General features: G+C 38.4%; 13 protein-coding genes across 20 annotated transcripts; 4 read left to right on the forward strand and 9 right to left on the reverse strand.

Annotated features, from left to right (window-relative positions):
* Nucleotides 1–1482: 1482 nt before the first annotated feature.
* Nucleotides 1483–11218, reverse strand: LOC6653045 (pneumococcal serine-rich repeat protein). Of its 5 annotated transcripts, none has more exons than XM_047011500.1 (8): nucleotides 11002–11217; nucleotides 10034–10266; nucleotides 9303–9926; nucleotides 7786–7914; nucleotides 6720–7580; nucleotides 5682–6359; nucleotides 1791–5610; nucleotides 1483–1713 (listed from the first exon to the last, which is right to left on the reverse strand). In XM_047011500.1, the coding sequence occupies exons 3-8, from the start codon at nucleotides 9894–9896 to the stop codon at nucleotides 1646–1648; spliced, it is 6150 nt and encodes a 2049-aa protein (XP_046867456.1). In that variant the 5' UTR covers nucleotides 9897–9926; nucleotides 10034–10266; nucleotides 11002–11217; the 3' UTR covers nucleotides 1483–1645. The 5 variants fall into 5 exon arrangements, with proteins under 5 accessions (XP_046867456.1, XP_046867458.1, XP_046867455.1 ...); XM_047011502.1 differs by having other exon boundaries at nucleotides 1791–5607; nucleotides 10034–10279; XM_047011499.1 differs by having other exon boundaries at nucleotides 10034–10279.
* Nucleotides 11219–11612: 394 nt separating this feature from the next.
* On the forward strand, nucleotides 11613–14007 carry LOC6653046 (histone acetyltransferase Tip60). Its single transcript, XM_023181330.2, has 5 exons — nucleotides 11613–11787; nucleotides 11881–12007; nucleotides 12078–13287; nucleotides 13389–13601; nucleotides 13891–14007. Coding segments are annotated over exons 1-5 (1611 nt in total). The 5' UTR covers nucleotides 11613–11727; the 3' UTR covers nucleotides 13892–14007.
* On the reverse strand, nucleotides 14006–14711 carry LOC6653047 (augmin complex subunit dgt4). The gene has a single exon (XM_002075328.3). It carries the CDS (start codon nucleotides 14658–14660, stop codon nucleotides 14064–14066), a length of 597 nt encoding a protein of 198 aa, XP_002075364.2. The 5' UTR covers nucleotides 14661–14711; the 3' UTR covers nucleotides 14006–14063.
* Nucleotides 14712–14753: 42 nt separating this feature from the next.
* On the forward strand, nucleotides 14754–17360 carry LOC6653048 (tRNA (cytosine(34)-C(5))-methyltransferase). The gene is made up of 3 exons (XM_002075329.4): nucleotides 14754–14925; nucleotides 14996–16829; nucleotides 16891–17360. The coding sequence occupies exons 1-3, from the start codon at nucleotides 14866–14868 to the stop codon at nucleotides 17223–17225; spliced, it is 2229 nt and encodes a 742-aa protein (XP_002075365.1). The 5' UTR covers nucleotides 14754–14865; the 3' UTR covers nucleotides 17226–17360.
* Nucleotides 17361–18058: 698 nt separating this feature from the next.
* LOC6653049 (thymosin beta) lies at nucleotides 18059–18708 on the reverse strand. The gene is made up of 3 exons (XM_002075330.4): nucleotides 18573–18708; nucleotides 18380–18493; nucleotides 18059–18312 (listed from the first exon to the last, which is right to left on the reverse strand). The coding sequence occupies exons 1-3, from the start codon at nucleotides 18706–18708 to the stop codon at nucleotides 18173–18175; spliced, it is 390 nt and encodes a 129-aa protein (XP_002075366.2). The 3' UTR covers nucleotides 18059–18172.
* A 4108-nt stretch (nucleotides 18709–22816) lies between these two features.
* On the reverse strand, nucleotides 22817–24031 carry LOC6653050 (beta-1,3-galactosyltransferase brn). Its single transcript, XM_002075331.4, has one exon. The coding sequence runs from the start codon at nucleotides 23989–23991 to the stop codon at nucleotides 23002–23004; it is 990 nt and encodes a 329-aa protein (XP_002075367.1). The 5' UTR covers nucleotides 23992–24031; the 3' UTR covers nucleotides 22817–23001.
* Nucleotides 24032–24186: 155 nt separating this feature from the next.
* Nucleotides 24187–27082, reverse strand: LOC6653115 (L-asparaginase). The gene is made up of 5 exons (XM_023181293.2): nucleotides 26922–27082; nucleotides 26216–26620; nucleotides 25914–26149; nucleotides 25102–25851; nucleotides 24187–25045 (listed from the first exon to the last, which is right to left on the reverse strand). The coding sequence occupies exons 2-5, from the start codon at nucleotides 26487–26489 to the stop codon at nucleotides 24335–24337; spliced, it is 1971 nt and encodes a 656-aa protein (XP_023037061.1). The 5' UTR covers nucleotides 26490–26620; nucleotides 26922–27082; the 3' UTR covers nucleotides 24187–24334.
* Nucleotides 27083–27433: 351 nt separating this feature from the next.
* Nucleotides 27434–35155, forward strand: LOC6653116 (protein vav). 3 transcript variants are annotated; one of them, XM_023181303.2, is made up of 10 exons: nucleotides 27434–28020; nucleotides 28101–28282; nucleotides 28355–28429; nucleotides 29012–29692; nucleotides 32197–32302; nucleotides 32474–32641; nucleotides 32736–33559; nucleotides 33625–34002; nucleotides 34070–34222; nucleotides 34288–35155. In XM_023181303.2, exons 1-10 carry the CDS (start codon nucleotides 27754–27756, stop codon nucleotides 34517–34519), a joined length of 3066 nt encoding a protein of 1021 aa, XP_023037071.1. In that variant the 5' UTR covers nucleotides 27434–27753; the 3' UTR covers nucleotides 34520–35155. The 3 variants fall into 3 exon arrangements, with proteins under 3 accessions (XP_023037071.1, XP_023037069.1, XP_002075369.1); XM_023181301.2 differs by lacking the exon at nucleotides 32197–32302 and having other exon boundaries at nucleotides 29012–29690; XM_002075333.4 differs by lacking the exon at nucleotides 29012–29692 and having other exon boundaries at nucleotides 27438–28020.
* LOC6653117 lies at nucleotides 30504–32033 on the reverse strand. The gene is made up of 4 exons (XM_002075334.4): nucleotides 31877–32033; nucleotides 31703–31796; nucleotides 30857–31627; nucleotides 30504–30796 (listed from the first exon to the last, which is right to left on the reverse strand). The coding sequence occupies exons 1-4, from the start codon at nucleotides 31914–31916 to the stop codon at nucleotides 30604–30606; spliced, it is 1098 nt and encodes a 365-aa protein (XP_002075370.1). The 5' UTR covers nucleotides 31917–32033; the 3' UTR covers nucleotides 30504–30603.
* A 1496-nt stretch (nucleotides 35156–36651) lies between the features above and the next one.
* LOC6653118 (rab-like protein 3) lies at nucleotides 36652–37877 on the reverse strand. Its single transcript, XM_002075335.4, has 3 exons — nucleotides 37714–37877; nucleotides 37126–37644; nucleotides 36652–37050 (listed from the first exon to the last, which is right to left on the reverse strand). The coding sequence occupies exons 1-3, from the start codon at nucleotides 37772–37774 to the stop codon at nucleotides 36749–36751; spliced, it is 882 nt and encodes a 293-aa protein (XP_002075371.2). The 5' UTR covers nucleotides 37775–37877; the 3' UTR covers nucleotides 36652–36748.
* Nucleotides 37878–37942: 65 nt separating this feature from the next.
* On the forward strand, nucleotides 37943–38802 carry LOC6653119 (actin-related protein 2/3 complex subunit 3). Its single transcript, XM_002075336.4, has 3 exons — nucleotides 37943–38006; nucleotides 38076–38249; nucleotides 38347–38802. Exons 1-3 carry the CDS (start codon nucleotides 38001–38003, stop codon nucleotides 38689–38691), a joined length of 525 nt encoding a protein of 174 aa, XP_002075372.1. The 5' UTR covers nucleotides 37943–38000; the 3' UTR covers nucleotides 38692–38802.
* A 56-nt stretch (nucleotides 38803–38858) lies between these two features.
* On the reverse strand, nucleotides 38859–57376 carry LOC6653120 (proton-coupled amino acid transporter-like protein pathetic). 2 transcript variants are annotated; one of them, XM_002075337.4, is made up of 5 exons: nucleotides 57328–57376; nucleotides 40368–40901; nucleotides 39740–40197; nucleotides 39495–39670; nucleotides 38859–39414 (listed from the first exon to the last, which is right to left on the reverse strand). In XM_002075337.4, the coding sequence occupies exons 1-5, from the start codon at nucleotides 57337–57339 to the stop codon at nucleotides 39173–39175; spliced, it is 1422 nt and encodes a 473-aa protein (XP_002075373.2). In that variant the 5' UTR covers nucleotides 57340–57376; the 3' UTR covers nucleotides 38859–39172. The 2 variants fall into 2 exon arrangements, with proteins under 2 accessions (XP_002075373.2, XP_023037214.1); XM_023181446.2 differs by lacking the exon at nucleotides 57328–57376 and adding an exon at nucleotides 44121–44192.
* LOC6653121 (proton-coupled amino acid transporter 4) lies at nucleotides 50326–57390 on the reverse strand. The gene is made up of 6 exons (XM_002075338.4): nucleotides 57328–57390; nucleotides 52353–52504; nucleotides 51541–51901; nucleotides 51022–51473; nucleotides 50780–50952; nucleotides 50326–50713 (listed from the first exon to the last, which is right to left on the reverse strand). The coding sequence occupies exons 1-6, from the start codon at nucleotides 57337–57339 to the stop codon at nucleotides 50457–50459; spliced, it is 1407 nt and encodes a 468-aa protein (XP_002075374.3). The 5' UTR covers nucleotides 57340–57390; the 3' UTR covers nucleotides 50326–50456.
* Between the last annotated feature and the right edge of the window lie 9404 nt (nucleotides 57391–66794).

Genomic DNA, 66794 nt, shown 5'->3' on the forward strand with positions numbered 1-66794 from the left:
GAAATAAATCAAATCAAAAATTATACAGTATAGTAATAGATAGCATTATCTTTTTGTTTTATTTTATATGTCTATGTATATATGTATGCAAGTCGTGTGTAGGTGTGTGTAGAAGGATTTTAGTTGTCTTGCGGTTTACTTTTTTGTTTTTTTTTATGATGCTACGCTACGAGTTGACTTAAGTTTCAGTTTCTTTTCAGCTACTGTTGTTCTATATATATATATATATATATATATATATATATATATATATAGATACATATTATCGGTTTAAACGGCGGCTTTTTCGTTACTCTTACTGCTGCTGTGGCTGCTCCCTCTCATCCTCATTCTTATTAGGCATATTTATGGCTGATGGCCTTATAAGCTACACATACATCGATCTCTTATAAAGTACTATAATTCTATATATATATATATATATATATATATATATATATATATTTCTTTTTTTTTTACATATATCAAAGTGTTAAACGCAAAATGTATCAAGTGTTTGTTTTTGTTGGTTTCATTTCGATTTTGATTTAAATCGTCTTTTATATGTACATACGACATTTCTCTAAAAATCAGTTTTTCTTGTTTTCGGTTTTCGTTTTGTTTTCTTTTTTGTTTGAATCGGGATTAATGCTCTGATTTCTCTCTCTTCATTTTGAATTTTCAAATTATTAGTTCGAGGATGTTGACTATATACTAAACTTATGAAGAACAAACAAAAAATATATGTATATATATATATATCTTTATCAATAATCATAAGTTATAAAGAATAATATAATAAAACGTTGTGTTTAACAACAACAACAACAACAGGAAAAAAACATACAACTGAGACTTGATGAGGGGCCAAATTTAATTAATAATATACATATATATATATGCACATATACATATATATATATGCACATATACATATATATATATGCACATATACATATATATATATGCACATATATATATATATATATATATCTTATGATTTCATTTGTTTTTTGGAAATATCCTTTTTACCTGAAGGGCAGTTTTAAAACTAGCATTTTCAGTTTAGTATTGTTCTTTTTTTTCCTTTTCCTTTTTATCGCGTTTCATAAAATCCTTAACAACTTGTTTTCTTTTTTTTATACATTTGCCTTTTTGGCTTATGTTTAGTTTTATTTTAGTTATAGATAGTATATAGTATATAGTTTAGTTTTTAGTTTAGTTCCACTTTTTTATTGATAATCATTTATTGACAATCTCGAATCGCTTTCCTCTTCTATGTATATATAATTTATAGCATAAAAGCGTATTGGCATTATCAATTATACTGATGACCAGCACAACGGAAATCTAATATAATAGTTTTTAAACATATGTATATGTATATAGAAACATACATTCATATGTAGGAAAATTTAATGAAAGAGATTTTTTTCCTTTGTTTTTGTTTCCTCTTTTCAAAATTAAATTAAAAAAAAAAAACAAAAAAAAAAAACAATAGTGTGTGATAAAAAATATAGTAAAATTTCATGCAACACAAGAAAATAAGATAAGTGAACTTTTTTGATTGGCGTTTAATGTTGGATTTCTGGGATTAGAATTGGATGTTGTTTAGTGAGGCGGAGGAGCGGTGGTGATGGCAGATCGTAGATCCTCCTGATGCCTTCTAAGACTCTGGCTCTGGCTCCTCACTGTAAAAGGTCACATATTTGCTTTTGACTATGGCATTCCAGGCTAAAGAAAGAAATAAAAACAATTTGAAGATTTAGTTGAATGAATATTGCTTAACTAATGATATTTATGATGCTTACTGCTGGCAATATAGTCAACTATCAGATCCGTATTGTTCAGAACCCCACTCTGTCGTGCTAATGCTACGGGCGGTGGCGGCAAATGCTCCTCATCCGGCAGAGATGTAGCTGTGGCAGCACCTAGCTCCATTTTATTGAGATCTGGCATGAAGCTCAATTCGTGCAAAGTCTCATCATCGTCATCGCCATCTTGGTAGGCCATATAAACGGGCAGAGTTGTCTTGTTGGCAGTGGCGGACGACTTGTTGACAGTTTTGGCCGGCAGAAGGAATTCTCCTGGCTCCTGGGAATTGCTGCGACTGCAGCTAGTGGAGCGTTTGGCGGCAGCGGCTGCAGCTCGAGCAGCGGCTATTATGGCCGCTTCAATATCATTGCAGGTTTCCAGTTGCTGCATGGACACAAGGACATCACTGCTAGATGCCTTGCTAATGAAATTATTGACCGAAGTGTTGGCAATGATGCCGCTATCATTGGACTGGTTGGCCAATGATGAAATGCCGCCTCCTCCTCCACTTGCGCCGCCGGCAATGGTGCGATCACCGCCAGCTCCTCTGGCGGAGGCAGAGGATGATATCGAGGCTGATGACGACGAGTTCGAGGTGTTCGAGGACAATGTTGATGAGTTGTTGTTTGTAATGGCAGCTGCGTTGGCGGCATTTGGCGATGACTGCACAGCCTCAACTGAGATCGAAAGCATGTCCAGAGTGGAGCTCATGTTTACCGCATCGGAAGCTGCACCCGAATCATTTAGGACCAATTGATCGCTGCTTAGATCTGTTGAAGATTCCTTTCCCAATTTCGCCGAGTGCTCTTTGCTCTCTGTCTCATCCTCATCCTCATCGGCAGCAACCACATCCGATTGCTCCTCCCCACCCCTAATAAGTTTATTTCTTGTGTTTTCCTGATTCGAATTGGAGGATTCCTCAGTATTCTCATGATCATTGAACATTTTCAGCTCATCTTCATTAAAGTCGCCAAAAATGAACTCATTGTGGGTCGCATCTCTATCATCTCTATCGTTGAGTATAATAACTGCAGGGCGACCAGCTACACTACTACTACCACCACTTGGTGTTATTGAGGAACTACCAGCCAATCCCCCCGAGGCTGTGCCTCCTGATCCGGAGCCTGCGACTGCTGCGCCACCAAACTTTCCGCTGATCTTCTTGGTGCGATCAGTCTGGGTGGCTGCTGTTGTTTTCAGAGTAGCTGCAACCGGCGAACATGATGAAGAGGTTGGGGACGACGATGAGGTTGACGCGGACGGGGACGGCGACGGCGACGAGGCTGACGACAATGTGACAGATGACGACGCATCCTCTTGACTAGGCTTGCTGCTGCTATGGTTCATGCTGGATGTCTTCTCCTTGGGCTTGGCCTTAAGCTTGGCTGAGGTAGATTTATCGGCCGCTTGCTGCTTGGCTGCAGCGGCAAAATTATATGATGACGACGAGGAAGCAGAGGATGAAAAGGAATTATTGTTGTTGTTGTTGGTGGTGGTGGTGGTGGTGATGGTGGTGGTGGTAGTGTTGTTGTTGATGCTACTGCTGGCCATGGCCACATTAGTTGTGCTATGACGCTTCACCGTCATCTCTAGAGCTGGATATTGTTGATCCAAATTGGTGCTATTAAAAGAATAGCTGACCTCATTTTCCACACTCTTTGACTTTTGTAAAGCTGGCGGAGATGAATACGATGATGATGACGATAATGCTGATGCTGACGTAGATGAGAATGACATGCTACCTATAGCTGCTGCTGCTGTCGGGAGCAATTCCGGTGATGCCATCTCAACATCACTGGTGCTACTTGCGGGTGTTGCATTCAAACTCTGCGAATAGCTTATGGATGCTGACGAAGTGACCGACGTAGAACTGGGTGGAATATGTGTAGCTGCTGCTGCTGCTGGTCCTCCCCCGGTCGTCCCCATCCCTATTCCTGCCGGCGTTGGCAAACCCGTTGTTAAATTTAACGTATTAGCTGCAGCTCCAGGCAGTTCAGGAAAATCTGGTTTCGTTTTGGCTTGCTTCGTGGACGATGACTTGCCACTACCACCACCGACACCACTACCACTATTAAATAGATCGGGTGGCGAGGATTCAGAGTTGCTGGTGGTGCCACCACCACTATTTAGGGCTGCCTCCAGCCTCTTGCGGGCAATATCAGCATAGGAAATGGCAGCTGGTGGCGAATTGTAATTATTATTGTTTTGCTTGGATTGACGTTGACCAGCCGCCTGAGCGGATGTTGAAGAAGAGGAGCTACTGCTGCCAGAGTTTACCCGGCTGCTCTTCTTCTTGCCCGTCTGAATCGGTAGTGAATGGACCGAATCGAGATCACTGGAATCGGATTTTTCCGAGGGCGGCATCGATGATGTGGACTTACGTCTAGAGCTATCTTGGTGACCCGAGCTATTACTTGTCGTCGACGTCGATTGACTCCCCTGGCCATGCGCATGCACACTGCCAGCAGAGATGTGCGACGACCCTGTCGATGTGGATTGATGTTTCTCCACAAACTGTCTCTCCATTTTGCTGTGTGGAGGCGGCAACTGTTGATTGCCATAATGATTGGCATAATGCTGCTGCTGCTGGACACGATGAGACATCATGTTGGATGAGGCCGATTTGGTGATCGGTTGCATGCGCTGCAGATTGCCGCCTGTATGATGGGCAGCCCCCACAGTAGCATCGTCCATGGTGACGGCGCGTTGCTTCTTTGGTTTCTTCTTTTTGGTGACCACATGGAATTCCGCTGTCTCCGACAACACAGTATTCAAAGCATCCATTTCGGACATGCCAGCCAGTGCTGGGAATTCCAATGTGGACATTTTGGGTAAAGGCGATGGCCAATCCATTTGAGTTTGCTGCTCCTTTTGCTGCTGATCACCCAAATATTGCAGCTCCTCGGTGCCCCAGGAGCGACGCTCACTTTTACGTGGCTGTGCCCGCACTTGGACCGTTGCACTGGCCACTACCGTCTGCTGCTGCTGAGGTTGCACTCCTTGCTGCTCCTTGTTGCAGTTCTTATTGATATCAGCTACAGATGACGAATTATGTTTCGAAGCGTCAGTGGCTGAGGGCCCTGAGGCCGTTGAACCGCTTCCGGTCTTCTTTTGGCGCATCATGTCCGTGGTGGCCGCCTGATATTTGTTAAGGTCATCGACCTCCATTTTGGAGCAACTTCGCAACTCCTCCAGCGAATTGCTCTTCTTCAGCTTGCTTTGTTTCTTGCGTTCCTTCTTCTTTTGCCCAGCGCTATTGTTCTTCTCATCGTTCTCAATATACTTCAGTAGCTGCTCGACAGGATCCGCACCCCGGCAGCCGGCAATAGTTTGCGTATCCACCAAATACTGTATGGTATTACGCTCTTGTTGCGACTTCTTTTTGGACTTTAACTTAGTGGTAGTAATGGTGGTATTGGTGGCATTTATGTTTGCAGTGCCACTGGTTTGAGTGGGTACAGCGCCGCCCAGTTGACTATTAATGGAGGCAGCCACAGCAGCAGCTGCCATCGCTGTTGTTGTCGTATTGGTGCCGGTGGATAATAAAGTGGAGACACTATTCTGTCGCTGAGTAGAGGACGATGATGGTGGATGAGCAGCCGCTACGGCAGAAGCAGTAGCTGAGCCGGCCAAAGAACCGGAATTAGCTGCTGCTGTCCCGCCGGCGGCTCCTCCACCCACTGTGGTTGTGATTAAGGCAGTAAACTGATTCGAGTTGCCATTGGTTGATGCGGCGACACCATTTCCTGTTCCGCTGCCGGCACCACCGCCATAGCCATCACTCAAGGCATTGCCGTTCTCATCAAATTGACGCTGCTAAAAATAAGAGCAGAGAGTGCGATATTATTATTACTGGCGGCTTAGAAAAAAAATACCATTTTTCTTACCGATCCACTCTTGGCTGCAGCTGCTGCTGACCCTCCACTTAACATGCGTCCAATTTTTGATGCGCGTATATCCTCCACTGCCCCTTTTGGGGCAGTACCAGGTGCTACTCCACCACCACCATTGACTGTTGTGGTGGTGCTGCTGGTGAATGATGATGATGCACCGCCTGATGACCCCGTCTTGTTGCTGTCGCCATCTGTGGTGCTAACACCATAGACCGAAGAGCATGCTGTATAATTATCATTGAGCGATACATAGCCAGTATCCAATCTGAGCTTTTGATCATCCGCTGTCTGGGGATATGGCACGCATGGAGCAGCTCCTCCGCTAACATTAGCCGGCACAGCCGGATACTGTTGTTGTTGTTGTTGCTGTTGTTGCTGCTGCTGCATTTCTTGATTCTTGGCAGATAGCTCCAAGACGGAAAATTGCAAAGCATCATCAATTAGGAACTCTTTAACTGTTGATGCATCCTTAGAAGACTCGTTGGATGAATGCATCTGTTGATTTTGTTGTTGTTGTTGTTGCTGCTGTTGTTCCTGCTGCTGCTTTTGCTGCTGAAGACCTTCAAGGATTTTGGCACCCAAAAGGGTCATGGAGTGCGTGTTAAATGATGACCCTGCCGCTGAAGCAGGATTTACTTTCTTCGTCTTGCGTATCTCGCGCAATTCCTCCAACTGAAACGAAGAAAAAGAATTCGAATAGAAGAAATTTAAAATCATTTTTCCACTAATCCAAGAACACAATAATCAATTGTGATTTAAATTGATTTTGATATGATCTGCTTATAGCATAGAAATGACAATACCCATCCCGATATGAAATATTGTTTCAACTAAAACGAATTTCAAGACTATAATTTTAGAGGAACAAAATAGAAGGCTACCATACATGGACCTTGAAATGAGATGTGTGAATGATCGGTTAAGTTTAGACGAATGAACTGTGCAATGGAATCAAAGTAATGTGTGTGAGCTTATTAACCCAATATGGAATTGGCAAGAAGCCATTTTTTTTTTTTTTGTGTGATCCCATACCGTCTCCAAATCAGGACCGTTCGCTATATTCCAGAGTTTAGTGTCCGCACTAATATCCCATCGATTCATAAAGCTATCTTGTTGGGTACTAGTGGCGGAACCAGAGTCCATTATCGCCTCATCGTCCATATCGAATTGTGTTGCGGCTTCGGTTTCGGGTAGACTTAGGCAACTGCCCGTTCCAGCCGATGTTGATGTGGTGGGTGTTACCTCTCCGCCGACACCTCCGCTGCTGCTGCTGCCCAAAATATGTTTCAGTTTGGCTGGATCCATAATGACCGCTGATTCAAATTGATTTACACTGCTGGGCAGGCTACCACCTTCACGTTGTCGCGCCGAAACAGTTGAATTTTTATTAATCCTTTTCGAGGCAGAAGAAGAGGAGGAGGCGGTGGATAAGGAGTTGGGTAGTTGGGAGTTGATGGACGATGAATTTTGGTTGTGCTGCTGCTGCTGATGTTGACGACGATTCATCGAGTTACGCCCTCCACTTAGCTGATAATCACAGTTGAAACAATGATTGGCCACCGCTGCCGCTGCTACCGCAGCTGCTACCGCCACCTGAGATGAGGTGGTGGCCAATTCACTACGATGTGTTGCTTCGACTAGATCCTGCAATGATCCGCCCTGTTTATGGCGATGCGAGCCAGACGATCGGTGATTGGTATGATAGCCAAAACTACCAGCAGCACTGTTGGACGATCCTACTGATGTTGCTGCTGATGAGACAAAAGAGGAAGAGGCGACAGCGACAGCTGCTGCGGCTGCGGCGGTGGACGATGAGTTTGTGTTGCGGGTGAGGCAGGTTTTGATGGCACGATACGAGTTCTCCTCGTCGTACTCAGCCTTTTTAAGCATTTGCTGATAATACAAGAAAACCAAACAAAGACACATAAAAATTACACTTTGATTTATTAAAATATAAGTTTACATACAACATAATAGGATCAAACATACATGTGCAAATTGGAACTCATTAGATATCCTTTTTTTTTTATTTGGATTGATTCGGACAGACGGACTTATAGGGTACATAGGCACCTCTTGATGCATTTTTGTTACTTACCAAAAAGCGTTCGCTCTTGTTTTTTCTATCGCCAGGATTGCGATACCAATAGGCCTCCTCGAGAAGCTTCTTCAATGACGCATCGTCGAGATCATTGATCTCGCTGTCCTCCCAGGAATCGTATTTTGTCTGCAATTGGCATATATATGTATATGTATATAACCAAGTGGACAGCGTGACGCCAGGTGGCCAAAAACAAGTAAAATTAAAGAAATTTTAAATAACACACCAGACGCAAGCGCAACACACAGAATAAAATTCGTGCTTAACCTCACAAGAGAAAAAAAAAAGAAAGAACTATTCAAAATAAAGATGCCGAAATGAATTTTTATGGAGTGGGCCTTAATTTCTTCCTTTCGCACATGCACCGAAATTCAATTCAATTTCATCAACAATTTAGTAAGATTAGAGAAAATAAAATATTAAAATTTGTACAATTTTCCCGAATTAACGAAATGTTTTGTGCTCGATTCGATATCCAACTCGCGAATGTATTGTAGCTTCTCTTTCCGTCTTCTTTGCGCCTTTCGAGCTTACACACACATGCACTCTCTCTCACACATACTTATCCACATATGCGTATGTAATATGATAGGAATAACGGTACATTTTGCCATGCCAGAGTGCAAGTGAAATGCCAATATTGCGTAAAAATATCGAAAAGCATAACTACAGTAGCTATCTCGTTTTAACATTTATTTTTTGTTCCGCTTTGCGTTTGAGTAATCGAGTCCCGATTCTTTTGATTATGTAGAGTTTTTGCATAGGAGATTCTATGCATGTATGCATGTATATAGGTACATGTGTGTACATACATATGTACATATGTACAAATAAATCAAACAATTAAAGTACAAACACTTGCAAATAAAGTAATTTTATCTGATACCATGTCTGCTTTATATATTTACATATATGTACACATATATGTACATATATAAGTACCTATGTACATATGTATGCACATACATATGTACATTTTATCAAAACTTTCAACTGGAATTGCATTACTTCAAACTGATAGATTTATTTACATACATACATACATATGAAATATTTCAATAAACATTTTTGAAATCAGATCTTCGATCCAATACAACAACAAGAAGACGCTTACTATGCTTCGGATAAGAGTTCAAACTGTTTGTTTTCGATAAGTATTTTGATATTGATTCGGTTACATTTGGTATCCAATTTATGGATATACTTTGCATACCCTCGAATCTTTTTATTGTACAAGTGTTTCTGTGAAATAACTACTCGGTTAAAATACAACATATTTTAGATAGTTTAAATAGTCTTGATTAGTTTTTAGAATTGTGTAGAAGTGCTGATATAAATTCAACTGATAAATAAAACACAAAACCGCAAAAAAGAAACCAAAATTAAGAACAAAAATTAAACTAAAATAGATACTATTTATCTTGGGAATACATTTATCGTTATGTACGTATAAAGATAAGTTAATTTTTGGCTCAACCCCTCACATTGAATACTTATTATTCAGAATAGCTTACCTTTTTTTTCTTCTGGCGCTTGCCGACATTTTGGTCATCTTGGGTTTTACCTTTGGCTGTTGCTCCACCGCTTGTATGGGTAGCCAATGGCGGGGACAATTTAAAATTGTGCACGGCAGCAGCAGGAGCAGACGAAGCAGCAGCAGCAGAAGACGTCGAAGACGAAGAAGTTGCTGAATTATTATTTGTTGCAACAAATATAAAAGGCGAGGGGGGATCATGAGATTTGGTATAGTCATCTAATTTGCATGTAGATGATAGTGATGAGGATGATGTTGATGATAGCTTGGTCTCTTGCTGAATCTGTTTCAGTTTCGACTGCGTCTCGGCTGCATGCGACATCATTGTGTGCATCTGGTCGTTTGAATAGGGAGTTGGTGTTGTTTTTGTCGATGTTGTGGTCGTAGTGCTCTCATTCATTACGCCAGCGGCGATTGAGACAATGGGTGATGGGAATCGCTCCCGATCCCCTCCAGATGCATTCGCCAATGCTGCTGCTCCTGCTGATCCTCCAGTCGTTGATGCTGCTGCAGCTGCTTCTGATGTGTCTTCTGTGATGATTGGCGGCCTATCAATTTGTTCATTGTTGTTCATCTTTTTATTTTCGTGTTTGTTGATTAAAAGCTAAAACATATTTAAAGAACAAAGCACACACAACATAAATGCAGATGTTAGTAAATGCATGAATATAAGAAATCACAGGTAGTCGATGACCCATCGGATTAACTTACTTAAAACCTTTTTTTTTTTCTTTTTGTTTTTTCTTTGCCGGTGGTGTCAATTTTTGGGGAGACAGGCGGCCGCCTGGTCCCGGGCCTGGGGGCCTGGCTACGAACGTAACAGCTGCAATTGCCTCCGCTGTTGCTAGTTGTCAATGTATTTAATTATGGCAGTTGTCGTCGTCTCCTTGTCTATAGTTGTCCTTCCCAAAATTGATGATTTTAGCCAGTTGACGTTGTTTGGACTAAAATTGAAATCTACAATAAGCAAACTAATTTAATTACAATTGTTTTGCCAGCTACAATTGTGCTGGTTTGTCTGCCAATTCATTAATATACATAATTAGCCGAATGTCTGTGATTGTTTTTCATTTGCCTTTACTTTTAGCTTGACATTTCGTTAAAAAGATTTTTGCAAGCTGCACAGTGTTGAAAAATGCACAAATATATGAGGAGAGGGTAAAGGGTCTACCGATTCCAATGAAAAATCAACAAAAAAAACACAATGTCCGGGAGCCAACCTCAGCCAAATTAATAAAAAAAAAAATTTAAGAATATTTTCATCATGACTTGAAATTTGCATTTGCAAAGACAATTGTTTATAAATTGTTGCATGTGTTTATTAAGTTTATAAACTAATTGGCATCCCTGTTGACAGTTGTCAGTGGCAACACTAGAGCAAAACACGTCATTTTGCCACACAGTTTTTTTTTTAGCAATACGTTTTTTTTTTTAATATTGTATGTATGTATACATATGTATAGGCCGTATGTCATTCATTTTTGTAAACATACATATACAGATGCTTACTATGCAGTTTTTCGTAGTGATTCTCGTTTGGTAATTGAATTTTTGTTGTTGCTACTGTCGAACACATTTGTTATTTTCGGTAATACATACGCAGCTGTATTAGCCCTACACTCACACACACACACATACACGACACGACATATACACCTATAGACGCACACACTACTCACAGAACTTAAATTCCTCGCACAGTGATTTGACTCGGATCTTCTCTTACACTTGATGTGTAGGTGAAGTTAATATTAATAAGTTGCACATGGTGTATGCTTGTTTAATGAAAATTAAATTGTTCATTGCGTTGAATATTTAGCAAGTTTTGTTATATTTTTGCACAGCACATGAAAAAAATTCAAGAAAAGAACTCTGCTTGGAATTATTGTTGTCGCGGTTTACTAACACTGGTTATCAATAGAGATGGCCAATATTTCGCTTGTGACATCTTCTGCGATGATGTCACGAATATATCAATAAAACAATAAAAAACTTGAATAGATATTTGAGTGGACAAAGCTACTAGTTATAGTTTCTTTATATATGATTTAGCAAGATTATTGATTTCAAAAAGCTAAAAACCAAAAATTGTTCTTAACACAAATTTTTCAATTTATTAAAACATAACGGCCACTGAACTAACGGATTGACATAATAGAATAGAACAGAAAAGAATGTTTATATGACCTCACCTGTACTTTTATTCTTCCCTTTTTGACAAATTTCATTATACAAATATTACGCGCCAAGATGTGCTTGGAAAATATATCGCTCATCTCTAAAAAGAGTTTATCGCAAAATGGTTAATGCGCTAAATGGTGTGACCATATACCAAATCGTGTTTTGTTAAATTCAATAACAAATTGATTTGTTTGTTAGCTGTTACAACAACAAAGTAGAAACAAATGAAAATTAACCACAAGTATGAGTTTGACGACGATGTGGCTTCCATTTGCGAATCGACGGTAAGTGCAATATTGAAACTCTTATCTCAATCCCATTCATAAACATTTAATTTGGACTTTGGTGGAATCATTCTCTGCTGTTGGCCCTTTTAGGCTGCTTTGACGGAGGGCTGTCGCCTGCCCGTGCGCATGCACAAGACAGATGATTGGCCCCTAGCAGAGATTGTTAGCATTAAGGAGCTGGATGGTCGTCGTCAATTCTATGTCCACTATGTAGACTGTAAGTATTAAACCAATTCCACCAATTGTTTGAACAATAAAACGTAATTGCCACCACTGCGTTTTGAAAGTCAATAAACGATTGGACGAATGGGTCAACGAGGAAGATTTATACACTCGGAAAGTGCAGTTTCCACGACGGGATGGCTCTCAAACTGGAACCAGCACAGGAGTAACTACGCCCCAACGACACCATTCACTTGCCGGGAGTGCATCCCGACCCACATCACCTCAGCATTCGAGTATCGGTGGTGTTTCTACGGCGCCCCCTACTCCGAGCGGCAGCGAACTGGTTAATGGTAATAATGTTCTGGCTGCTGCCCTACAGAAACGTATCAATCGCAAAAGGAAAGTTCATGGTGGCAGTGCCTCTGCTCATCATTTGCAACAAAATGTGCACACGCCATTAAATACCGCTGCCGCTGCTCATATGCATGTTACTGGCGATAGCCTAGTAACTAGTAACATACCAACCTCTGTTGCTTCTGTCAATGTAGCAGCTGCCGCTGCAGCCGCAGTTGCTGTCGTAGCCACACCCAATGGCGATAATGATGGCGATGGCTCACAGGATGGAAAAATTCCCACTCCCAGACAATCGGGCAGCATGGTTACCCATCAGGATGATGTTGTAACGCGCATGAAGAATGTGGAAATGATTGAGCTGGGTAGGCATCGCATTAAACCTTGGTATTTTTCACCGTATCCTCAAGAGCTGTGCCAAATGTCCTGCATCTACATATGCGAGTTTTGCTTAAAATATCGCAAGAGCCGCAAATGTCTGGAGCGTCATCTCTCCAAATGTAATCTTCGTCATCCGCCAGGCAATGAAATTTACCGCAAACACACCATTTCCTTCTTCGAGATTGATGGAAGAAAAAACAAGGTGTACGCACAGAATCTTTGCCTGCTGGCTAAACTGTTTCTCGATCACAAGACGCTCTACTACGACACAGATCCGTTTTTATTTTATGTTATGACCGAATTTGATTCGCGTGGATTTCACATTGTTGGCTACTTTTCAAAAGAGAAAGAGAGCACTGAGGATTACAATGTGGCCTGTATTTTAACCATGCCACCCTATCAAAGGAAGGGCTATGGTAAGCTTCTAATCGAGTTTAGCTATGAGTTATCCAAATTTGAGGGTAAAACTGGTTCACCGGAGAAGCCATTATCCGATTTGGGTTTACTCTCCTATCGCTCATATTGGGCCCAAACCATATTGGAGATTTTCATTAGCCAAAATCCAAATACGGATGGAGAGAAGCCGACTATAACGATCAAGTGAGTGGAAAACATTTTAAAAGAGGGATTCTCTACTTTCCCTCTCGCTCATTTTCATTATTTATATATCACTCTATCTCTCTCTCCCTCTCTCTCTTTAGTGATATCTGCGAATGTACTTCAATCAAAAAAGAGGATGTTATTTCTACTCTACAGAATCTTAACTTGATCAACTATTATAAGGGCCAGTATATAGTTTGCATTAATCGTGATACCATAGAACAGCATCGTCGAGCAATGGAGAAACGTAAAATACGCATTGACTCCAAGTGTCTGCATTGGACTCCCAAAGATTGGTCGAAGCGATCCAAGTGGTAATAACAACTTCTTATATGCTCTCCCTAAGCTCAGCAAATTATTTAAATGTTAACCCAATGTTGTGTAGCCAATGTTGAACCTCAATTTGTTGCTTATTTTGACCAACTTTGAAAAACTTGAATTGTCTTCAATAGTGATCGTCTTGGGATAGTTCCAAGATAACCATGATAACATGAATGTTTTACCCGAATGGGTGTGTTTTTAGGATCAGCAATTTTATTTCAATAATCTTTTCTATCCTTGCCCACTAAACCTACTAATCAACAATATGTGAATCTTTTGTAGAATGCCGCTGCGCTACTGCTATCGCCTGCTGCCGCCTGCCTGCTTTCGCTCCAAGTCTTGGCCAAGATTTGTAAATTAAATTAAATAAAACTAAAGCAAAATTGTTGTAAATTTAATGATAATTTATAAATAAACATGTATGTATATGTATTATATGATACGGAAGTGAAGAGTTAATTGTTTTCTCTCCTTGGTGCAGTCATTTGAGACAGTTCAACAACCGATTGATCCATGACCTGCTGGATTAATGTCTCTATCAATTTCTTCATATTTTCCATCATTTCGGCAATTGATTTACGGGCCTCGTGATTTTCTGCAAAAACTCGCTGTTGCTTGTCCAACTTATGGCGTGGATTGTGTCTAAACTTTAGTTCATCTTGAGTCACTTGTAGAACCAAATCAGCCACTTGCATAGGTCGCTTGTCGCTGGTAAGGAAAGATCGCATGGGAGTCGTATTTGCAACAATCTCTTCTGTATTATTTATATCCATCGGGCTGAACATGGTGTCCAATATTTCCCGCAAGGCCACCTGTTTCATGATATCACACAACTGCTTATAAGTATCCAGATATTCCAATTTTGTGTCCGCCCAAAGGCGCGCGTGCTCTTCCACTTGACGTTGGGTGTTCTTAAGGTCCTCACTGTAGCGTCGCATGGCCCCCAATTGGAACAAGTCCTCTATAGTTGTGTCTGTTGTATCCGGACTTAAAACGCATATCGTGCTGTTTTGCAGTGTGGTAGACGTAGTGTTATCCATTTCTTTTTGCATTAAAAAAATATACAATTACACAAAATTTAAATGCCAAGTAAAGTAATCGGTATCGTTGCTAGTGTTGAACAACACCATAATTTTTCCCATAAGATTTAGTGCGACCAGACCAAGGGTAAACACACGTGTGGCGCCCAGCAGCAGAAGAAACTTGGTTTAATAAACGTTAAATATTTTGCAATTAACTAAAAGATTATTTTGCTCAATGGCGCGCGGCAAGAAGCAGAATCCGTTTGCAGCTCGAAAACGTCAAAAACGTGAAAATGTAAATTAGGCACCAAAAATTTAAATTCTTAATGATAATCCTTCTTTTTCTTGGAATTGTTTCTTTGTAGGGCTACGAGCGTCCGGATCGCCGGTCTCAACCATATGAAGAGATTAAGCGTGATAATCCTTTTTTTATCAAGTATTATAATCTACAAAAAATATGCGCCACCGAGGATGAATGGACTCAGTTTCTGGCTTGCATACGTGACAATTTGCCCACTACATTTCGAGTGACCGGTTTCAAGGATGAGGCCAAGGCATTGTTGAAGATCATTGAGACTGAAATGTTTTCGGAATATGTCCGCGCTGTGGCTGAACTGCACCAGAAGTTGCCGGAGCAAGTGGAGCGTCCTTTGTGCCTGCCATGGTATCCCAATGGCATGGCTTATCAACTGCATTTGACTCGCAAGGATATTCGTCGTTCCGAACCCCTCTTCAGGCTCCACAATTTCCTGATAGTTGAGACAACAGCCGGCAGTATAAGTCGCCAGGAGGCAGTGTCAATGATACCGCCCATCGTACTGGATGTAAAGCCAACGGATAAAGTTTTGGATATGTGTGCAGCTCCGGGTTCAAAAACTGCTCAGCTGATAGAAGCTTTGCATGCAGCTCCAGAGGATCACAGAATCCCACCGGGATTCGTGCTAGCAAATGATGTGGACAATAATCGCTGTTATATGTTGGTCCATCAGGCCAAAAGACTAAACTCACCCTGTCTGCTGGTGACCAATCATGACAGCAGCGTTTTTCCCAATTTGATAAGAACGCAGCCAGATGGCTCTAAAAGCATATTGAAATTCGACAAGATCCTTTGCGATGTTCCCTGTTCCGGCGATGGCACTTTGCGCAAGAACCCGGATATCTGGATGAAATGGAATCTGGCTCAGGCCTATAATCTCCATGGTATACAATATCGTATTGTGCGACGTGGAGCCGAGATGCTGGAGGTTGGGGGTCGTCTTGTTTATTCCACTTGCTCGTTAAATCCCATTGAGAATGAAGCTGTACTGCAACGCATCATTAAAGATTCTGATGGTGCATTAGAACTCGTGGATGCCGGTCATTTAGTGCCCGGCCTTAAATACAACCCTGGCATGACCAATTGGAAATTGGCCACCAAAGATGTGGATCAGGTGTTTAGCACCTTTGATGAGGTGCCGGAGAATTTGCATACAATCATTCGCCCCGCCATGTTCCCTCTGCCATCCGATGAGTTGACCAAATTGGGCTTGGAGAAATGTTTACGCGTCTTGCCACATTTACAGGACACGGGTGGATTCTTTGTGGCCGTCATTGAGAAGCGTCGACAGCTGAGTTTTGAAAAAAACGATCTACAGACTCTACTTGAGCAAACGTCTAAGGTTGAGGATGCCACTGCCGCTGCCGCCGAATCACAAAAAGAAGGGGAAACAGGGGAGGATTCTGCAAAATCCGTGCCCTGGGGTCCGCAACGCAAACGTCGTCGTCTTCATGGTTACAAAGAGGATCCGTACGTTTTCTTTGGCCAAAATGATGCCGATTACGACAACATCAAGGAGTTTTATCAGTTGGACGAGGCCCTAGAGAAGACATGTCTCCTAACCCGCTGTCTCACCGAAAAGAAGAAAAACATATATTATTGCTCTGAGCCCATACGTGATCTGGTGGTCAACAATGAACACAACATTAAGATCATCAACACGGGAGTTAAGACATTTGTGCGCTGCGAAAATCGCCACACCGTGCATCCATATCGTTTGGCCCAGGAGGGTCTGCAGACGTCCAATGCCTTTATGGGCCAGACTCGACGCATTGAAGTCGAACGTGAAGATCTAGTTCTATTGCTCAATTGCACGGATCCCACCAAGCCGCCGTCTACATTGGAATTGAAACCAGCAACGCAACAGCGTTGCAAGGAGTTGGGTAAATATGAACCCCACTCAGTCCTCCCCCGTTTCGTAGATTAACTCATTTTTTATTTTAGGCGTCGGCAGCTGCATCTTGAAATATGTGGACGAGGCCTTCACTTTGTTCGTCGTCGGCTGGCGTGGTACTTCCAGTCTACGCGCCTATGTCGATAAGGACGAGACAATTCATATATTACGTTTACTCCGTGCTGATTTGTCCAAGTTTGAGGTAAACAAATATGAGGAGGCCAAAAAGGCGGCAGCCGCAGCTGCAGCAGCAGCAGCAGCGGAGTCGGCGACGGCGGAAAAGGCAACAGCTCAAGCTGATGAACCGAAGGAAACAGGTGAATCTGCTGCAGTGGACAAAGTGGACGAGGATAAACCTAGCACACCAATGGATACAGAGAGTTAGTGTTTAAACACACACACACGTCTTTTGTCGTTTAGCATTTTAAGTTGTGCAAGATCTATGTATATACATATATACACACCGATTTGTATGCTAAGTAAAAATAAAGGGTTTGCTGAAACCTTTGAAAACTTTAAATTTCATTAATATTTCAATCTACTTTTCATGGCGCTAATTCCTAAGAGCATCAATTATTAGCCTCCTTAACCTGGCTTGAAGTAAATATTCTTGAATTTTTTTCAAATCTCCCCTTCAGACCACATAAATGAAAGATTTTCCATTCTGTTTGTTATAAAAATGTTACATTTATGTTAATTTTTTTTTGTTTTTCCCAGTATAAATATATCATATATAAAGTATATAAAAAAAAGTTCATTAAAAAATTACACATACTCTTTTTGTTTGTTTTGTTTTGTGTTTTTCGTTTTTGTGTGTTTGTCTTTCGTAGTTTTCTTTAATGACAAATGTCAATCATTCGGAATACGTTGCTGCGATGTCTGTTTATTATGTTTCGGATGATCAAAGTATTGTAACTTGTTGCTGAAGTAAATAATATACATATAAGTATATATATCGAGTAGATTTTCTGTATTGCTCTTGGTAGGAATGATGAAGAGTTAGAAAGAGTGTAGGTCTTCCTTTTTTGAGAAATTAAATATCATGATGGAATTTAAACATTTTTTGGATGTGTATGTGTGAGTGTGTGTGTGTGTGTGTGTGTGTGTGTGTGTGGAACGTTTATATTCTTGATGGATGGCTCAATGCAGTTTTTTTTGTTTGTTTTTTTTTTTGCTCGTTTTACGTTCTTAGCAATGAAAAACTAAAGAAAAAAAAAGTATACATATTATATATATATTTATGGAGAATGAGAGAGATGCGACAAGACGACGTAGTTGGTTTGTTTTTTGCTTTGTTTTTTTTTTTTTTTAAGTTTTTATCTTATTTTGGCTTTAGGCCTTCTTCTCAGCTTCGATGACCTCCTTGGTGGGCAATACATTCTTCTCGTTGGTTTCGGTATGCTTCAATTTTTTCGCATCGAAGTTCTCAATGCCCGCAATGAATTGATTCTTCTCCTTCTCCTGTTCAATTGCTGTGAACAAGAAAGAAAGTGTAAATTATTTTTGTGTTTTTGAGGCTAGTTAAATGCTAATACCAACCTTCCTTATCGGGCAATGGGTTCTTCTCATTGGTCTCCGTATGCTTTAGATTGTTTTGATCGAAGGCAGTAATACCCTCAATAATAGACATTTGGGTTTTTTCAGCTGCCACATCTGATGGAGATATTATATATATACATACATACATTGGGTAAACTAGTTATACGCAGACTAAGTTTAAGTTAAGACTCACCCTCAGCTGTGGGCAAAATAATTTTCTCCTGAGTGCTGGCATTCTTCAGTTTCTCCGTATTAAAACCTTCCAATTGACTCTTGAGGTTCTCAGCGACCTTGGGCAAATCCTTGAGTGCTGGTGCTGGGGCGGCCATCTAAAAGCAAAAACAAAACGAATCGATCAGTGATCAGAGCGGTTTAACTTTCAACTATTCTAACATTTCGGGGAGGTAAATTATGCAAAAGGTCAATAATATAATCTAGTATTCGCATCCGCTTTTCATAAACATACATACATATGTACATTTGTACATATTTACAGTTTCAATTTTGTGATAAAGTTGACTTTCTCTCCCTGTTTCACACAATGCACAGCAACGGAAGTTTTGATCAATCGAAAGCGGAAGCCCCGCAGCAATGGCTTCTTTATTGTGATTTCTCGATATGATTACGATTTGGATTACGATTAAATATTAGTCACGACGACAAAAACAAAGATAACGATGACCAAGACGATGACGAAATATTATGACAATGATGAGGATGACTCAAGCAAAGGACTTCGCAATACATTACGCGGCAGAGGAACAAGAAAGGGTTCAGCGAACCTTTTGTGTCATCAGACACACACTCACACACGCACAATCAGCAAAGAGTGGGAAAGAGAGAGTATAAAAGAAAGACCAAGATTAAATTCCAATTCAATGAGGGAGAGGAAAATAGAATCTTATGTGTCCATGGACGTGCGTGTGAGAGTGTGTGTGTGTGTGGGGGTCTGATAAACATAACGGAGCAATGGTTATCCGCTGTTTGGTTGGCCAATGTTTTTCCAAAGTGTCGCGTTCACACTGAAACTGCATATTATCACGTTTATTTTTAGTTGCAAAAATAAACTGCGTGCCTTGTTTCATGTTCGCCCTCCAATAATAATCAATTATTAACTTTTGTTAACGACCACCACCACCATTTTACCCACTGAGGCATAAAGAAATTGTTTGTTTTTTTAGTCATCAATATTAGGTGAATGTATGCACATACATATGTACATACATACATACATACATACATACATACATATGTACATATGTAAGAGCTGTCTCGCTATCTAAACGACGTTGCACAGCTGCAAGCGTTACAAGGGCAGCGACCGCACCAAAAAAAAAAACAAATTACACAAAAAAAAAATAAATAAATAAATAACCTCATCAACAAATGAATCTATATTTATACATACACAATATGACCATAAATGGTTATTTAGCTAAACTCTCGGGGCAAGCCTCGATTGCTGCCAATCACGAAGATACAATATTCGAATGACGTCGAGAGACTTAGTCTGAAGTTGTTTTTGGGGCCAGACAGTGCCAGCGGTTTTAGGACACCTTAAAAAGCAATTGCCAAGCCAACCATCATACCAAACCATATAACGGTTGTCCAATATATATGTACATATATTCGTATCTATGTACATCTCTTAATCTAGATTAAAGCATTTACAGCTTTTTCAAATACATATATACTTTTAATGATCATTATATGTATATTTCATTTGATCTGATTCATCATGAAATACATATCCATAAAATTTGCAAATTTGCACAATTGTGCAAATATTTGGCAACAACAAATTTATTATTGTTCTTTTTCCATATAACTCTAAGGTGTTTGGCCCCCAGATACATATTTCCAAATTCGTTTCGTTTTGCTTCTTTTTCTTGTTTTAATCAAACAAAGAGAATGAGCTGGTAAAAGTGGAGAGAAGTATACACGACACGAAGAGTGGGGGATGGATGGAGAAAGAGAGGCAACGGCGCCGGCAATTGGTAATCTCCTTCAGCCATAAACGATAATGCCAAAAAACTGCAACTCTTCTCTTGGCACACACATACAGTCTATGGATAAAGTCTAAGCACACACATTGGAGCCATTTATATTAATTTTCAAGAGGCTTAAACTCTTAACTAACTATGTAAAAATGCATTGAATTTTGTCACTCCAGGTGACTGGACAAAAGTTTACCGATATCTTTTTTCTATTGAAAAACAGCAAATCAAACAAACAAACAAACAGACAGACAAACTATTGATCGTAAAGCAAAAGTTAGTCCGTTAAAGCTTTAAAATTGCTTGGTGTGTCCCCATACTTTATTGATAAACTGTAAATGTACATATATGTACATACATGGTCGCCCTGGTTTGAAGCCACCCGATGAATCATCGCTAAACCACAGCCCCAGCCCACACTTCATTCTACTCCACTGTACTCTCTTCTCTCTTTCTTTCTTTCTTTTTTGTTTTTTTGCTTTCCACAACTCGGCGCTCGTTTTTGTTGTTGTTGGTTTCTTTACTTTTATGGCCATTTTTGGTTTTCAAGAGCAGGGAAGAAAGGGGTGTACGGAACGCGAATTGGTGGGAGGGGAGGTGAGCGAGTGGTTTATGGCTTTAGCCGCTGATTGATGATGAAGAGCCGTTAGTAACTTGAAGCGAAAAATAAAAAAAATAAAATAATAATTTATATTTGAAATTTTATTTCTCTTGACAATTTTAAGCTGCTGATGCGTGGCAAAGGGGGCCAGACAAAGAAATATTTGGGGGGCGGATTTGGGGGAACTGAATTGTGGGGTGGGTGGCAGGCGGAAGAAGAAACGACGAACTTGACAGACACGTCCGTTTTCCCCCCTCCTGCTGACGCCTACCACCGACAATCCTGACGCACGTCTGCAGTTGGTACATAAATTTTCAACACAGACACATATGTACATGTATGTATGTAGACACATACATACATGCATGCATATAACTAACTCTTGCGACATTTTATGAATTTTAAATAGTTAAACAATAAATTGTATCTCCATTCTTTTTGCAGCTTGCACAAATTAATAAAACAAAAAAAGAGAGAGAGAACAAAAACAAAGAAAATCAAATTGGCAAAGCCACGCCCAGTATGCAGAAACACACACACACACACAATGCACATATGTCTGTGTGTGGTTGTGTACAGTATATACTCAGTACATATGCATTTACTTGGTGCAAGACTTGTGCGCACTTTTATGGGGGAGGATACTGTATATTAAATACGCGTCAAACGACGCGCCCCGCCCAAGCCTAAGCCCAAAGCCGACGTAGAAGGAGAAGAAGAGAATGAAAAAATACAAAAAATGCCGGCCGGCTGTTTTCTTTTTGTTTTTTGTTTTCGCAAATAAGAAGGCTTCAAACCTAACGGATACAATAAATAATATAATTTTATAACAAATCCCCCCTCTTGGGCTTAACAACAAAGAGAGAAGTTGAAGAAAAAACCAGTTGGCGGAACAATGAAGATGGATGTAAATGAGACACCAAGGGTAGGGGGAGAAAACACAAGTACATGTGTGTGTGTGTTTTTTTTTGCCAATGGCTTTTTCTTATGTACGTGTTGCCGGCTTCAATTTTTGAACTCACCTTTTCCTTTTTTTTGTTGGTTTATTAAATATTTGTCTTAAAAAAACACTTGGTTAAAATGCAAAGCTAGGCTTTATTTTCGCGAGTGTTTATATATATATATAAACGTACGTATATATATACAAATTATTTGCACTTTTCAAAAAATTCAACACTGACTTTGTCTTTTATGGGGGACTTTCGCGCACCTGCAGCACAAGCGGTCTCGGTGTAGTACAATTTAATAGTGAAGATGAGGAAAAAATAACGGAAAATATTTGAATATTTGAAGCTAAAAACATTCGCCGCCAATTCGCTCGACTCACAAATGCAACAACAACCACATGGCCGAATTCGCCTGAAATGTATTATTCGCTGTAACTTTTTGCCCTCTCGCCGTAACTTTTTGCACTCTCGCCGTAACTTTTTGCCCTCTCACCGTAACTGTTTGCGGCGAACTGTATTGAATTAGCTCAACCATGGTGAGTATTCGCTCAGCAAAACTCTGAATTCGCTTTGCTGAAGTCGCTTGGCTTTTTTTTAATTAATTCACTGTATACTGCAAATTCGCTTCATTATGTGGCGGCAGGTCAATTCGCCTCTCCATGGCTCTACGAAAACGGCGATGCTATCGATAAATATTCCCCCGTGGAACGTTATAAAATTTTCAAAATTCAAATCTGCCCAATACACATAATTCACTTGTAATCCTTCTGCATCAATTTAAGTGTTCTTTTTTTTTTTAAATTTAATATGATTTAAAATTGGTCCTCTTCTTATAGTTTTGGGTACAATTAAAATTACAATAAATCAAACAAACTTTCATGAAATTTGTTGCTTAATTTTAATGTTACTCTATATAAATATATATTTATTTATGTATATACATAAAGTACAACTAATAAGGCTATGTTTCACTTATTGCAGTCATATATATGTACATGTACATACTAGAGTATCGCACACAGCTATTGTCATTATATGGAGCCTCGTCGTTGGATGTGGCCTATGGAATCGTATGTGCTACGCGTAGTTGGCCGATCGGCACTCATTCCATATGTGCTCCATTTCCTGTGGATCACTAAAGCCATGAGAAGCTATAACCGTACTATAACTATCCGGACCGTAATATGCCGGACGATGGAAATGAAAGCCATCACAATGATGAACGGAAATTTGCGCTTTCAGGGCCAAAATACCAAGGTAAATGTCATCGAAGCGAAACAATGGCATCTGCCGACTCGTCTCGTACATTTTGATAAGGGCATCGCGTGAGAAAATGAATGCACCAGCCGTCACATATGGTGGCCATTTGTCAAATGGATACTCCGCGAGGGAAACGTACCATTTACTAAACTTATGCCGCAATGGAGCAGTTTGAAACACGTATCCAGCAAAGAGTAGCGGCTGGTGATGCGTTTCATGCTCCTTTCCCAAGAAGCGCAGCACGTTCTTAATGGACACATAGTAATCATCGTCCACAAACAAATAGAAATCACTGCGATCATAATTCTCTCGTGCCCAGCGTATTCCCATCGTAGTCTTGATTGTATTGTTGAAATATGTGTCCACAAAATCACAATGAACAATGTCACCATACTGCTTTGCTTCTTTGGCTATGTCGTTCTCCGTTTTAGATTCGTCGCTCTCGGGCATGCCCAAGAGGAATACTCGACGTATTTGAACATCCGAGAAGCGGGACTCGTAACCCCACGTCTTGCGAATGGCCGCGCGTTGCTTCACATGACCAATGGCACTCTTTACCAATATAGTCAGTCGGGTTGGCTCCTCTTCCTGCATAAATGCGGGCATTTTAAGAAATTTGTAGCTATAAACCGGCGGAGGTACAACACTCAATGAATTTTTGGTGATGGATGTGTTTAGTGGATAATGAAAATGCCGCTCAAAGTCCAGCTCGTTCAGGTGGGTCAGTATGCCACAAAAGTCCAGGAGAAAGATTATAGGAATGGCTAGGGCACATTTTAGTAATAATTTGTAATGTTTTTGCAGCATTTGTTTATAATTCCATTTAAAGCACGACACATCCAAAACAAGAAAACATAAACAATAATCAACGCACGTCAAGGTAGCATCGCAGACGGCGCCCATGCGGAACAATGGAAAGTGGAACACGAAGTAACGATTTAAATTTAAATAATTCATTTTTATTTATTTATGTAATAAGACAATAATTATAAATTATTAAACTAGATGGCTATTTTGAACTTTAATTATTTTCAATTTACGTTACATTTACAAAGGACACTCACATAAACATAGTTTTTGGTTAATAAAAATACGAAAGCTACTAAGACTAGATTCTTTTAATGAGGAGGAGAGTTGAGTACCCAATTCCTTAGGAAATAACCGATTTAAGTAGATCCACTACAGCTGGATCACCACCACGTTTAGCATAGTGTAGAGCATTAAGTCCCAGCATATCCTCAGCTGCAACGTTTTCCATGTACGGCAGGACATATTGAATCACTTCGGGAAAACCATGAAGTGCAGCCAGATGCAAAACAGTGCGTCCAGATGGATCCGGTTGTGATAGATCAGCACCCGCATACTGATACGATTTCAGGCGAAGCAATGAACCGCGGGCAGCTGCCGCACAAAGCTGTTCGCCAACAGCACGAGATGAGCCCGTCAAATGGGCTCCACAATTGATTAGCAACTGGATGATCTCATGGTTATCCGTGGACACGGCCTCCAGGAGGGCTGTGCGCTCATAGCGGTCGCGTGTGTGCACAGATACACCATTGCGCAACAAATGCTTTACAATCTCTACATTCCCCAGCTGACAGGCTAAATGAAGGGCAGTGCGATGATCATGATTCGATCCGGATAGATCTGCGCCGTATGCCTTTAGGTTGTTGATCTTTTTCAAATCCCCATCAACTACAGCAGCATTGATCATTGCCGGAAAGAGCGTTGCGCCCAACTGATCCAGCTCCTGCGGGGACGAGAGATGCAGCGAACGGGCAACAGCATCCACCAGGTCATAATCTTCCATTTTGGGGGCAATAATCGATGTTAATTCGCCGCGGAGGTTCGATTGCATCATCTACAAAGATTGCATTCGGGAGGAATGTGTATTGCATTTAACGCAATGTCTCTTACCTGCTTTTTAACCTCCAAGGACCATTCCTCCTTGCCAATAACGTAGGCCAGCTTGGCGAGAGCCGCTTCGGGCGTCATATCATAGCCAGGTATCACACCCACGTCGCTGAGCACTTTGCCCGTATCGTATATGGCTGCCACTGAGCCGTTTGGACACTGAGTGCAATTGATTATGATCACACCGCGATCGGCGGCCGCTTTAAGTGCATCCATAAGGTCCTTTCGGTTAGATGGTATATTTCCCGAGCCAAACGATTGCAATACCACACCCCTCATGGGTGGGGCCAAAAATGCCCGGAAAGTGGACAATGAAATACTTGGAAATAATCGCAATACGCCCACATTCTCGTCCAGATTCAGGTGGACACAAAAACGTTCAATGCTACATGGCCGGAAGATGAGACGATAATCAACATTCACATTGATTCCGATCCGAGCCAGCGGTGGCACATTTGGTGAATCGAAGGCATCTAGCGAATTGGAACTAATTTTCACCGTCCGATTGCCACGCATCAGTTTGTGGCCGAAAAAAATGCATACCTCTGGTATGATATAGTTTCCTGCTATAATCAAAGCCGACGTAAAGTTATCCTTGCCATCAGTGCGCGTCTCAAAGATGGGTATCTGTGATCCTGTGATAATGACCGTTTTCCCAAGGTTTTCAAGCATGAACGACAACGCGGACGCGGTATAGGAGAGTGTATCGGTGCCGTGTAACACGACGAAACCATCAAAGAACTCATAAGATTGCTGCCAAAATGAGATAGAAACGTTTTAGCTGCTAGTTCAAAAAGTTTCCACGTACCACGTACATGTATATCATTGGCTATGCGGGCCCAATCGTTCATCGTCATATTACTGCTGTCCAGCAGCGGAGTATATTCCGTAATCTGATAGAGCACACGCCTTGGTTCGTCTTGTACATAAGGAAGGACCAAGGGAGCCATCGATGCTGAAGCCCCAAAACGCAATTGCGCATATTCGTCATCATGTATGTTTGGATATTTCCGTATGCTGCGGACCAAAGCATTTGGAATGGGTGTAAGGACTGCGAAGCATTTGAAAAATTTTGTTGAAAAAACGCAAATGTTTGAATGATGATCTTTATGCTTACCGTGTCGATCGTTCCGCATCATGCCAATGGTGCCACCGGTATAGATGACTTTAACACGTGCTTCCTTCACATCTTGAGCCATTAGATTGCCATCGCTCTTATTACGTCGCACACTAGGACTTTGCAGTGTCGGGGATGCTGGCACCGTATGATCAATTGATGTTAGCCTTTTACTGGATGGAGATGGCATAATGCTGATGGGGTCACTGGGTTCCATGGCTATGGCTGCTGTGGCAGCTTCCACATTCGTGAGATTAGATTCGTTTCCGGACATAGTTGGAAATTAAACTCGTTAAAGGTTTTGCACAATTTCGAGAGGATGATACTAGTCGTTGTTGTTTTGTTTGTTGTTGTTAGTAAGAATAGATTGAGAATCCATTAACATTAACCTGTGTGCACTGCGGTCTAGGTAAAAATGGAAATGTAAATGGAATCGCTCGGTTAGTAAATCACATCACATCCAAGCACTTCACAGTACATTATGGCTGTTTGTTGTTTATTTGCAAATGTTGTTATCAAGCTAACTCTGACTATTGCTGATACATACACACTTGCTGTTACCGACGTGGGTCCGCGGTTTTAATTACGATGATAATTCTTAAATTGCGATTCCCATTCCCTGTTTCATGCAAATTAAAGCGAAAAGGAAATTGAATGAAATATATGCATACCTAGATATGATACTTGATTTATCGGCTCAGTTTACCTTAAAATAGAAATAGCATTAGGTTTCTGTGCCGGCCCCCCTTTTAGGCAATTGCGTGATAAGTCATATATGGCAATAGATAATAGAAAAGTTGAAATCGAAATGGAATTAATGAAATTGATGAATGGTTGGAAAGAGATAACAATGGATAGTCATTTTTGTGGATATTAAAAAGGCCCATCATCAGCTGAGCCAAACAGCTGACTGGCTTATTGGTAGTCGCATGTTGGCCGATAACTCATGTGATCGACCAGTTCACAAAATATCATTAGGGAGCAGCAGTGCGGCCCATTTAGCCATTTTACCGCCAACTTAAATATATTTGAAATTCAAACGTTTCTGAGTATTACATTGTATTAAATCGACATTTTCGCTATGTATGAACTATTGTTAAACTAAAAAAGTTCAAACTATAATAATTTTACTATTTAAAAATTGTTGACAATCTTCTGGCTTTTTCTAGCCTTTTTGAAATGGAAACTAAGTCTTATCAGCTCCCGACGAGCTGGTCACACTGGCAATCAGAGGGAAAACATAAAAAAAAGAAAATTAGCTGCGAGTGGAAATTGTATTAAACGCGCTTTCCCGTTCCCGTCCTTAATAATTAATTTACCGCTTTTATGCTTGGTTTTATTTTCGTGTCGTTTATTCGTTAAATATTTTCTTTTAAGTGTTTACCCTCATATACAGGAAGTTTATGCGCGCGCGTCCCCATCTCTTCGCCCCAATAGACCCACCCACCCAGATCCAAGACCAAATACCGAGGTCGGGGCACACTCCCATAGCCAAAGACCAATCCCAACCCCTACCCCACGTCCTGTAGTGTAAATAAATGGCATCCAGCAGTGGAATTGGAGGAGGAGCTGCAGCAGCAGCTGCTGGCTCCATTGTAAATGCTGACTTGTGGCGTGAGTGCGTTGCTTGGTTGACCAGATGTAAGATTATACCACTCGATCACAAGGCCGCTCTGCCTGATGCTGAAATTCGCATACTGGCCATGACCTTGCGCGATGGAGTGCTGTTGTGCAATCTAGTCATTCATCTGGATGCCAGCAGCATGGATTCCCGTGAATTCAATCGCAAGCCACAAATGGCCCAGGTGAATCGAATCTCTCACTCAGATAATGATAGTAATGCTAATTATAGTAATATGTATATTTCGACTTTCCGTGACTTCAGTTTCTTTGCTGCAAAAACATTAAATTGTTTTTGGATGTGTGTCACAATCATTTTGGCATACGCGACTCTGACCTATTTGAGCCAACCATGCTATACGATTTGACCAATTTCCATCGGGTTCTTATCACATTATCTAAGCTGTCGCAGTGTCGTAAGGTCCAGCAAATGCATCCGGATTTAATGTGAGTGCAAAAAGTGCAAATTGATTTAACATGCTTCGGCTGAACTAATTTGTTTTGATTTTCTCATTTCAGTGGCTTTAATCTTCAGTTGTCGCCCAGCGAACGTTCCCATTCCGATGAGGCCATTTACAAGGACTTGCACTCTACGTAAGTGAGCACTCCGACTGACCGTTTTATCGAGTCAGATCCATACATTGAATACATGTACATACCTACTGTATGTACATATGTACATATATGTATGTATGTATGTTTAGTTTGCATTTATGCATTTCCCCCCCGTCTTATTTGCACTCACCTAAAAGAAAAGAAAAAAACAAAGAAGACAAAAAAAAAGAATACCCAATCTCATTATGCGCAGACCCAAACCAAACCAGAACCAGGCAGTGTTCCCGCTTCCTCATCGTGTCATTTGGAGTTTTTGGAGGAAGGGCGGCTCTCCTTATCAAAAACCAACAACAAAACAGAGAAATGACTCCAAAACAAAAATCCATGTTCAGCTTTTATCTAACTATCTCTATCTCTCTCTTCCTCTTCTCTCTGTCATGTCTTTCGCTCTCTCTCTCTCTCTTTTCCTGTCTCTATCTGTTTCCCTAATACATTACCCTAAACCACCTAAACCTAACTAACAAATTCACTCAATGTGCTTATGTGCGTGTGCTTGTGTGTGTGCTTGTGTGTGTGCTTGTATTTTGTTGTTAATCCCAATTCCGGCCTGCTCTGCTGCAGTGAAATGAGAAAAACAAGCAGTATCGATGCTTCCGGCTCATCATCCGGAGCGGAATATTCACTCTCATTGTCGGTGGAAGATGAGAACAGCGATATAACCATCGAGAATGGCACCGAGGACATCGATGACTACATTGAAGACTCACTATCCAATATGTGCGATACATCGATTGATCAAGATAGTGCTGCAACCGCCGCATGTGCATCCGTCCAAGGCAACAATCATTGCCTCAGAGCTCTATCATTTGATCTGGCATTGGATAGTGATTGCCGTTTACCAGCAAATCATCCTAGTGATACCTCCATAACACCCACACCGGAATCAGCTGCTCTCCAGCAGCAATTAGCCACAGTAACAGCCACGGGAGGGGAAATGATGCCACCACTCGAATCTCCATCGTCGCCCAAACCAAGCACATCGACGGCGGCTGCTGCTGCTGCTGCATATGCCGCAGGATCTTCTGCGCGCCATGTATCAAACTCATCTTCGTCGTCGTCATTGTTTGTAAGCGAGAGCCAACGATTGCAACGAGCCGCCGCCGCTGTCTACAATTATAGATCATCGATGGCATCCACCGAGCATGAGTATGCCTATATAAATGATATTTATAGCGAGGACGATGAGAAGGTCTACGAGGATTTATGCTATGTCACCTTCCAGTCTAAGGTTAAACCAGAGGTGTGCCGATATTTCCTCCATTATTTCTTACACACACACAGACACACGCTATCCTTTCCCATCTCTGTCTCTTTCATACACGTACACATACATATATACTATCTGTAAAGTCATGTGTGATAGTGTTAATACCATCATTAAATTCATATTCCATCTATTTGTAACCACTCCAAGAGCAATAACCATTTATCTGATATCTCTCCGTTTGTGTGAGTGTGTGTGTGTATGGAATTACTTTACACATATGTATCCCATTGAACCCATAACGCTAGCTGCACCACCATTACCATCACCATCATCATCAGCACCCAAGAAAATCTTCTCTTGTGTTTTTGCTTTATTATTCTGCTTCTGTTTCTATTTCTGTTTTTTCAATAACCATAGATAACTCTCTCTCTCTCTCTCTATATGGAATAACCATTTGAAAAACATTGTTTATACATTTACCTACGATATATATGTAAATGTATGTATGTAGATATAGAAAAAATATAGGGGATGGAGCTGATAGGAGATATCCTAATCACCACGATTACAATTAGGTGTTAAAGCTAAAGTGCGTATCGCAGCAGGAAACTGATTTCATGTTTCGTTTTCGATAATACATTATCATTGTGGTAGGACACTTGTATATGTATATATACTTATATATTTATTCACGCATCTTTGCAAGTGTTCAATGCTTCATTACATTTTTAGTTTTTGATTTTTTGTTTTTTATTTATATTTATTTGCTTTCTGTTTATATCACCTATTATTTACGCAATGGATCCCTGGGAACCCTTGTGTTTCGAAAGTCTTTTGCTTTTCAAATACGTTAATGAGGTTGATAGAAAAAATATTCAATTCATCTAACATAATTACAGATCAAATGTGTACAATGAAATGAATATCTAGGCTAAGCTATTTGGGATCAGATCATTAGGGGTTTTGTATCCTCATCATTCTCATCGCTGCTGCTGGCGGAATTTAGTGTAGAATCTTTACCAAGGGCCAACAGTGCCTGGACATCTAAGTTAGGTGCCACTTGTTGTAGGAGTTCGCCAACGACTGTACATAGTCCCATCAGACGCTTTTCCATACGTTGCTCATAACGACGACGGTGTCTGTAAGAATTTAGAATTGTTAAAATGATTGTTAAGTGAAAATTTTTTAAAGATACGTACTTGTAATACTTCTCCTTTTCACTTAACATTCTACGCATTGGTCGTCGCATCGACGGAGAGCGATGGCGATGACGTCCATTGGCACCAGTGCCAGATCCGGGTGTAATTTCACCATTGGGAGAAGGATAGAAATTATTGTAGCAACTATTCGATAGAGAAATCTCGCCACCAATCATAACAGGGCCGCATTCTACATCATCCTCCTCCAGTTTGGGTATAATGGGATCACAGGCCATTGTCTCAGTATCATTCTCTGGCATAGTGGCTTCAGCCAGCAAGCGATCCAATTCCTCATTACCCATACACGATGAAGCCTCTATCTCATTATATTCGACAGCCTCGTGTTTGTTAACTTCTTCGACGGCTGTCGCCTCCAATTCCAATTCGGATGCTTTCAATGGCGGTGTGGCGGCTGTTGGCGGCTCTCCAAAGCTGTGATCATTGAGCACACCCAGCATTAATGGCGACAGTTGACTTTCATCGCACGAATAGACACTCGCAATGGCCAATTTATGTTGATTACTCGACGGCTCATGCACATTCGGCTCCTTCAGGGCATACGAATGCAAATCGGCTGTTTTTTGGTTCATATAGCTATGGATAAGGCCAAAGAATTCCCATTCTTTGTTTTGCTCTTCGATGATCTCCCTGTTGAGTGGTCCACTTGGGACACTTGCCTTCTGTATGCGATAGCGTTGAACCATGGCCAGCCACTGTTTTCTAAGGGCATGCTCACTGAAATCTCCTATTTTTGCAATTTCCTTGAATCGCCTGCAAAATGCACAATTACAAACATTTTTTCATCTTTTGTACATGTATCATCATGCATAACTCCGAAATACTCACTTCCATGGTTCACCGTGCTTGGGTGAATATTTCGAGAAGATTTCATCGGATGCAATCCGTTGCACGACCAACTCACGCTTCTCTGCCGCAGACCCTATCACAACAGACAAAAACAAACGGAAAATTTAAGTTCAACATTCACCACAACACGTGTTGTTGATTTTTCAGGCTTACATTTCTTGGAGCCACTCTTTGCATATGTGTGGTGGTCCATCCTCCCCTGACTTACACTTTCCTTAATATATATGCTCAGATGGGTGCCTTCACAAGTCCTCTCGTGGTTTTCCTTTTAGATTATGAGAAAGACAATTCGTGGCCGAAAACTATCGATGGCAAAATTGAGCTAACAGTTTGCCTTTAACAGTGGCTCAACAGAGGGTGCAATCGTACGGTTATCGAAAAAATCTCCTTTAGTTGTTATCGCATTTTTTATTCTCGACTTATCGGTTTTTGAATTTTGTTTTATTTTTTTGTTTTTTTTTCATTTCATTTAGTACAACAGACAATATTGCATGCAATGGAACCGTTTACGATCACACCAACACAAAAGAGGAGGAGGTCTACCAAGACTTGTGCGCCCTGCATAGGACGAGAAGCCAGGTAGAACTCGAAATCCAGTTGGCATTTATGCATGAGAGATTGACTTGATTTTTGAAGTCTGCTCGAAGTTGTTTTGTTTTGTTCTTTTGGCTAAACTTATACATATGTGTATCTCTCCCCCGATCCTTTTTCCTACTTTTCCGTCGTCCCTCCGTCCGTTCCTCTATTTAGACAACATCGGCAACGAGTTTTGAGCAACGAGATTATGTGATTCGCGAACTAATCGACACGGAGTCCAACTACTTGGATGTGCTGAACGCATTGAAGGCCAAATTTATGAGTCCACTGGAAAGGCATCTAAATCAAGATGAACTGCGTCTCATATTTCCTCGGATACGAGTAAGTGCAAAAGCAAATAATTAACACTTGCAGATATACATAAATGTAAATACATACATATAATGCTAATTATCTTATTGAAACATTTATGCAGGAACTCGCCGATATACATACTAGATTCTTGGAGAAGCTTAGGGAGTCACTAGTCACGAACACAAAACTGAAACTGGGTCAAGTATTCCTTGAATTCCGCGAACCCTTTCTCATCTATGGCGAGTACTGCTCTTGTCTCCTCAATGCCATCGACTATCTGGCTGATGTGTGCAAAAAGAACCAGATCATTGATCAACTGGTACAGAAGTGCGAGCGTGACTATAATGTGGGAAAACTGCAGCTACGCGACATCCTTTCCGTGCCCATGCAGCGAATCCTGAAATACCATTTGCTGCTCGACAAACTAGTAAAGGAGACTTCGCCGCTGCACGAGGATTACCGCTCATTAGAGCGGGCAAAGGAGGCCATGATTGATGTGTCCCAGTACATAAATGAGGTGAAACGAGATTCCGACCATTTGGTAATCATCCAGAAGGTCAAGGACAGCATATTTGACCTTAATTTGCTACAGAATGGAGATGATTTGCTTCAATATGGACGCCTGTTACTTGACGGCGATCTTCATATCAAGGCACATGAGGATCAGAAAACCAAATTGCGTTACGCCTTTGTCTTTGACAAGATACTCATTCTGGTCAAGCCACTGCACATCAAAACGGGCGACATGCAGTACACATTTCGGGATTCGCACAATCTGGCTGACTACCGTGTGGAGCAAAGTCATTCCCGTCGGACTTTGGGTCGGGATACTCGTTTTAAATATCAATTGCTTCTGGCCCGCAAATCGGGCAAGACAGCCTTTACTTTGTACCTGAAATCTGAGCACGAGCGGGACAAATGGCGTAAGGCTCTCACAGAGGCAATGTAAGTGATATTTAAAAATAACAAAAAGCATTTCAAATTAATCTAATTGCAATTGAAATTCGCAGGGAAAGTCTTGATCCACCTGGTTGTCGAAATACAGATCACAAAATGGAAATCTATACCTTTGACGCCCCCACCACGTGTCGGCATTGCTCAAAATTTCTTAAGGGCCGCATCCATCAGGGCTATCGATGCAAGGTCTGCCAGATCAGTGTGCACAAGGGCTGCATCTCGTCCACGGGTCGTTGCAAACAGAATGCGGTTAGTGTGCCCCCGCCAGTCTGTGATCGCCAGTTATCCGAGTTTAATTGGTTTGTTGGCAATATGGATCGTGAGACGGCGGCAAATCGTCTTGAAAACCGTCGGATCGGCACGTATCTGTTGCGCGTGCGTCCACAGGGTCCGTCGACAGCCCATGAGACAATGTATGCGTTGAGTTTGAAGTGAGTTTCCACCGAAAAATGGGCATAACAAAATTTTCAATAATTCATTCCTCTATCCCACATTTAGAACCGACGATCATGTAATTAAGCATATGAAAATTAACCAGGAGAACGATGGCGAATCAATGTTGTATTGTTTATCTTCACGAAGGCATTTTAAAACCATTGTTGAGCTGGTCTCTTACTATGAACGCAATGATTTGGGAGAGAATTTCGCAGGGTATTTTAAATTATCAATCGAGCTTCTCAGTTACTATATTTGGTGTTTTTGTTGTTGTCTTGTAGGTTAAATCAATCATTGCAGTGGCCATACCGCGAGGTAATTGCCACCGCCCTCTATGACTATGAACCAAAGGCGGGTAGTAACCAACTGCAATTGCGGACCGATTGTCAGGTTCTGGTGATTGGCAAAGATGGCGATAGTAAGGGCTGGTGGCGTGGCAAAATTGGAGATACTGTCGGCTATTTCCCAAAGGAATACGTGCAGGAACATCCGCCCACCAGCGATGAGCTTTGATATTACAACTACGAGATATACTTTGCTCCCAAAAGTACGCCCACAACGGCAGCCATGTCTGAGTCACCGGTCTCCACACCGACTTCAACCACCACAACTACGATCACTACCCCCCTTCACGCTCACAATACCATCGATCATATCCCCTAGTTAATTATTGAAATATTAATCTATATACAAATTCAGAGTTCTTATCGCATCTTCACATTGTTGATTGGAAAGCGTTGTTCTAAGCGTGCCCCACATATAGTAACCCAGACACACTTACCATATTTATATGCTTTAGATTAGAGAAATTTTCCGATTTAATATGATGTACTCTTAGTGATTCACATATACTAAAATCGTTTATGAGGACTATCGTATCGAAAGTTTTGCAAAAATTATGCAAATGGAACGGAAAGCTATTTTCCTAAGATCCCAAAAGTGTTTGTAAATCTTGTTTCTTCTATTCCATAGTGTTTTTACTTCTCTTTCTTTTTTGTTCTGTTCGTTAACCCTTTGTGCCAACAACATAAACATTTACAGATAATTCATTTACTAAGGTTCATTCAATGTTACGAGTAGTTATTAGTTCATAATTTATTATAATGTTTGTTTAAACATTGTATATGGCAAATATACAATATGCGAATACGTTTTCATTATTTTATTTGACTGTCTGCCTGCGTGTAAGCCTGTGCATGCGTGTATGTGTGTGTGCGTGAGTGTGTTTCTTGCAATTTTCAAGTACATATTTTAAAGTTAATGTTTCACTGAAACAATTGTGTTTAACAATACACAAACACTACTTAGTAAAAGTAACAAAAACAAAGATGAAAAGAATCACAAATGCTTTAAAATTTACAAAAAATTGCATGTTCAAATAAAAAAAAAAACAAAACAAAACGAACAAAATGTACACTATTTACTGAATCTGAATATAATTATGAATGTATAATCTGTATTTTGAAACACAAATGTTAACATGAAAAAAACAAAAACAAAATGAAACGAAACGAAAACAACGCTGGAAGATGATAGAGCTGAAAAAGGAGTAAAAGCTTTAGCAAAAAAAATAATAATCGTAAATGTCAAGATTCCAAGATAATAGGGTTTACCTACATAGATAATGATAACTAATTATATATACATATATATACACATAAATATGAATGCATATAAAACGCTAATGTTATTTTATAGCGACAAGATAGGAAACACTTTTTTGAATGTTTGTAATTTTGTAAGTAATGTTTCGATATGATCATCCTTCCCATATAAGAATGGATCACAATGGTCATTTCGGATTCGGTTTCATTTCGACTATTTAAAATTCTTTATTGTTTACATTTATTTATGATATGATAATAGATGTCCCCAAATGGTTATCATATGTGAAGGGAAATATCGAAATACTTTCGAATAACGATTGCTAAGTTTTCACTATAATATCACACTTTTTGTTGATTTGTTCTAAAAAAAAAAACAAGTTTAAGTTGAAGTAACTTTCCGCCATACTCTATACATATATTATTTAAGTTTATGCCAAAGATGGTAAATTGATGGACTGATTTATATAGTATACTTTCTTCCATAGAGCTGATCGGCCAGATGCAATTTTTTTTTACTGAAAATATCTAAATCTTAAATCTTTCGAGTTTTCTCTTCAGAAATGATAATCATAAGGAGTTTTTAAAATTTTGCTGCTAAACAGTGTCGTCTGAGATGGTTTCAGTGTATTTATTTTTGCATGTAACGAAACATAATATAAATATTGTGATTTAACCTATTGCATTGAACTGCATTCCGTGAACTACAATATCCATTTATTAACTAAACAAACACGTCACACTCTCTCTGTCTTTCTCACTCTATATCTCTGTGTGTCCATTTCTTGATACATATTGAAGAAAAACTAATCTTTATTGGCAACTAATAAAACTTTTATAAATATAAATTTAAGTAATTACCGTGCCACAAATACGTTAATTTGTCATTGCTTCCAATTTTATGATTAAATAATACTGCAATTGTCACAACAACAAACATTTATGAAGCAACGTTACTAAAAGAATTTTGTGTGAGTAAACGTTTTGTTGTTCAATTAAATTGAACCATGTATCTTGTTTAATTGGGACTGAATTGGGTGGTAAAGTTTATGTGGGTGCATAAATATACAGATTTATTTTTATAATTCAATGGAATATTTCTTATATGTTTAACTAAGAGCTATTGATACTTTTGAATTCATTTTAAATCACTTGTATCGAGCAAAGGCACAACACTATCCATTTTGGTTGGACTATATAAAGGATAAGGTGGATTCGTTGTCGTTACAGGACGTCGTCTATCCGCTAGCGGACTGCCTGTGCCAACGCTGCAGCTGCCATAACCATGAGGGCTGCTACTGGAGCTGCTAACCAGACTTTCTCGTTTGTCAATCACACAGTCAAAGAAACGTGATAGCTTCACAGCGTCTGTGGTACCTGCAGCCAAACTGCGATTGTCTCGGCAATTCAACCAAATCTCTTCGGCGCCACATTTGTCAGCTGTATTGGGAATAGGCGACAAATGGTGTTGAGAGGTGAAATGTGTCAGTACAGTGTGTGTCTAAGATCTCTTACCAATGCCACCGGCTTTCTTCACAGCTGTCTTCGGTTGACGCTTCTTGTCAATTAGATCCAATTTGGTACCCATTACCAAAATGGGTATTTGGGTGGCACCCAGAAACTCTTCCATATCAAAACGCAAATGGTTATCACTGGAGGAGTAGCCAGATAGGGATGACGATAGAGGCGCTGGGGGTGTTGGCGGCATTGAGGTGCCGCGACATTTATACGTATCCTTACCCTCCTTGTTGACAATCTCAATGAGCCAATCGAGCAATTGCTCCTGTGATTTGCCATTTGTCAGATCGTGTACCAAAATAATGCCATGTATGCCGGAATAGAAAACACTACGTGTATTTTTGTGACTCAATGAGCCGCCAATGTCAAACATTTCCACAAAGTATGGACATTGGCGAGCTGTGCCCTCCTTGTACTCATGGATCTTCACCTGAATATTGCATCCAACTGTCCAGCCAGGACGTATAAGGCACTCATTGTGGGCAATCAAATGTGTTAGACAAGTTTTGCCAACGCCTGCATGGCGGGATCGAGAAGAAAATCAGTTGTTAGGGCTTAAGATTTGCTTAAATATCGAATACCCACCAGAGTCACCCACTACAACAATTCTTACACGATTATTCATGTTGTTTAGAACTGTTGTCATTTTATACGAAACATCTGTTTTTTAATTAGTGCGGTATGTTTTAGTATTTATTTTTTAGTATTTGATTCAGTAGTTCCGCTCAGTTATCCACACGCATTTATCAACACTGCTTTTACCGACTAGTTCGCTTCGTTCATTTTGAATTGATTCGTATTTCCATCTGATAAAAGTTATTGTTTTCTTTATTACTGCCTAGTTAACTAAACGAAAATTTTAAGAACTTAAGATGCCAGTAAGTAAATAAAAATTTAAATTTATGTTTTATTTGTTGCACAAAACTACAAAAATCTGTTATCTTAAGGCCTTTCATTCGGAAATCGAAGAAGTCAGCCGGCGAGTGGGAAATATGGCAATTTTACCACTACGTACTAAATTCCAAGGACCAGCGCCCAGTATTCAAATTGATAACGACATCATTGATGAGTCATTGTATTATTTTAAAGCAAATGTTTTCTTTCGTACATATGAAGTGAAGGCAAGTACATGTACATACATACATACACAAGTTGTCGGTATAGGAAATTCATTCATATCTAATCACAATGAATTTGTTATTGTGTTCATTTAAACAGTCCGAAGTGGATCGCGTTCTTATCTATGTTACCCTGTACATTACTGAATGCTTAAAGCGATTGGCTCATTGTACAAGTAAAGCGCATGCCCAACAGGAGCTATTCAGTCTGGCAATAGCAAAATTCGATATACCCGGCGATTCAGGATTTCCGTTAAATTCTGTATATGCTGCACCCGAAAATCCCGATGTGATGCGTCAGTATATACAACAATTACGTCAAGAGACGGGTAACCGTTTACTGGAGAAAGTTTTCGATAACGCTGACGACAAGCCAAACAAATGGTGGATTTGTTTTGCCAAGAGAAAGTTCATGGAAAAATCCCTGTCGGGACCAGGACTCTAGGTTTACACACCTTGCACTGAGACTTTTTCCAAAAATGTTTACTAAACAATTATACGCTTTGAACTAGTTCTAACATTTTAAAATATAAACGGCGCCATATTCAAATTTGGAGGAATCCTCGAAATGTTTTGTAATGCTAACTCTGAGTTAATGACAACAATTAAAGATAAAGTAGGAAAAAATTGGCTTATTATTAATCATTTATTTAAAATTTCTTGTTTACGCTTTTCGTTTTTGTTTTATCGATAGAAATTTTGTTGTTTTGTTTTTTGTACAATGACAAATCTTAAAATTACTAGTTACAAAACGGTGCAAAAAACAAAAAAAAAAAAAAACAAGTACATTTATGTAGAAATTAATCTTAATTATAAGTATACATAGACGTTTTAAGATTACATCATTATTTACAAAGAAACAAATACTTGGCAAGCCTTAATACGACAAAAAGACATAGACAGAAAGTTTGATCCATTGAATTAACTTAATTAAACTCCTTGACGATGTCCACAATGCTTTGATATGTGCCCGCCACGATACCCAATACAGCCACAGCTAGAATCACAATATTTTTCAAATATGTCCAATGGCCCAGACCCTTGGGGACTTGGGCACGAGTCACAAAATCGATCAGTACGGGGATGACAAAAGCCAAGCATGTGGAACAGAGTGCGCCGATAAGGGAGATGAAAAGATTGAGCTGAGGCACCACCAAAGCCACGCAGACTGCAATTATTCAAATATGGAATATAGCATGAGATTCAAGATTCAAATTATAGTCGTTTATTTGACAATGTGGTACTTACATGTCATCATAACCATTATGAACCGTAGACACACTTGCATAGTAATCGGATATTTCTGGGCACAACTATTGGATCGCTTTAGCGGTGGCCACAGAATCTTCATCATCACAAAGAACTGTATGGGATAGCCAAAGAAGACACCCATAGCGGCTACGATTTTGACCACTTGTGAAAACCTAAAAAACAAAACACAAACAACATTAATATGTATTCACCTGACTTTTTCCACTCTAAAGGATACTCACACATCCTCGACAACCAGATTCAGTGTAATGCTGCCTTGGACTTCCTCTCCCCATCTTGTGTAGCTAACAAAACCCGTAAAAATGAACAAAGCCGTAATGCAAAACATTGTGACATTCAATACACCGAACCGCTTGCTGAATTGTTCAGGTTCCTTCATGGAATTCCTCAAGGGCAATATCAGGGCTATTCCTTCATACGAGAATAAAGCAGTGCCAAAGAATAGCGACAATTGGGAGCCGCCAGTAAATAGATGACGTTCACTTATCGGGGGCATTGGCCCATTCGTGAATGCAATCGTCAGTGTGGCGATTAACCCGAACAATAGTGCCACATTGGCCAACAGAGAGACGGGCGAAATATACTTTAGGTTGGTCATGAGCGATGGAATCATGGCGGGCAGAAGAGTGATCAACATGGTCATGGACATGCTGATTTCAATGCCATTTTGTTTTAGCACCTGGAAAGAAAGGAGACATATTATTTCAAAAAGCAATTGAAATTTGTCAAATCTTTACCGACTTTTTAAAACTATTGGAATAGGTCGGGGAAATGGATTTTAAATTGACATCAAAGTGACAATATTACGTTTTTTTTTTTCGTTTTTAGTAGTTATTAATTTCATCTTACCTGATATAGATTCTCTGTGATGAACACAAAATATATGGCACAGAATCCAAATTGGGTAACACACAGAAACATCTCGACAATCAGCTTCATTGCTCTGGACATTCGTCTCAGGGGTCTAGGTCCATATTCAAAGCACTTCTCCACTGTTTCGGGATAGTCGTAGAATGTTGCTCCCGGGGTCCTTTCCACGGCCAGCATGGAGCCCCGTATAAGCATACGCTCGCAATGCACACACATCACAGCAATCACGGGCAGGAGCAGAGTGGCCCCCACCAGGCCCCCGTTCTTGTAGCAATCGCCCATGGCGAAGAGGCCGGCCCCCACGCTGCCCTTGAAGAGATGTGTGGCTGCTTCCAGATTGCTGGTGGCATGTCGTCTCTTCACCTGATTGCTTTCCGGATCCTCTGCTTGTTGCTTCTTTGTTGCTCCTTCGGCTTGTTGTTGGGCCCCTTTGCCAGGGGGTGCTGTGATCTCAAGTGTTTTGCCCATGTCGCCAGCTTCGATGGCCTTATCTTGATGCCGTTGCTCTTGGTGCTGTAGGTAATGGAAAATTTTTAGAAAAAATATTCTAGCAAAGTCGAATTGGAAGGAATATATAAAGCTTGCAGGTTAACGGTTCTTAAAACTAAGGTGCAGAGAAAAAGAAGAGAGAGAGAGAGAAAGAGAGAGGGCTACAAGTGTTAACCCTGGAAAGACAACTACACTGCACAACAAAATTGCACCAAACGGTTTATCTGATGATTGATAATCATTTGTATTCTTTTTGTAAACTTAATATACATGGAGGTATTAGGCAGGTCAGTCGTCTCGCCGACTTCGATATACCGTGCACCGATTGTAACAACTACTTCAAATTTATAAGACCAAATTTATTTAAAGTGTTGGAAGAAATAAAAGAATGAAACTCCACTTTGCACTCAATATTAGGTTAAATTTTTGACCATTTATCGTACTTGGAAGAACTTGTATGTATAGATAGACTTTAATATACCTTTCTACCCTGCAATTATGATTTACATTCCTTTTAAAATATTCAGATTAATAGTTTATAAAAATTATAGAAATATTTTGTATCAATATTATTTGTTATTAATGACAGAAGTATCCCAAATTGTGTTGCATTAGTTAAAAACTTGTGGGAGATATTGTTTTTTGTAGTCAAATTACGAGGGCGTAATAACATTTTTACATAAACAAACTCTGGCCCTTTTTTAAATGAGAATTTACTTTTTGCCTCTAACTGTAAAAGTCGTTGGAAAAACGCATATTTTTATTTTAATGCTAATGGGGGCGTGGTAAATTGTTTAAACAAATTTCTAACTTATTTTAAAAGTAAACATACCAAATTAAATGTCTCTAACTACTATAGTCTGTTGGGAATTCAGTTTTGTTTAAATTACGTGGGAGGAAGGGGGCGTGGTAAAAGTTTTAAATAAACTTAATCACGGTACATACTACACTAGTCTACACACCAAATTTGGAGGCACTAGCCATTATAGTCACGGAGATCTAAGTGTTTATACAGACGGATACAGGCGTACATAGATCGACACGATTATTGATGATGATCAAGAATATATATGTATACACACTATGGGTGTATGGTAGGCGGTAGCCAAGTCTGTTGATAATTTTTGTAATTCTATTTTGCAAAGTTCAATCAAGTTTTTATAATGCATTTTTATTCTCATATATATAAATATATACAAATTTAAACAGATCTCAAACTGGGTGCATACTATATTAGCTCACATACCAAATTTGGCGGCTTAAGAGCTTTTGGTGTCCAATATCTAAATGTTTATACAGACGGACATTCCCAATAACTATACATAATGCATAATTATACCATACACCCATAGGTTGAAATGGTATATTAAAGTCGCCAAAATGTATGTAACAGGCAGAAGGAAGCTTTTCCGACCCCATAAAGTATATATATTCTTGATCAGGATCAACAGCCGAGTTGATCTAGCCATGTCCGTCCGTCCGCTTGTCTGTCCGTATGAGCACCTAGATCTCGGAGGCTGTAAGAGCTAGAGCCACCAAATTTGGTATGTAGACTCGTGTAGTATGTAGAGTGATCAAGTTTATATATATAGTTGGTATATATATTTGCTTGGTAAATGCGATGATTTTGTATGTGTAAAGATTTTGCCATGGCCCTTTCCGCCCCCGTAATTTGAAAAAACTCGATTATCTCCCGTAATTTCTACCTTGTGCAATCAAATTTGGCACACTTAAATTTGATACTAACATCCAGCAAAATACCAAATTGGATCAAAATCGGACAAAAAACGGTCGAGCTATGCATATAAACGTTTTTCCATAAGGCCAGAGTTGGCCGTTGGCTGGTGGGGGCGCTAGGGTGCTCGTATGATTGAGTGAGCGAGATAGTACTAAGATATGCTTGTAAAAAGCATGTGAAGCTTTACTGGTGTATGGTATACCTAAGTCGGCGAGACGACTTACTTCTTAGAAAATATTTTTGGGTGGTGAAAATGTAGTAATTTTCTAGATAAGGAGTATATGTAGGATTAGGTAGTATAAAATGTAAAAGATTTTTCTTTGTATGAAAACAGTTGAAAAATTGTCCACATATGTATTGACATTTCGGGACTTCCCATGGATCCGTCCGCGGACATCTTTCAAATCTTCAGGCTCAAACCTATTAATCTGGCCATGAGTGTATTTATATACATATAGTTCATGGGGTGAAAAACATCTTTTTTCGTTGGTTACATACATTTTGGTGACCTTAGTATACCATTTGATTCTATGAAAAATTGACACAAATTTCTTTCTCCCTTTATGGTTCATTTGTGGTCCTTGAGCTCTTGAAGAGACGAGGGGAAACGTTACGATTTATACCGTTAAGTAGAGACTTAAATGTACTAGAAAACTTTGTTGAAAGCGAAATTATGTAGTCCAAAATCAAACAATTTACTAATTCAAATAAAAGTTTCTATCGTATTCATTATAGCAAAGTTTTACTGTAAGTGGTCGGCCTATAACGTCACCATTTTCATTAGAATGGAAACAAATTCAACTGATCATCTTTTGGTTTAGAATCAGCCAACAGTTTCATTCATATTATGTTTTTAAATACACCGACTATATTTAATAACAATAGTTAGTTAATAACTTTGAAGATCTCGTCCCAAGTTCGTTTAGTTCGTTCAAAAGCACAGAATTCACTTTTCATACACGGAAACACTGCAATTAGTTCGAGAGTCTCTTTCCAAGGCCGAATCTGGATTCGTATTGATTCATTTTGTTGTTCAAAGTTGTTCAATTAGTGAAACAGATTTCTAATTTGCATTTATTCGTTTTTTGTTTTTGGTTTTACTTTAAAGCTGCTATTTTATGTTGTTGTTGTTGTTAATGGAGTTTAATGCACTTTTGTTAAAAAGCGAAATACAACAAACAATGAGAAAGAAATATCGCTTATTGCTTCGCCATGATGAGTAAACAAAATAAAAACCACAAGGAAAAACCATCCGACGTATTTGGATCTAGCATAAATCAGTTGAAATTATAAGCAGACTTGATATTTGATAAAATACAATTGCTTTAGTTAAACTGATAAGAGATTCCGATAGTTAGATATTATTATTAATGAAATGTATGTACAACATGCCAGATAAATATATATATATATACATATATATTTACTAACAGTCTGTGTTTAACACCTGTGCACACTAATTATAAGTAGAATTGTATATAACTAAATTCGATCAGATTGGGCACCTTTTGTTCTCGAATCGAATATGTTTCGAATATTATCGGAGCCAACGTTTTACCGGACCGTGCGCGTTAAGAACACAAACCAGACTCAATGCACGAATTGAATTGGCCAACAGAAGCAAGCAAAGCAAATTGTCGAGTCAGTCAAGTCCGAGATACTCGGCCTGTTTGGCTGTCTCTCTTGCTCTCTAGCCCGTTCCGACTTTGCTTTGCCCTCTTCATGCAAAAACTGATAGCTGATTCGTTTTTCAACAGTCAAAGCATATCGAATTATAGTAGATTTCGAAGATCTAGATACTGAATCTACCTAACTCATAGTTAAACCTAAATTTGAAGGGCCAAATCAGTGTTCTATTGTCGGCTATTTCCATTTCCCAAAATCGATCAAATTTTGAATGAAATCTTCTTACAACTGGATTTTTTTTTTGAAAATTTATAGCTATTTTATTCTGTTTTCTAAAAAATTGAAGCAACAATTTTAACCTAAATCTTTGAAAAATATAAATATATTAGTTTATATTGGCGTAATTCCTAAAATTGGATTCTCTTAAAGTTACAATCACTCTTAGTTAAGAAATTAAAATTGTATATATGAAACATATTGATAAACTTATAAAGAAACCGGGAAAACAGAAACAGACAGTTCGACTTTAATATAAAGCCATTAAAAAAAGAGAATTAATAAATAATGATAAATAATGATAAATAATGATTTATCCCGTTATGATTCTTATTGCGCTTTAAATTCTCTTTCATTAATGGCTTTATACTTATTAAAGTCGAACTGTTGTCTGTTTTCCCGGTTTCTGTGAAAGTCTATATTTTCCTAGATCTTACGAAATGGTAAAAAATTCACCTTGGATGAACATATAATATATTTGAAGGGAGATTTAACTGATCAGAGCTGTAGCGAGATTATTAAAAACTGTGTAGAAATCCCTTTCGATATTTTTTAAATTTCGCCCTTTTATTTTCGTAACTCTACGCCACTGAAGAAGATTATGCTAGATTGAACTCGAGAACGAGATGAAAGTGGAATTATCTGCAATTGGCGATATTGATTCGGATTAAATTGGTTCAGGGGCGGAAAGTTCTCTTTCACTATGCACTTGAAAATGATTAACTTTGGGATCATTTTGCATACTGCAAAAGATGTACACATTTTGATTTATTGTTCCAATTAAAGGCAAAGAAATCCAGTTAACCGAAGCAAATTTAAAATGTGGAATTCCCCTTAAGGTAGGAAGGAAAACTAATTAAACTAAACTGGATCGTAAATTCGTTATAGTAATTAGTTAAAAAGAAAAAGAAACAATGTTTATATAATAGAAACTTTTCGAAATGTACTTAAATTTATCTTACACTGCGCAACACAATTTGCCACACAATTTGCAATTTAATCTTGATTAAATATTATAGTTTGCATGTCTTCAATCGAATCACCAAGTAATACAAATTAAATCAAGTGAAGTCCCCTCCCCATCCATTTTCACTTTTGCAAATGTCAGTGAGAAATGATTCCCAGGATTGGAATGGCGACGATTAAGGATCTTTGAGGTGGAATCCCGCCTCCCACACTTGATCCATGCACGTGTCTATTAAGCGAAATTTTAGCGCATTCTTGGTCGTATCTAAAATGTATGCAATTGTAATGTTTTCGTGGAAACATGAACATGGAAGCTCAACAAGTTCGTGATCGTTACACCTTCTAGCCCCCGCCACTCCCCCACAAACCTCCGCCATTCGACCAACCGCATTGGGACGCCTAGAAATTTGCAGGCCTTGATTGAGTTTGAGTGGCGTTTGTTTGTTTTTTTCCGTTCCTCTTTTCATACACTTTACGGGAAATGTGGAAAAACCTGCGCATATTCATTGTGAGATATTCATAGTGAAATTCTGACCGAGAGTTATCGAATCGAATCATTTCATATCAGTATTGCTTCCGGTCCTAAAAACCCTTCGTGATTTCTATCTTATTTCATCCTATATATAAATTTGTTTATGATCTTAAAGTGTTTTTTACTAACATCAAGCGATATTGATGTTGTAATGGTGATTGGAATGATACTGACTCAATTTTTATTTAAACTTTAATTTAATCTAAGAATAAGTCCATTTTTAATTTCATTAATTAACAAGAATTAAATTTGATTCGTTTTTCCATTAAGTGAAATAAAGGTGATAGATTTGATTTTCAAAAATGGTTAGTGTGTATACACTTCGTTGTGCTGGTAAACAACGGATCTATAATGTTTTATTTTTGTATTCTTTTTGCCCAAGCGCCAGTTAAAAGAAGGAGCAACAACAACAATTTAATTGCATTCACCCTCAATCAATGCATCGATTCGATCGTTTGATCAATGTTTACGGAATTCAGCAATTGGATTATGTAAGAATGGAAAGGGGGTGGAAAGGGGATGATAACTAACGGAAGTTTTCTCCTACCCGTAAGGGTCTGTAAGGTTCAATTTCAGCCATCGACAATGACAATTGAAACGAAAACAATGATAGAAAAAAATACGTAAGTATAGGTATACAAAATATATACGGTTTAGATTAGATTTATTCAGTTTAATTTGGATTAGATTATTCCCATTCGAGTGCATACACTAGCGAGCAAAACTGTAACATCACTTTGCAGTCTTCAGTTGGTTGGCTCATAATTCTTTTCAGAGTTAACCTAGAATTATGATTCTTCTACCATTTGATTTTCTTACTATTTAACTCTCTTGTCGAAAAGTTTAAAGTCATTTGGTCACCCGGAATAGAAATGTTAAGCACAATTGAAGGAAAAGCCAAATACTACAGTTTTGCACTCTGATAGTTTTTAGACAACCATTATTAGGTTTTTTTTAAAGAGTATCTAGTGTTTTCAAAATTTTTAATTTTTAAAATTTTCAATTCGACATATGCTGAGAGTATAGAATATATACTCTAGAATATAGAATTCCAGTAGATTAGCCCATATATGTCCTTTCGTATTGCCTTATCAAGCCAAAAAATGGAAATTTCTATTTAATTACTCGAAATTTGTTGAAAATTTTCAATTGGATTCATTCCTGCCAACATAAAATCCATTTTCTACTTCAATAAGATTGGTTTCTATTTAAATATTGCTCCACATGTTAGTAAAAAGTTTTTATGGAGGGGTAGTCCTTAAACTCCTTTTTAAGGATGTGCAAACATATTTTGAAAATATTTAACATAGAAGCCGTTTTTCAAAAGTTTTATTTTGAGCGAAAAAAATAAAAATCATTTTTAATCATTATTTTTTATTTTTATTTTTTTGATCAAAAAAGATTTTTATGGATAATTCTTATTAAATTACTCAAAATTAATTATCTTTTTTGAAGAAAATTGAGAAACATCGAAATGTAATGATTATCAAATAAGTTTTTTAATATAACTTATAATGATTACGGTCCCTGGTAAAAAATGATTTATTAACGCCAGGACCTATGTCTTAACCAGTTTAAAGGCGTTTTAGTTCTGTAGTACCTGGAAATATTATTATTTTATGTTAAAATATTTTTACTTTAACAGTTTTCCTTCGGAGAGGAACAAAAATTTGGTCACTTCTATTCTGGGTGACCAAATGACTTCGAAATTCGAATGATAGAAGAATCATTATTGCAGGTTAAAAAGAATTATGAGTTATCCAACTGAAGACTGCAAAGTGATGTTACAGTTTTGCTCGTCAGTGTATGTTCCCCCTGCTTTGACCTGAGCAAAAGTTATAATGGCCAAAATGAAACAGAAAACTAGCTAAAATACATCACGTTCAAATTTAGGTCAATGTCAACAATCAAATTTGAATTTGAAAACATTAAACTTTTTGTGGACTTATCAAAGCACGTGCTATGCTGTGTGTGTGAGTGTGTTTATACAAATACCAGTTTAACCAGTTGATTAATATGGCGAATGACGTTTTTTAATGATTCGATTCAGTTCGATTTTAATTCTGGTTTTAAAGGTGATTAAAACGGTAAAAAGGCCATTAATCCGTTTGAACAAATTTGCTAAAATTATTTTTTTAGAAAAATGTTACCACTTTTTTTCCAACTTTCCTTTGTTTTGGTAACACTTTAAAATAAGCAAAGCTTTGATACATTTAAGATATATATACACTTGTTTGTTTAGATTGGCTGCAAATTGCCTGAATTAAAATTTGGCAGAGATATTCACAAAAAAATTAAGTCTTTTTGCCCAAAGCAAATCGCAGTTTTTTAGGGATTCTAAACACGATAATAAATTAATACAAATTCTTATAATGTCTAAGTAATTTGTTAGGAGGTAGATTTGAAATGAGTAAAGAAACATATTCATTCGTTCGATTAAATATTTGAAATTTTTGTCTTATAAATGTAATGAATTCGCCAATAATCATGTTTTCTTTGACACTCGAATACCAAAAGATTCAGAAGATGCACGACCTGAACTAAAATTTTCTTGGTAACAAATCTTAAGCATCCATTTCAAGGATAAACCAGAGGGCCGGGGCTAACTTGGGCCGCGCCGAAGTTCGGAGTTCAGAGTGGAAAAACGATGTGTCCTAAAGGTGTAATTTTCGCGAAGAACGACCTATTAATGATATCTTATCGTCTGTGTATATAAGAGCTATATCACATAGTCATTCGATCTTGATAAAATTGCACATAGTCTTTTATAGGTATATTAAACTGACATATATTCATTTTTATGACAATCCCAAAGTAACGAAGTTAATAGAAAAAGTGTTTGTGATTTTTCCGTTTGTATGGGAGCTATTTGCTATAGTGATCCGATCCGTCTGAATCCGCGATATACAAACTCTGCAGTATAAATAAATTCACATGCAAATTTTCTGTAGCCTTGACGTTCTCGGAGTTTGCGTTGATACAGACGGATGGACGGACAGGGCTATAAGAATTCTTCTCGTCGTGCTGATCAAGAATATATATACTTTATATGGTCGGAGAAGCTTCCTTCTATAAGTTGCACACCTTGGACTAAAATTAATATGCGCTTTTTGGAAGGGTATTCAAATAATGTTTCTTGTATCCCAAGTTAGAAAGATTCCAAAGGCAATTTTAAGTTGATGCTAGATGACCGGAGTTATAGGATTTTACTTTTCCATTTGCTATGTCTAATTTGTTTTTATACCCTTGCAAAAAGAATATATTAATTTTGGTCAAAAGTGTGCAACGCGTAGAAGGAAGCATCTCCGATCATATAAAGTATATATATTCTTGATCAGCACGACGAGACGAGTTCAAATAGCCATGTCCGTCCGTCCGTCCGTCCGTCTGGATCAACGCAAACTCCTCCTAGACCGTAAGAGCTGAAATTTTGAATGTAGGCTTGTATATACTGCAGGCGTTGTATATCTCGGATTCAGCCGAATCGGATCACTATATCATATAGCTCCCATACAAATGGCAAAGTCACGAACAGTGACTTTTCTTAGTAACTTCGATATTTTCTGAGCTATTGTCATGAAATTCAATATTGGTGAGTTAATTACACATATAAACGACTGTGCCAAATTTGATCAAGATCAGGCGACTATATCATATAGCTCCCATAGGAACGATCGGTTGAAAACAGTGACTTTTGTCAATAACTTCGTTACTTTTGACGCGATTGCTTTCAAATTAAACATTTGTTAGTTTAATATATATGTTAATGACTGTGCCAAATTTGATGAGGATCAGGTAACTATATCATATAGCTCCCATAGAACCGATCGGTGGAAAACAGTGACTTTGATCAATATCTCCGTTATTTCCTATGTAGGTCGTTCTTTCGCAAACATTAGCCTTTTTAGATTAAACGTTTTTCCGCTTTGATGGCTATAGGTAAGGAAAGAGTTACCAAAAAAGTTGCAAGGGTATACAAACTTTGACGCGGTCGAAGTTAGCCCCGGCCCTCTGGTTTTTAATATAATTTTTATGATTTTATTGGGTTCTTATTTCAATATGTTAATATAATGGAATAAAAGCAACACTCTCTGTAATTTGGGTAAGTCGGATATAGGCTTTACCTTAAAATACGTATTACTTAAATCATTTATCTTACCTCTTACCCATGAGCAGCTTGTCATTAGCTGTAGAAGTGACAATATAGAAATAACCATCCCTGAGTATAGTAAGTCGACTCATAATTTATTTTCTCATCTCTTAAATATTATGCCAAAAAAAAGGAAGATACATACATACATAGGCTATAGTTAAAGGTTAAAATATATAGGTTTATATCAAAATGGCCTCAATACGAATTTCTGGGGCAGACTTTATCTAGAGGATTATACAAAATAGAAGCAATTCTATAAATTCGAGTGTTGTTCTTTATTTGTGTTGATCAGTGTTGCTCCTCTTCGCCAAAATGTTTGACTATCTGCTTGAGACTCTCATAAGAGCCAGTGATGAAGCCCAACATGGCCAAGACCAATATGAGCAGATTCTTGATACAAATCCAGAGGCCAGGACCCTTGTTGGGCTCGCTCTTGGCAATTAGCTCGATGACAGGCGGAAAGACCAGGGCCAGTGCAGTGGAGCAGAGGGCTCCGATAAGCGAGATGAACAGTCCCAGGGCAGGCACCATTTCCGCAATGCCCACTGACAAACAGAAAGATGGCATCAAGATGGAGGATGGAGGTTGGAGGTTGGACTTGGGCTACTTACATGTGACCACGACGAGGATGGAACGAAAGACAAGTTCGCCCAAAAGGGAGCGACCTTTAATACCACAGATTTTTTTCGTCTGTGGCCACATTATCTGTATGGCCACAAAGAATTGCAGAGGATACCCCAACAGGACACCAGTGGAGACCATTAGCTTGACAGCCTGGGCCAGTCTATGTGTGCGAAAGAGGAACAATGTTCAATATTCTGTTCTCTAACTTCCAGACAGACCCCAGACTCACATGGAATCGCCGAGATTGAGGGTCAAACTTCCTCCGACATGCTCACCCCACTTCATATAGCCCACTGATCCGGAAAACATGAACATCACCGAGACAAGGAACATGCCCACATTGAGCACACCCAATGTGCTCTCGAACTGGTGGGGTTTTCTCATGGCATTCTTCAATGGCATCACCAGAGCAATGCCCTCGAAGGCAAATATGGCGGTGCCAAAGAAGAGTGCCAACTGCGATCCATTTGTCCAGTAGGCGCGTTCCCCGATCTCTGGCAGTCCATCTTTGAGGGCATAGTACAAGGTGATGGCCAGACCAAGAATCATGCACACGTTGGCAAACATTGAGACGGGGGTCAGCAATTTCAAGTTCGTGATCAGTGAACTAAGTAGAACCGGAAAGAAGGCCAGCAGCATGACTAGATGTACATCCATATCGATGCTATAGGCTTGTAAAATCTTCAAGACAATTCAAGATTGATTCATTTCCATTTCGATTCCCATTCTCCTCCTCCTCCCCACTCACCTGTTTCACATTCGTGCTGATGAACACGAAATAGATGCAACAGAAACCCAACTGGGTCACACATATAAAGACATCGACCAATCTTCCCATGGTGCGGGACCATCTCCTCAATTTCATTGGACCATTCTCGAAGCAATGCTCCACAGTCAGGGCATAGTCGGCGCAAACGGATTCCCCACGCAAATCGCGCATCTTCTTGGAGCATCCAATCAGAACATGTTGGCAATGGATACACACCACAGCTATGACCACAGTCAGCGCTGGAGCCACCAACAGTCCACCATTCTTGAATGCATCACCCATGGCAAAGAGTCCTGGTCCAATATTCCCCTTGAACAAATGCACTATGGTCTCTAGATAGCTTGGTCATATTGAAACGAAGAGTAGGTGTTGATCATTTGGCATAAAGATGGCTTGGCAAGGGGGTGGAGTGTGGGAGTGGTTTGGCAGTGAAGCTAGGCAAGCAATTGGAGGGGGATTGAGGTAAGTCAGGTTACAGAATTAGGTTTTTAGCATTGGGTTCACTTTTTGGTTAATTGCACTAATTTTTTTTGGGATCACTTGAACTCGTTAACAGGAAAGGACAAAGCGGACTTATACAATAGTTATATTAGGTTAGATACTTAAATTAGCATAAGCGGTAAGCAGCAGGTTAGTGGCAGTTGGGATCATCAGCAGATGGTTAGTGATGGGATTAGGCAGTTAAGAGGGGATTTAAGCAGGAATTTGATTAAGATTTATCCACATTCGATTAGTTAGTCGGTTAGTTGGTTAGTTAGTTAAAGTTGATTAGAAGTCCATGCAGTCCATACCTTGTGGGTGGATGATATTCTTCATGGTTTTCCTCGTCCTTCGTTTCTTTGGGGTCCGTTGCTGGTGGAGTCCCCTTATCATCTTGGTTAGTCGCCACTGGCATTGGTGACAATGTTGGATTTCCCTGGTCTGGTCTTGCAATGGGTGGCGCCTTTATAATATATATATTTTTTTTTGGTTGGGAGTAAAAAGTTTATTTCTTTTTTGAGAAAATGCAGTTTTCATTCACTAAATTGGCAGCTGTTTTTTTTCTTCTATGTGGAGATTGACTGCTCCGTTTGTTCCATCTGTTCAATTGAACTTGTCCAGATGATTCTTAATTGCTTTCACGCAAAACACACAAATTCCGCTTTCGGAATCGGGATCGGGAAAAATTTCTCGTTAAGTGAATGAAGCTTAAATCATGAGAAGAATCATGCTTCCGCCTTTTGAGGAAGATCTTTAATTGGGTTCTATTGAGTGGGTATTCCAAAATTGAGAGGCTAAATGATAAATGTGGCTTAACTAATTGTTTGACTTCATTTTTGGGTTTGCTTTCACTTTCATGGATATATAAACTATGATGAGAATGAATAACAAATTTCCCCGATTTCGGTATAAAAGGAATATCAAAAGGAGTGAATACCTAAGTTAATTTAGAAACTATATAATTGAATGTACTTATTTTGTCTGTGTGTTATGTATATCTACTTATATATTAATGCAATCTGATTGATAACTCAAAGCAATTGTTTTGTCATGTTGATGAATAGGCAAAAATAGACTTCCAATTGGATATCATTAAGTGCTTTTGATAAATTCAATCAGTTTTATGTGCTACACTCATCTGTACCTACATACACACACACACATATGTACGTACCTATGGGGAAATCCAAAAAAAAAAAAAATGGGGAAATCCACTACAGTGGAGCTTCAATAATCAATATAAAGCAATTCAAAGAGTTTTACCAGCGGTTTTCACTTACTATAAAAATCAGAAAAATAAGTAACCAATCAAATGATTCATTCAACCAATGCAAAAAAAAAAAAAAAAAAAAAAAGAACCATAAACGTTTGCCAAATTAGCAGCAGCAGCAACAACAACAACAACATATACGACAAAAGCAACAAGAATTCTAGCCAGATATCTAGCACGTGCCTATATAGAAGATAAAGCTTATTTGGGGCTTTTATTGAAAATTTCTAGATAATCACAAAGACATGCATGTAGATATATATATGTATGTGTACATACACGTAGGTACACCTATGGCCATCGAAATGTATTCACAAATTGAATTCTTTTACTTTACCAAGTGAATCTGTCTGTCTGTCTGTGAGAACCCCTAGATCTCAGAGACTTTCAAGAATAGAGCCATCAAACTTGGTAAGCAGATTCATTTAGTAAGTAGGCTGATCAAGTTTATTTTAAATTTGGACACGCCTACTTTCAGCCTTCGTTATATCAACTGTATTTCAGTATTTAAATAAGTACCAAAGTCGGCCGTTGGCGTCGCTAAAGTGTTCTTATGCTTTGAAGAATGAGCAAGATTTTAAGACAGACATATTAATTTGAAATGTTTTTATTCCATTCTACAAACTAGACAGAAACATTTTGTTTGAAACCATCAGAATGTCTCAACTCATTCAAAAAAGATTCCAAACTGAAAAATATAATATTTCGAATACATTTTATTGTAAATGCTTCAATTTTTAATTCGAGTTATGCTGATGTATTCAATTTTTTGACCATGAGTGTATTAACCAATTTCCGTATGTCGTTCAAGCTTTACACGTTTTGTAATCACTCGCAAAATGCACATACATATATTCATATAGAACAGCAAAGTGTAATCACTTGGTCATTGAAGTTCTAGACAATGACTATCTGAAGTACACCACAATCAGGGCCATGTGTAAAATGTGATAATATCATATTTTCAGGTCTAATAAGAGGAGTTTAGTTGACGGAAACATTATTCATACAAATATCAAATATCCGAAATGCGTGGGAACGTGACTTTAAGTCGAATTCAAATGATGATAAAGAAATTAATTGTTTATAACAAATGCGAATCTTTATCGTGTAATTACTTTGTTATGATGCATATTTCTTTGCCACGAAGATGGATGTCTTTATACCATATATGTATGTATAAACACTCAACCTGATCATATATCAAGTGGTCTAGGGGCCTAAATTTTTAGTTTCCGCTTGTATGACAATCCCGTTGGCAACATCAAATTCTTCGAAAACACACTTCAACCGTATCTACCACCAGATTCATTAATGAATTTATGAAATTAAAAGCGAATCATCAATAATCATTGAGAAATTATCACGTCAAAACATTCGCCATTCGTCTATATATTTCGTTTTACTTTATATCGCTCCACTGTCACTGGCTGAGATAACACATCAAGTGTGGTACACTTGACGCAGAGGACATGGCGCCGATAGTGTGCCCCGGCAGTGCGCCGCTACGGCTGAGATTGGCGGAGGATGGTGATGGTGGAGGTGCTTGACAGTTTTTTTTTTTGTATACTTTTACGAGTACCTTGTGCAAATCTAGACGCTTATCGGCAGCTAAAAGCAAGTTGTATACAAAGTATAAATTGTTTTTTATTTCTCTTGTTTGATGAAATGCTTGAATGTGAGGGGGTCTGAGAGGGGGATGTACATATTCATAGTAAAACTATCTATCTTCAAGGCAAAATACCTCTAGATAAGAAAAAAGCCCAAAAAACAAAAAAGATTCATATATTTAAACAAGTTAAGTTTGAGATCTTGAGATTCGAGATTTGACTTGACCCTGATCGAGGTTATGGCAAAAAGAAAGGAAATCCTAGACGTTATTGCTTTTCCTGCTAACAAGAAATTAAAAGTGACACAGTGCTTAAGGGAGAGCGGAAGGGGCTGGTGGAATTTTTCGCGAATGATTGTTTTGTCTTTGTTTTTCTTTTTTCACTTGTCATCATCTCTCAAATCAATTTCATGCCATTGAATGGAAATTTTCCATGTGCGTCAAGTGCTTTCAGTTTTTTTCCTTCTTATATTTTGTTTTAGATGGCTTTGAGCAACTGTTCCCGCAATCCGAAGATTCTTGAGTTCAGTATGGGAAATCTTTAAATTGCCCATTCAAAAAAATTACTCCCACGACCTTGAATTCATGTGAATTTATATACCCATAAACATATAAAAAGGTGATAATTGGAATTTGTTTAAGTAATTGTAGATAATAATTGAAAAATCAAAAGGTAATTTAATACCCATAGGTAGCTAGTAGCTACTACTATTTATTATCAAATTTTCAATGGAATTCTGTCTAATCTCTGCAAGGTATTTTGAGCTCAATAAATTTGTTCTCTTCACGTTTTGTTAATCTAAATCTATAGATTAAGTTTAAGTAGGCAACCAACCGGTTTGGCTTCCATAGAGTATTAAATGTAAAGCCTATTCAACAATGGGGACATGATAGGAAAAAATTGTTTAGATTGCTGATTACTTGACAATTAAAGCAAACAATAAATTTAAATAGTTTAATATGTCAAACAGCACAAGGGAATCCCCTATAAAAAAAAGATATTGTTTTTTCCTATCCCAAAACTGGTTTCTCGACATAATTTACCTAAAACATTTCCGGCCACACATATTTATGTTGAAGTACAGGGCCGGATTAACGAAACTGTGTCGCCCATTGGGCTCCATAGATAATGCAGTTCTTTTCATCTAGGTCTGAATGCTAAAAATCTGTTCTTTAAGTTTTTTTCCACAATCCTTCATAATGAACTGTCTGCAAACTTTTTTTTCCAATCTAATATACAACATTTTTGTTGTTTCTGAAACTACTTTTAACCTTGATCCACTTGTATTGTATTGTTCTTCATGATATTATTAGGTACATACAGTGGTGGCCACGAATTTAAGACGTTTAGATATTCAGATTTTAGTTCTGATTTTCTCGGCTCCCAAATAACTCAATGAAGAAATCTTTTCAGTAATTTGTGGGTTATCGTTATCAGATTCTGAACCGTAAGTGTGATTATCTTACCTTTGGCCGTTTTTTCTACAGGTACATATTTTGGACTGTTTGTTCAAATGAGAACTATATGATAAAGTTGTCTGATACTAATGAAATTTTCTAAAATCACTTACAAGTGTTTGCCAGTAAAAATGATCTGTTACATACATGTATGTGATATGTATATCACAACTCTATGGTAAAAGGGTTAAGAATATTTGATATAGTTGTCGTATCCAACTATATATAGAACCGTTTATAGAACTGCTTTAAAAAGAGGTTTTCGATATATACAGTTATTCTATCCGACTATATTCCTAAATGAACATTCGTATTTTGTTTTTGTAACCTAAATCAATCTAAATGTTATGCAGATCTGTCTTTTGAAAGATAATGTATATATATATATACCTTAAGAATCAAATGACAAAGTGCCCTTTCGAAAAAGTCGGATTGCTTAAGTCGAAAATCTTAATTTTTTGATCGGAAACCCTCGAAAATGTTTTCTATATCGATCCAAGATATTTGTACAGAATTTATAGAAATTATATAGAATTATGAAAAAGTCTCTAAGATGATAATGAAATAGAACAATCCAAAGATAAGGCTTACAAGAAGTAATAATATGGGAGTTAATTTCATAGATATAGATATACAGCTCTTTGAGCTTGAAATTATTGATTCTATATCAATACATAAGATACATATATTAATATTGGTCTGCCTTTCAAAGAGTTAACAATATTTTAACAGTTTGTTGTCTCTGTGCGACTTGTTGCTATTGTTGTTGTTGTTGTTGTTGTTTTCGTGGCTGACTTTGCACTTGAATTCCGTGCTCTTGCAAATGATATTGACTTTATGGAGTTGGTTTTGTTTTTTTTTTTTTTTTCATTTGCCGGCTAATTTGAATATTTTTTATATAGAATTACTAAAATTTTGGGATTATTCGTTTTTTGTATTTATTACACACCTCAGCATCCATTTTTCACGTTGTTGTTGCAGTTGTTGTTGTCAAAGAACTCGGTCAACGCACGAGATAAACAAGAGACGCGTAATTTGCCAACAAAAAAAAAAAAATTGTATTCTTCTCTTTACTTTTTTTTTTAGACGTATTTTCGTTGTTGTTGGTTTTTTTTTTTGTTTAATGATTTATTTTTATGGCCTGTTTTAAAGGCATTGGCATTTTTTTTTTTGGCTTTTTTCACTAATATTCGGTAAATAATCGTGTTTCTTTCTGTTTTTGGGTGTGAGTGAGCGATTTCTGTGTGCCGTTTTGTTTTTTGTATTTTTCTTTTTTGGTCCTCCGAACGGCGCTTTGTGTTGTTAATCGCTCCACGAAATCATCAAGACTGAAACTGGGGTCCGCCGCTGCCTCAGCCGCTGCTGCCGCATATGCCGCCGTACTCGGTCAGCGGACGTAACGTAACTCGGTCCGCATTTGTTGTCGTCATCAGTTGACACTGCGCCTCAACACCAACGCCCCCGCGCCACCACCCCGCCGCACCCCACCACACTGGCCCATCATCAGTGTTGCCTTCTGCCACTTCTGCCTGCCTCTTCACCGTAATCGTAAATCGTTTTGCCGTAATAATGCAAACTATAATAAAAGAAAAAGCATTAGAAGAAAGAACTTTTAGTTTCTGCTCGCCTGCTTCTCGATATCTTGGGTATCTTTTTGCTCGAATTGATGTCTCATTAGAAAAGTATCCAAAAGTTGTGAGAGATAAAGTATAATGTGACGTCTTTTTGCTCCAGCAGTCAGACAAACCGATGTGATCTAATGTCTGCTATCTGCGTTCTATGGTCAATTCTCGGTTCAGTCGATTTCCCCGCACCGCGAACCAGTTTCTCGTCTTTCTTCTTCTCTTTGTCTCTCTCTCGCACTCGCTCTCTCTCTCTCTCTCCGACAGCGACAACAGCCAATTGGACGTCCAACAGGTTGTCACTCAACCAAAAGCTGAGAAAAAAAGTTCTGTAATTGTTGTAAGTGGGTAGGTGGATGGGTGGATAGATGGGTGGGTGAGCGGGTGGTTGAGTGGCTCAGTGGTTTCAGGAGGGGGGAACTTGGATTAGCGTATTATTAGAATGAGATTTTTATAAGCTAACATTTGATTCTCATTTATTTCGAGTACCCCTTGCCTGAAGATCGAACCGGTTTACAGTTTCATTGGTAAACTTTTAGATTCTGCTTACAAAAGCTCAAAAATCAAATAATATATACATAACGCATTCATTTATATGTAAATGAGTATAAACATAAATATGGGTATTTTAATTTTAGAATATTTAGAATACATCCTTTAGAAAAAAGAACTTGCAAGTTTTGTTGTTACTCTTCCCATACCCATAGCCGTCAAAGTGTAAAAACGTTTTATCTAGAAAGCCGAATTTCCATGAAAGAGAGGGCTACGGCAATGCGGCGCATGTAGCACGCTATAGCTATATAATATAGTCTTTCGATCTTGATGAAAATTTGCATAGTTATTAAGATGTATATTAAACTGACAAATATTAACTTTTTTGATACTCGCGATAAAAGTAAAAAAATTATTATTATAAAAGTCACAGTTTTCGACCGATCTGTCCTACGGGGAGCTATGTTATGTTGTCGCCCGATCTCGATAAAATTTGGCACAGTCATTAACAGATACATTAAACTGACAAATATGACTTTCTTCAAAATGACTTATAAAATAATAAAGTTTTTAAAAAAGTCACTGTACGTGACTTTGCCATTTCTGTTGGAGCTACAGTAGATGCTGGTTATAACGATACAAAGTAAGAATCAAGACAGAAGTGAGAGCACAATGCGGTAGGGGTCAAAACAAAGAAAATTTCAAAAATTTATTAATGTATTTGCGAGAGAGTTAATCCGTTTCGACGCTCTTTGGTATACTTTGTATTAACTTCGGCCTTTTAATGTGAATTGATCATTTTATAATCAATTATGATGTATAAATCAGGTAATGCTCCACGAAATTCGTTTTATGAAGAAAAACCTCGGTCTCTTAAGCAATTAATATAGCATATTTTGTCAAAGGTGCAAAAACAACTGTATATGACATGGTGATCCGATCCGTTGGAGTCCGAAATATACAAACCGTGCAGTATATAGAAGCTTAGGTGCCAAAGTTCAGCTCTGCAGATCTAACGGTGTAAGAGGAGATCGCGTCGTGCCAGACGGGCATGGCTATATGAACTTGTCTTATGGTGCTGATAAAAAATATGTATACACTTCTTTCTATGCGTTGCACAAAATGTATACACCCATTTTGCAAGGGTCTAATTATAATTGTAAATGAGTATAAACATAAATATGGGTATTTTAATTTTAGAATATTTAGAATACATCCTTTAGAAAAAAGAACTTGCAAGTTTTGTTGTTACTCTTCCCATACCCATAGCCGTCAAAGTGTAAAAACGTTTTATCTAGAAAGCCGAATTTCCATGAAAGAGAGGGCTACGGCAATGCGGCGCATGTAGCACGCTATAGCTATATAATATAGTCTTTCGATCTTGATGAAAATTTGCATAGTTATTAAGATGTATATTAAACTGACAAATATTAACTTTTTTGATACTCGCGATAAAAGTAAAAAAATTATTATTATAAAAGTCACAGTTTTCGACCGATCTGTCCTACGGGGAGCTATGTTATGTTGTCGCCCGATCTCGATAAAATTTGGCACAGTCATTATAATAATAATTAATAATTATTAGACTCTAATAAAACAATTTTTGTTAATCCTATTCTTTATTACAAACCAGTTACTTTTTAAGAACGGAACTTAGAAATAAAATCTTCGACACGTTCTTAGTCAAAAGCCTGAAATATAATGATTGGAGACTACCGAAGACGTAAACAAGGCAAATGAAACGACAAAGGTACGGACGCTATGGAATGATGGAAAGTAGTAACTTAACTTTTGCAAAAACAAACTTCACTTCATTACAAACAAAAAGAAAAATAATCGTTGCTTACTTTTAGGGGCAAATAGTCTAATGGAAATGTAAAAGATCGTATTGTCGACACTTTGACTACTTGTTTTATCCCAAATAGCAATTTCGACACTTTACAAAGATTACCCTTAGACAGAGTTATTCCTACCAACTACCCTCACCTTTTTCAAAAGTACAAAACAATAAAGTAAGTCCTCTCGTCGTCTTAGAAATTTATTTAAGCGCTGAATCCATACATACATACATTCATAAATAGTATCTTAACAACACAATTGAATGATATACAAAAAGAAACCTCAAACCTCATAGGTATGTATATCCATGATGACTAGACAAATTGATATTGGTGTTGGTTAGCCTATATTTTGGGCCGTCTTAGGGGCCTGGCGGGGAGTAAGCTTCTTTCGTGGATCCTGCGGTGTCTATTAAGCTGGTCGCTATATCTGCCAGTGTGTCTTCCGATCTGCTCGTCCACTGTCTGCAGGGTGAAATCTGGGTTTATTGTATCATGGGCAGTTTGTAATTTGGCGCACAGCACAGATTCTAAAGCACCTGTATGCGTTTGTAGTTTGACTTTGCAGAATTTCCCCTGATCTGCACACCATAAAACCAGATTGGAGCAATGCCGTGTATAGTACATAAACTGATCTTTTAGCCCTAAGCGACATAGTGCTTTTCCTGTTGATCAGCCACATTAATTGGTACATTTCCCACTTTTTATATCATACACCCATAGGTCCGTCCGTATGAACACGCAGATCTCAGAGACTATAAGAGCTAGAGCCACCAAAATTGGTATGTAGATTCGTGTGGTATATACATATATAGAGTTCATTGGAACGCCCCTTTACGCCCCCAGAATTTACATAAAACTGTTTTTCTTAAAAAGTATGGCAGATAGATCAAATTTGGCTTATATACTCGTTTAGTTAGCGCGCAGAAAATAGTTGTTCCAACTTTTTGCCACGCCCCCTTCCGCCCCCGCAATTCACATAAAACTGATATTCTTAAAAACTATGAAAGCTACCGACATTAAATTTGGTATGTAAGCTAGCCTAATAGACGCGCAGACATTGACTATTTAAAAATTTTGCCACCCCCATTTCCGCCCCCGCAAATTAAACAAAACTGATTTTCTCGAAAACTATCAAAGCTAAAGTCACCAAATTTAGTATGTATACTGGCTTAGTATGCGCGCAGAATATATATATTTTAATATATTGCCACGTCCACTTCCGCCTCCATAATTTAGCAAAAACCGATTGGCTCTTGCAATTTTTTCACCATCGCGATCAAACTTGGCAAACGTATAAATCTTATCTATTTCTATCAAACTACCAAATTTGATTGAAATCGGACTAGAAACATGCAAAATATACGTATGAACGTATTTTGCTACGCGATCCATAAGGGCAGAATTGGCCGTTGGCTAGTGGCGGCGCTAGAGTGCTCGTGTGCTTGTAGAGTGAGCGAGATAGCATATGGTATGAGGCATGATAAAACAATTTAATAGACATACATTTGGTTTTCGAAATTTTACATATTTGTTTCACCTGGTGTATGGTATACCCAAGTCGGCGAGACGACTTACTTACTTCATTATTTTTGCCGTAGCTTTAGGGTGGTGACTAAAGGTAAGGCGTTGATCGAGCGTGATGCCAAGATACCTAGTCTGTGAAGGTTGGTCAAGGGTTACGCCTTCTAGTGGAATAGTGGGAGTGTGGTCTCTGAGTCTCTTTAGTTGACTGTTTTAAGTTTCATCGCTTGTACCAAGCTGAGAGGGTGTTGAGGTAATCTTGCTTACCTGAAGCTGCCTCAGAGCGACATTTGGAGCTGTATAGAAGGGTGATATAGTTCGCATCCGTAGCAAGAAGAGCTTTGCGGGGGGGCAACCATATGGTCTTCATTGGGGCTAGGTATGTTTGAGTAGAGACTCCAGATCTCATAAAGTAAGGGTTGGAGAACTTTGCGCAAATGATACAATTTGGCGCCGCCACTGATCAACGGCCAACTCCGTCATCAAGTGTAAAAACGTTTATACCCATAACTTAATTAGTTTCAGTTCGATATTTATAAAAATTGATATGCTGGAATATATTAATAACACTAATTAATAACACTAATAGCGATAGTCAATTGCGGGAGACAACCGATTTTTTCATAATAAAGGGGGCGGAAGTGGGTGTGGCGAATATGTTAAATATTTATCATCTGCCCGCATACTAAAGAAGTCTACTCTCATTTTTGGTAGTCTCCAAGAACATTTGCGTTTTTTTAATAACGGAGGCGGTAATGGGCGTGACAAAAATTTGAAATAAACTTGATCTGCATGCACACTACACGAGGCTACATGCCCAGTTTGGAGGCAGGGCAGACGGACATTGTTACATCGACTATACTGTTGATGCTGATCAAGAATATATACACTCAAGGGCGTATCCAGGTACTGGCAGGGGAAGGCAGCAAATTAAGGCACTTAACTTTAACTCTAAGTTTGCATTAGTTAATTTGCAAAGAAAACTGAATGTTTAATGCGATTTATGCCAGAATTAAACATTAAATACTCTATGTGTGGTGCATGGACGGATCACGAAAAGTTTTACGGGGGTATCCCATCTCAAAACAAAAACTTTTGGCTTAGTAATATTCTCACTAATGCACTATTATCTCAGTATGAGGATTTATCGAAATTTGGTCATGCAATTTCGATGAAGAGATGAAAAAGTAAACAACTTTTGAAAATATTGACATTTCCAGATCCCAGATCCAAGCCCCCTTGGTTTCGTCCATGATGTAGAGAATAAACGTTTTACACTTTTTCCACTTGTTCAAAATACGGGAAAAAGTTCTGGTAATCTTAGTTCTTCACAGGACTATCGGAATATCCTCCACAAAAAAGCTAAGGAGGAAAGAAATTCGGTGTCGAAAAACTTCTTTAATTAAAGACTTAAAGAAGTTTTTTGACACCGATTTTCCTCAGCTTCCATAAAGAACTTGTAAAATATTTTCTTCTTTTTTATTTGATAAAAAAGTATTAGAGTTTAGTTAGATGCTTGTTTTTATACCCTATAAAAATAAAGTAAACGATAGAGCTAATCCCAGGGCTAGAGCCAAAAAAATAATGTTACATCGGCGTCAATATACCTTGCGATGTCTTTGGTAAAGGGGTATATTAAAGTCACAGGAGTAAGCAATTCCGATGTACATATTATTATTATTATATATTATTGATCATTATCAATAGCAACAACAGAGCACCAAAATCAGTATGAAGTAGGGAACCATCCGTCCTGGCATCCCGACCTGACTGGAAATTTTCCCGGTTTCAATTTTTAACAACCTGTTTCGGAATGGTCTTCGATCTGTTTAGAATGTACATATGTGGATCCATGGGATCTGTGGATATATTGTTCAGTTTCAGTTCTCAATTTCGAGGCTTTATAGTTTGAAAGATGCGTAACTAAAACTTGAATTGGGTAATTATTTATTAGCGTTGCATTTTCAATAATGTCCCTCTAGGAATACATAGCAAGTGTTTTAATGATGTTTACTTGTTCCAATAAATACTCTACCTACATTATGTTTAGCGCACTAATACAGGTTACATAGATATATTGATAAGTTATTTTTCATGAAAATTGGAATACAGATTGCAAAACTAGAGTCCGACAAGGACTGAAATTAGCCACTAGGGGCGCTTAAGTGCCAAACGACAGTGGGTAAGACTCGTAAGTGAGAAAACATATTGTAAAACTTGGAGGATGAACTTGTTTGAACCTTTTACGTGAATCACAGTCCTTCTACCTCCTCTGTAATCTTACCTATTCATATAGATTTGATACAAAATACCTGATGATATGAGTTTGAGGGTTGTGAATTTACTTGGTACGAGGTATCTTAGCGTCGATCGGAGATTTGCTAGAATTTCTCTCGTTTTATTCAATGATATTTTATTGTGTATACATATATTTAATTTTTTTTTTTACTTTGGCGGTTCCACTACAAAAAGAATGTCTCGTTCATCATTTACACACACAAACAGACAAACGCCACTTGTGAATACAATTTAATTGGAATTGAGCAGAAGACGAATTGAACGGAGCACGTTAGGCCGTCGAGATGGGGGCAAGTGGAGGGGTTGAGAGAGGAGGCATGAAGGCATATTAAAGGAAAGCCACTCAAGCGAAGGGTAGCAATTCTTTCGAGAATGGGAATACTCGAAATATTCAGCGTGATTTGACAGTATTCGAGTATCATGTAATTATACAAAACAAAATGATATTTTCACATTTGGTCAACTCGAATGGCGAAATAGTGTTTTTTAGCTTTAGGCCTATTCATAGGTAGAATATATATACATATTATGTATGTATATATTTACATACTATATACTTATGAGACAGAACCATTAAAACTATTTTCGTCTCACCGAAATGTTGCATGCCCTTGCTAAATTTTTTGTTGGTATTCAGAGACAGTCCGAATATTACAGATACAGGGAAAACTCTCTGAATCGAGTGTAAAATTTCACCCTCCCCTCCATTTCAAGGTGGGTTCACTGTACCAACTGATTGTGAGATGTTATATGCAAATTATATTCTCAATGCCTTTAGCCCATCAAGGAAGGAAAAGCCATAAATTGTTCACTTTTCACACAGAAGAAGATGAATGGAATTTACACCGTCAATGAACCTTCTACAGATAATCTTCTATATAGTACTTAACTCTATTTTCTCATTGAAATACGAATCAATCGTCCCAGTTTATTATATCTTGAGGCCATTGTAGATTCCAGTAACTTCCGAGGTTACACAAACTGGAAAGACGGTTGGGAAAACTTTTCGATAATTTAAATTATGCATTGAAATTATCGTTCCAAATGGGTTTTTTTTTTTGAAATTCAGAATACTTTAGAAGATATAACGTTTTTTGTGGGGCAATGTTTTTTCGAAAATACGTTTTTTTAACTGTCGGGAAATATACAGCCCGTAATTCTGAATCCGATTATGATGAAACAAATTTCAATCGGCGCAGAATTTGGTTTTTTTTTTTTTTGTTCTTACCTCATTTATAGCATGTTGTTTACTCTGAACTATAAAAATCTTCAATTTAAAAAAAAAAAATTACCCAAATTCTGATTTTGGTCAGGACGAGAATTACATCCATGCTGAATCTAACGTCGTCTTGCACTCTGATTTCCGACAATCCTGCATCAAGTTATACTTGCCGGCAGCAGCATGCCTCAATTTTTGGAGGACTAATGTTGATGGTCGAAAACTTTTTAAACAGCCCTCGCACCGATGAAAAAACCAAATTTATTTTAATTTTTTTAATCTTTATTGTATTTATTTTATTTGTTTTTAATAGTGAAATTAAATTGCTAATAACGCTTTCCGTTTATAAATAAAATTTTTTTTAAAAGGGTCCTAATAACAGGATTCCGACCAACAAGGTTCCATTAAAGCCAACAACATTTCTAATGTTATTAGAAGAAAAAAAACTGACTACAAATGATTGATTGTTATTGTAAATGGTCTATCTAAAATTAAAAACAACCTCACAAAACATATAAAAAAAAGCTTTTATTTAGTAAGAAGTGCTTCACCATTTCTTTTTTGATGGATCAAAATGCAAAAGGACAGATCTATTTGGCATTAAAAGAGGCTTAAACAGGCCCACACCCATGGATTATAGAAATTGTAGTGAGTCAACCTGGGATAGAAAATGGTTTTCAATTACCATTTGCTTTTTTCTTGATTTCAGAATTGAAAATCTTGTAGATTGACTTTCGCTTTCAAACGTGCTTCCACATGGTAGATTTTAGTATATGTACAGTGAAACCTCGATATAACGAACTTCGTTATAACGAAAAACCCAATATAACGAATTTTTTGTTAAGTCCCTTGAAAGGACTAAGGTTTTACATTTCAGTACCTATAGCGAATCAATAGATATAACGAATAATTTTGCGATCCCCCTCAGATTCGTTATATCGAGGTTTCACTGTATTAACTTAAGTATGCATACATATGTATGTATGTATGTGTGTATGTACATGTGGAGATACTTAATGGGGAATCGGTGGTGACATGGCCTGCTTCTGGTCTAGAGCATAAAAAGAAAACATGTAATTAAAATGTGTGTCTGCCTTTTGTTTTGTGCTTCTTCTTTAATGTTTGTATTACTCTCTAGATTATTATTATTAAATGGCAAGCCCCCGCCACGCCCCTCCGAAAATGTTGCCTTCTCGCTCCTACACACATGAGACTTTAGCTGACAATTGCCGTTGCCTTAAACGTTTTTTAGTAACGCTCGAGTAAATTACAGTTTTTGTTTTTGTTTTATGTTTTCTGTTTTTATTTGTTGTTAACTTCTTAGACGGGTCACGGGTTTTGTCGCTGAGTACGGTTACGGCGAAAGTAAAAGAAGAAAAAAACATGGGCCCCAGAAATGATTTAATTGCAGAATACGAAGAAA

Source organism: Drosophila willistoni, assembly GCF_018902025.1.
Source record: "Drosophila willistoni isolate 14030-0811.24 chromosome XL unlocalized genomic scaffold, UCI_dwil_1.1 Seg142, whole genome shotgun sequence".
Lineage (NCBI taxonomy): Eukaryota > Metazoa > Arthropoda > Insecta > Diptera > Drosophilidae > Drosophila > Drosophila willistoni.

Excerpts from the sequence above, each read along its gene's own strand:
- LOC6653045 (XM_047011500.1), bottom strand. The coding sequence starts at position 9,896 with ATGAACAACAATGAACAAATTGATAGGCCGCCAATCATCACAGAAGAC. Across the intron at positions 7,581-7,785 it reads ACAAGAGCGAACGCTTTTTG|CAAATGCTTAAAAAGGCTGA; the intron begins GTAAGTAACAAA and ends TTGTATTATCAG. Across the intron at positions 6,360-6,719 it reads ACGGTCCTGATTTGGAGACG|TTGGAGGAATTGCGCGAGAT; the intron begins GTATGGGATCAC and ends TCTTCGTTTCAG.
- LOC6653046 (XM_023181330.2), top strand. The coding sequence starts at position 11,728 with ATGAAAATTAACCACAAGTATGAGTTTGACGACGATGTGGCTTCCATT. Across the intron at positions 11,788-11,880 it reads CTTCCATTTGCGAATCGACG|GCTGCTTTGACGGAGGGCTG; the intron begins GTAAGTGCAATA and ends TGGCCCTTTTAG. Across the intron at positions 12,008-12,077 it reads CTATGTCCACTATGTAGACT|TCAATAAACGATTGGACGAA; the intron begins GTAAGTATTAAA and ends GCGTTTTGAAAG.
- LOC6653047 (XM_002075328.3), bottom strand. The coding sequence starts at position 14,660 with ATGCAAAAAGAAATGGATAACACTACGTCTACCACACTGCAAAACAGC.
- LOC6653048 (XM_002075329.4), top strand. The coding sequence starts at position 14,866 with ATGGCGCGCGGCAAGAAGCAGAATCCGTTTGCAGCTCGAAAACGTCAA. Across the intron at positions 14,926-14,995 it reads AACGTCAAAAACGTGAAAAT|GGCTACGAGCGTCCGGATCG; the intron begins GTAAATTAGGCA and ends GTTTCTTTGTAG. Across the intron at positions 16,830-16,890 it reads ACAGCGTTGCAAGGAGTTGG|GCGTCGGCAGCTGCATCTTG; the intron begins GTAAATATGAAC and ends TTTTTATTTTAG.
- LOC6653049 (XM_002075330.4), bottom strand. The coding sequence starts at position 18,708 with ATGGCCGCCCCAGCACCAGCACTCAAGGATTTGCCCAAGGTCGCTGAG. Across the intron at positions 18,494-18,572 it reads TATTTTGCCCACAGCTGAGG|ATGTGGCAGCTGAAAAAACC; the intron begins GTGAGTCTTAAC and ends TATCTCCATCAG. Across the intron at positions 18,313-18,379 it reads CCCATTGCCCGATAAGGAAG|CAATTGAACAGGAGAAGGAG; the intron begins GTTGGTATTAGC and ends TCTTGTTCACAG.
- LOC6653050 (XM_002075331.4), bottom strand. The coding sequence starts at position 23,991 with ATGCTGCAAAAACATTACAAATTATTACTAAAATGTGCCCTAGCCATT.
- LOC6653115 (XM_023181293.2), bottom strand. The coding sequence starts at position 26,489 with ATGTCCGGAAACGAATCTAATCTCACGAATGTGGAAGCTGCCACAGCA. Across the intron at positions 26,150-26,215 it reads GATGCGGAACGATCGACACG|TCCTTACACCCATTCCAAAT; the intron begins GTAAGCATAAAG and ends AATGCTTCGCAG. Across the intron at positions 25,046-25,101 it reads CCTTGGAGGTTAAAAAGCAG|ATGATGCAATCGAACCTCCG; the intron begins GTAAGAGACATT and ends CAATCTTTGTAG.
- LOC6653116 (XM_023181303.2), top strand. The coding sequence starts at position 27,754 with ATGGCATCCAGCAGTGGAATTGGAGGAGGAGCTGCAGCAGCAGCTGCT. Across the intron at positions 29,693-32,196 it reads TCTAAGGTTAAACCAGAGGT|TACAACAGACAATATTGCAT; the intron begins GTGCCGATATTT and ends CATTTCATTTAG. Across the intron at positions 32,642-32,735 it reads TCATATTTCCTCGGATACGA|GAACTCGCCGATATACATAC; the intron begins GTAAGTGCAAAA and ends ACATTTATGCAG.
- LOC6653117 (XM_002075334.4), bottom strand. The coding sequence starts at position 31,916 with ATGGACCACCACACATATGCAAAGAGTGGCTCCAAGAAAT. Across the intron at positions 31,797-31,876 it reads AAAGAGTGGCTCCAAGAAAT|GGTCTGCGGCAGAGAAGCGT; the intron begins GTAAGCCTGAAA and ends CTGTTGTGATAG. Across the intron at positions 31,628-31,702 it reads AAGCACGGTGAACCATGGAA|GCGATTCAAGGAAATTGCAA; the intron begins GTGAGTATTTCG and ends TGCATTTTGCAG.
- LOC6653118 (XM_002075335.4), bottom strand. The coding sequence starts at position 37,774 with ATGACAACAGTTCTAAACAACATGAATAATCGTGTAAGAATTGTTGTA. Across the intron at positions 37,645-37,713 it reads TGTTGTAGTGGGTGACTCTG|GCGTTGGCAAAACTTGTCTA; the intron begins GTGGGTATTCGA and ends CCCGCCATGCAG. Across the intron at positions 37,051-37,125 it reads GAAGAAAGCCGGTGGCATTG|CTGACAAATGTGGCGCCGAA; the intron begins GTAAGAGATCTT and ends TTCCCAATACAG.
- LOC6653119 (XM_002075336.4), top strand. Across the intron at positions 38,250-38,346 it reads TTCGTACATATGAAGTGAAG|TCCGAAGTGGATCGCGTTCT; the intron begins GCAAGTACATGT and ends TCATTTAAACAG.
- LOC6653120 (XM_002075337.4), bottom strand. Across the intron at positions 40,198-40,367 it reads TCACAGAGAATCTATATCAG|GTGCTAAAACAAAATGGCAT; the intron begins GTAAGATGAAAT and ends CTTTCTTTCCAG. Across the intron at positions 39,415-39,494 it reads CATAATGGTTATGATGACAT|TCTGCGTGGCTTTGGTGGTG; the intron begins GTAAGTACCACA and ends GAATAATTGCAG.
- LOC6653121 (XM_002075338.4), bottom strand. Across the intron at positions 51,902-52,352 it reads GAATATCATCCACCCACAAG|CTATCTAGAGACCATAGTGC; the intron begins GTATGGACTGCA and ends AATATGACCAAG. Across the intron at positions 50,714-50,779 it reads CATCCTCGTCGTGGTCACAT|TGGGCATTGCGGAAATGGTG; the intron begins GTAAGTAGCCCA and ends TCTGTTTGTCAG.